Genomic DNA, 72,089 nt, shown 5'->3' with positions numbered 1-72,089 from the left:
ATGTGCTCAGATGCATTCATATTTGAACAATCCTCATAAAGAGTCAACCCGCTTTTGGCATGCTGTTCAGTACCATTCGTGGAGATGATAAATGTCCTTGAAATGGTTCTTCTTTTTACAAACTATTAATATTATTTACTTAATGATATTGCTCGATGTTCACCCTTACTTTATGCTTTTGTGTTGATGTTTTTGACAATGTCCGCAAACATATGTTATGCGAGCATAAAAATGTATTATATATACATCATTATATATGTATTTAGTACAAGATATTAGAAATGGCGGGATCATTATAATGATATAAAACTTTATAAATTTATTCATTGTTAGGCTTTAATGAATTTTAAGTAAGATACAGAAAGGCATCCACTTGATTGCGTTGCATAGCGACCCACTCTAAACGGCGTTGCATTAGGTTTTCGGTTGATTGTTCAGAAACAACCCTGAATAATTCTATGAAAATACACACGCTTTGTTTTAAGAGGTAGCCCTTTACATAAAAAGTGTTTCAACAGTTACTTGCTCCTGGTAAACACTATATTTGAGGCGATATTGTCAAAAACTGTCAAAAATCTCCTTCCCCTGCCGGACTGTACAGAAGTGTTTGAATAAACGGCACAATTCTCAGCTAAATAGACACATGTGCTAAAATATAGACACATTCACGCTCCAGGTGCACCCGTCGGTTTCATTTGATTCTTTATTTAACGGGTAGAAATTCCTTTAAATCACACTTACAATACCAGAAACTTGTAGTATCAACCATATTTCTCCATCTGATTGGCGTAAAATTCACCGCTCAAACAACGTTGGAACCACTTGATCTGATAAAGCTATGGTCATTGTGAAACTGGAATCCTTGAAAACCGGAAACTCAATTAACTTTGAGAAATTTTGGTGTCGCAATTGAAAAACATCCCTAACCCACGTGAAAACTAAACGACCTTAAAGGCAGTCCAACTGTTAATTTGCAGTTACCGTTACCATGATTGAATGCTTAATTCAATCTTTAAGTAGGCATAGGACATAAAACTGGTAAATTAAAGATAAGTAACTGGATAAGATTAGATATTAAACATAGGCCTATCAGATTTCCATGTAATTATATTAAATATTTTGTTTATTTTGTTAACTTATGTAGCAATTATTCTCATTAGAAAACCACTTAAAACAAAAAAATAAAACGAAAAAAAAACACATCTCTTTAAAGAAATTAACTTTTATCTGATAGCTGTTCTTTAAGAAAGGTTCCACTATACTGCCACACTGTGAAAAAACAACACAAACAGATATGAGTAAGTTTGAAAATACAGCCAAAATTTAAATAAGAATAAAAATGTCAAAATTTTTATCATAGACAAAACCGACTAAAACGTAATTTACAAAGAAAAAAAAAAAAACCGTAAACTTGATAACATAGGCTATTAAAATTTTCAGTTTTATCAACATAACAGGGTTTTTGTGTTATATATATATATAAGCTCTTTAAAAAAATTTGTGACCAAAAAAAACATATTTTTTACCATTAAGATCTAATTAAAAATTAAACCGTACCGTAAGTACGGCACTGAAACTGAACACGAGGAAACCCGATTGTTAATCTACTTAATATCACTGTAATTTTCTAATAAAAACTGACTTTTTTGGTCCAAGTGACAGAGGGTTTCCGGGTTTTCATTGGCTGTTTTTTCCCACAGTCCCCCTTTCTTTAAACCTCTTCCCTGCCACGGCCAAACAGTTTAAACCGTATATTGTTCTCCCCCCCCTTTGAGAAAATTTTGTTTTAACACGATTTAGTAAATCAACGTTAAATACTCACATGAAATTTTCTAATATAAAACTGTGCTTCTTTTAGAGAAGTCATTGCCAAAATGATGCCTTCCCAACGAAAAAACAAACATATATAAAAATAAGGATGTCTTCACCAAAATTTAAAATCCATATATATAAAAAATTTTGATCCGTTTTCTGTATAACCATATGACAAAAAAAGTTATTTAATTAATGTCTCAAAAACAGCACTATGACATGTATTTTAAATTTATGTTCAAAATTTTAGCTTTTACAATTTTGCGTTTCTGCATTCAAATTTGAATGAAATTCATGAAAACTTTTTTTTTGTTTTCCATCTACCTACTTTCAAACTTTCAGGAAATGTACCATCATTACTGCTAAAGGGGCTCCTTAGGTCGAAATGATTTTGCCAAAAAAACCATATCACTGCAAGTTGAATATTTTTCCCAAAAATGTTGCTATTGTACCCCCATCTATTCTTTGAAAGGGAAACTCAAAATGACAAGAACAGTGGCTTATCTGCCGCGATCGAAAGGTTCTTTTTGCTTTTTAATTTTGAGACAGCACTGGGTAACACCTCATCGTCTTTGGGGGGAATTTTAAAACTTCAAATCCTTGTCGATTGTATCATTCTTAATCCCCAAAAAATATTATCATTGATCCTCGTTTCAAATTTGAAATCGTCTGTTGGCAACTATTGGTGAAAATAACATACAACTTGTTTTAAAACTTTTCCCCTTTGAAGCCGACCTGAAGGGCCTACACTTGTAACAAAGCTAATAAAGTTTTGTTTTAAAACCGTATTGTTTTTTATAGTAACAATTTTGTTTTAAAACCCTTGTTTGAAAAATTGATTAAATCCTCTATGGGCATCGGTTTTTGCCAGCAAAGCTCTGTGGATTTTTTTATAAGTCATAACTAATCCTTATTCCGCACTATGCTGGGAAAAATTTTCCAGCCCGGAAAACAAATTTTTTGCGGGGAAAAAAATTCTGGTTTAAGAACGACTCCGGCCTGTGTGAATTATCAGCCAACCTTGCAAAAAAAATTCGCTAAGACACTAAAATTGCTATTATCCGAAAAACGATACTCCTTTTGAATCAAAAAATTTCAATGAAATTTTAATACCAGTTTACTACAAAGTGGATTCAGCTATAGAATGTACAATTGTTTTGCTGCCCAATTGGCCATCCTTTAAAAACTTAATCTATTTGTCCAAAACTTTCCAAGCAAAATTTTCCCAAAATTCGGGCTTTCTTGCACCGGACCTTTTGCAATAACGCCCTGAAATTTGCCCGGGATCTCCCCTGTCTTTGAAGCAACCCCGAAACCAAACTGAGTTTCCCTTTTTGGTGCATAGGTTCAAACCGCGTTTGTTTGATTATTTTTTAATATTTTTTGGTAAAAAGCGAACGGGGGGGAAAACGTAATTTTTCGTTGACCCCAACTGTTTAGAATCATCGTTTCCGAAGTGTGAATCGAAAAAACATTGATTTATTTTTGGCAACTGAGATGACGTTAGGGATCGAATTTTCTATACGGGGGGGCCCCCATATCTGATCTAAAACTAACAACCTTGATAAGCATCCTTTCGTACTAATCGACTCTGGAAATATCGCTTCCCAAATTCTTGCTGCCCGAGATATATTTGGGGGAAATTTGCATGTTCAATCTTTTGCCTCAGAATGATGGTACTGTGTCTAAATTTGAATCGCACCACCCATGCCGTTATAAAAACTGTTGAATTGTCCAAAAAAAATTGACTTTGGGGCCCCGAAAGGTCCTTTTGAATGATAAAATTTGCCATGAAAACCGAAGTAACTCTCGTAATTGGAACTTTTGTTTGCTAGCTGCCGACCCAAAAATCCTTGGCCTATTTTCCAGAATCCATCCTCCCCAGCAATGGAACGTCAGTGACAAACTGAATGCCAATTCGTTTATCCTACAAAGTATCTTCCAACTCCCCCCGAACTACCACCAATTTAAAAGTTAAGGCAAAAGTTAATATATCTTGCCAACTTGTTCTGGTTCAAAAAGTCTGTAAAAAATTCTCAATAATAAGTTTGCGGGCAAAATGCACTATCACGATAAAAATGTCCGGCAATTCTCGCTAAACTACGCGCAGAACCTTTTTTTTTAAAAAAAAGATTTTTGATATCTTTCTTAGTTTCGGTTCTGCTTTGGTTATTCTAATAACTGTATTTCACCTGATTTCTATAAATCCCAATGTATTTTTTACAAAAAGAGCTCAAAATCGATTTTAAAATTACCACCATTTTAATTTTGAAAAATTTTTGTAAAAATACTCGTCTGATAAATATCGACTCTTGTAAAATGAATCATCCCATAAACTTTTTTTAAAACCTTTCCCCTTAAGATGAATTAGGGGTCGAAATTTTGCGAAAAATAGGATTTACAACAAGGGCCCGAGGGTAAAACTTCCACCTATGAAAGAACCCAAAAAACTTAAATCCAAAAATTTTTGGTGATCTAAATTTTTACTGAATAGGGAAAAACCCATTTCAAATCACTTAATAAAAATCTTTTGGCTTTATCAAACTGAAACAATTTTTAATTTTCTCATTTTTGAATGAGGTATGAACATTTTAGAGTTTAGTATCTAAAGTCCAAAATTAACCAAAAATTTACCACCTTTTTGGGTAAAAATTTATTGTAACGCATTTTGGGTTTATAATCAATTTTTCAATATCCCAAGAAATAATAAACTATGTATTTCGAATGCAAGAAGCTGTGTCCTTTTTTCAAAAATCGCCATTTGAAAATTCGGTTATCTATCCTACAATAAACGGAAAAGTCCCCCACTTTTAAACCCAAATTTATAATTTGGGAAAGTACCAATGTAAGCCATTTTGAATATTGCTTTGTAAAGTATTTCATAATACTGCTCTGAGTCACTTTTTTGTCCCCTTAAACGGCGTAGGGAATCTTTTGCCTGCACTGAGAAAAAAATCTTCACTCTGCTCGATAATCTGGACATAATAACCACCCCTTGGGTAGAAAAACCATATTTAAGAGGGGTTTGTATGGAACGACCACAGCTGGAAAACTGGCTGAAATCTTTTTACAAATACGGACAGTTTGGGCTCCACCGCACTTGTTTACACTTCATAAAAACCCGGGAATTTCCCTTTTTGTACGACCTAAAAAATTTGAGTGTAAATCGTCAAATTTGCCTTTTCCAAAAATGCGCGCATTTTCTTTAAGTCCTTATGTTTGCTGTTAATTTTTTTGATTGGCTCAAAAACCACGTTATTATCCTTTATCTACTTATCAATTTTGATAACTTTTTTCGACATATCGACCGCTTTGTAATCCTTCAATACGGGCTGATCATCCCTTTTAAATTTTCCAACCTAGAGTCTCAATTTAAAATGAGATGGCAAAAAAAAACTGATGATTTTAAAACGTTAATTTCTCCTGTCGTCACCAAAATACGGGACTTTCGGCTGCGGCCGTAATATTTCGGACCGAAATATCACCAGGGGCCGGGTTTTTTTTTTACTGAATTTATTTCCCTTGCCTGGTCTGGAAAATCAAAGTGGGGGCCGAACTGAGCAGCGAACACTTTCAAACTGTTCATGTGTTTCTTTAAGCCTAACGGCCTAACTTTTTTTTCAAACGTTTTAAATATCTATAGCTTAACCCTTCCTGATACACCAAATTTAATTTTTCCTCAACACTTTTTCCCTGATTTTCTGGAGTTTCATCCCCCAGCCCCCTGGACTCCCCGGTGAATTGCACACGGACAAGACTTTAAAATACGCGTAGTATTTGGTACTAGCCCCTTAAAAAATGTTCTTTTAACTACTGTTCCCAAAATTGACGTTTTTTTACAAAGGATGAAACACCCCCGAAATAACATCCACAAAAATTCAAGCACGCACTGAAAATTACGAAAAAAAGAAAAAAGGCAGTCACTAAAGGGGCTACCACGACGAAAAAGGAAATCAGAAATCTAGCGTACCAACTGATTCCGTAAAGACGAGCGGGAAGCCCGCGATAAATTTGGTCATCAGTAAAGAAAAGCTTATTAAAATCTACAATGAAATTCAAAAAAAGTAATCGCTAATTTTTTATATTTTTCACTCAAAATTTTTAATTGTTTTTACTATTTCTTGCCCTCTTTTAAAATGCTAAAAACAAAATGTTTAATTAATCCCCAAAAAATTTTTCAAGCCCACGGGAGCCTAAAGGGTGCTTCAAATGGTCCTTTACCAAAATTTGTCACAGAAAAACAACTGAATAAAAATATATATAAACTTTAAATCTAAGGATGCTTGACATATTTTTTGGGGCAAGTGAAAAAAGCTGACAATTTGAGCTACATTTACGTACGAGTGTTCAAAAGTCTACATAGGCCAAAAACAAAGCGCAAAGTTTTAATTTGTTAAAATATGCAAAATAAGATTGATTTTAACTGGTTTAGCATTCTTCAGCAGTCATAAAAATTTCGGGGTCAAAATGTTTGATATCTTAAAAATCATATTATCGTTCGGGCCTAATGGGAAAAAAGATTAAATTTTTTTGATTTGGCAAAGAAAAAAAAAAAAATTTTTTGGGAACATGCTAAAAATTAGGGTGGGTAGGACGGAAAAAAAAGTTAAGGAAATTTTTGGGAAAATCATTTAGTGTCAAAAAATAAATACAAAAAGGGGTTAGCCTTTAGAGCCAATATTATTTCTAACTTACTGGCCAGTTTAAAGCATAATAAATCACTTAGCAACTTTTTTTTTAAAAAATTTGAAAAAAACTATTCCCCAAAGGCATTAAAAATTTAAAAGGGGGGGCCAAAAAAATTTAAACAGGTTGGGAAGTGGGGAAACAAACTTTTTTAACCCACCCTATTGAGCCTATTCAGTATTCTGATTTTTTTTGAAAAAAAATGTCAAAAAATTGGAATTGCACATTGGTTGGAAATAAACTTTACATGCAGTTTGGAAAAATTTAAAGCTCCAGACTTGCAATTGCAAAAACTTTTGCCAACACTCGTCTTCAAAATTTCTGGTGCTAACAAAAGGGAATCGACAGCATTTTTCATTTCTTTGACTTTTTTTTCGATCGCTTAAATTTATTCATTCATGGGGCTTTTAAAAGATACGCACAATTTTAGATGTTTTTACATAGTTGCGCCTCAGGGGGGGAAAGCGATTTTTACTTGCTTTCCGTTTTTCCAATTCTATTTTAGCTCACTATTCGAAGAATAGGGGGGTACCCACTCGCCCGGTGTGACGTCACACAAAAGTTAAGTTAGCGACCACCCCAAATATTTTTAAAGTCCATTGAGAATTGCTTTCATATTTTTTCATACTTGTTTACCATCATGACCCCCCTCTGTAAAAAAGGGGGAGGGAAATCTTCAAGCATTTTTCGAATTTTGGCACCTTTTCGACTTAAATATCTTATTGTAGTGTTAAAGTTTTTTCTCATTGCTTTTATAACATCACACTGAAAAGTCAACGGCTTCCACTGACCATAGTTTTTCTTGTCCGTAGATGTTATAAATATGTAAATTATGCTTTCCCCCGTACAAAACTTTGGGGGTAACCTGGGCAATAGGCAGTTGAATTTGCCCCCCCTGCCAGGTTTTCAAAATCATATTTTATTTTTTTCTGCTTGTGTATGCTAAACGGGGAATATAATATTTTTTTACAATTATTTGGGAGAAATAAGTATGAATGGACGCATTGTATTAATTTTTTAAAAAATTTAAAGATAATTACGAGATAATTGGGAAATTATTATAATAAAATTGTCAGAATAAGTTGATCGTTCACAAAATTTTTTCATGAGACTTTTTAAGACAAAACCCCTTTTTATCGTAAATAAAATGAAAAATTCTATACAGTATTTGTTTTGGAATATAAAGTTGTCTACAGATGTATGGGGGAGTAAGTATGAAAATCTATAGATTTATGGTAAACGATGAAAATAGCTCAGATGTATCAGCATAAGTATAAGTATGTTTACAGAGTTGGTGAAACTATAAATAGTCTACAGATTACATAAGTAATAAAGTTTTTACGTGTATAGTGGGATAAGTATAAATGGTATACAGATTACAAGGATAAAATATGAGGTATGCTACAATGTGTCATGGTGTAAATATGAAGTAATCTCCCAAAGTACATGGGGTAAGTTGGGTATTTCTACATATTTTCTGGTGAAAAAAAAAGTTATTTACATAGTATCATGGGGTAATATGAATATGTCTACAAGTATGGGGGGATAAGTATAAAGTTTGATATAGTCGTGTATATTATATATATATAAAAACTTTGTGTCATGGGGTAATGGCAGTGGGAAAATGTCAGGTACAACATTTTATGCTAGGGATGCCACATATATTTTGAGTAAATAATATACCTCCACATTTTACTTGAGTAAGATGAAATATTCATAGCTTTTTCAGGAGTAGTAGAAGTGCATCTACAGTTTGTCCCTTGGTAAGTTTAAAATAACACACAACGTGTCATGGATTTAGATAGATGTTTTTACAGTTGTAATTTTTTTCAAAATATAAATTATAAGAATGTTAAAGTTGTATTTTATAAATGGGAAAAAGTTGAAAAAATGGGCCCATTTTTTATAACATAGTTTTGGCACAATTTTGTATAATTTTTTTAAACCCCTAAAAACACTTGAATTCTAACCTGATTCACTTTTTAAAACATATAACTTTAGTTTTAAAAAATGGGGGGCATTTGTACATGTATAAATTTGTTAAAGAGATAAATTTTGCAAAGATCACATCATTTCTGTTAAATTTCCCGATTCAAACAAAAGCCATGATTGAACCAAACACTAGTAAACGTTTTTCCCGCATATAGAAACAAAAAAACCCGCAGTCTTCAAAATTTTTTTTTTGAAAAGTCATCTTTGATCTTAAAAGTTGTTGGTACGTTTAGTATTTTCCTTTTTTGGGGTTGGGTACCAATTAATAAATTTAAAAAATCACATATATTTTACCTTACATCTTGCTTATTTCATTTAAAAAGTTTTGAGAAAAAATGGATTAATTACACAAAAATTTTAAAAGCCTTAGGAGTTTTTAAAACAGGGGCTGAACACAGACTAATGTTTTTTTTTCTGTTTTAATAAAATTGTTCTTTAACAAAAAATAATTACATTTTGTTTTTGACATGCTTTACTGTTTAACCGTTAGATATTAGCACTATAAAAACCTTTTTATTTTAAGAATCCTTGTTAAAGGATTTTTAGACAAATTGTTTATAGGTAAATTTTAAAAAATGATTCTACAGTCTGGTGTATAAATAACCCCACAGGGGGTTAAATTCATGTATTTTTTCAAAATAAACATATCAGATTGGTTTTTTTGTTAATCTTGAAAAATTAAATTGTGCTTTTGAAATTTTTCTTAACTTTTTTACGTATTTCATGCAGAAAGAACAGAAACAAAACATTTTTGAAGTCAGTATTCTTTTCACCAAAAAATTTTAAAAAACATTTACTAAAACTTCAAAAAATCATTAAAGTTGCATTTTAACTATTTTCCAAAAAAATGTATTTTTTTGTTGTGAATAAGAGTTTTTTGAATTCTTGTTTGATTGCTTTCTTCTATTTTCAAGGGCCCCCTGTTAACATGTTTAAATAGTCCCTTTTCAGTTTTGACTGGTAAAAGTTTACAAATTTTTTTTCCATTAAGCAAAACACTCCTTAGAACAACCCTGTCTTTCTTATTAAACCGTTTTCTTCTGTTAAAGATTTTAGATTTTTTCTTTTTCAGTAAACAGGAGTGCCGTATTTGCCACTTTTTCGGTTTTAAAATTGATTAAATTTTAAAAAAACATTCTCCACTTTGAAATTTAAAATTTTTTCATCAAACAAAAGGGAAAAAGTTCCTGGATTACTTTTTTTAAGCTCACCTGACCCCAAAGGCTCAGGATATCTTTGTGACCGCCAAATTTCCTTTGTGCGTTGTTTGTCAACAATTTCCCAAGAAAACTTTTTGAAAAACCATTGGGCATTTCCCAAAATTCCGGAATAAAGTTTTAAAATTTTTTTTCCCTTTTCAAGCCTGTTAGCTCCCTTTTTTTATTGATTTACCTGTCCCTTTTTTTGCTTACTGTTCGAATGTAGGTAGAGTTTTTTGACTTAAAATAGTTTTTGCTGTTTATAAAATAAGCCTGAATTGACGTACGAAATGAAATCATTTTTGCCCACTATTCGCAGAAAAGGGGGGTATTCTACTCGCCCCGGCTGGTGCGGCTTACCTTTCTTTGGGTTAAAAATTTTTTTGGCAAACCTTCGTTTTCTGTCTATTTTGTTTTTTTTTTTTTTTATCTTACTGTAACTTTACATAAAAAATTTTCCCCGTATAAAAACAAAATAGTTAGGGGGGTGAGACCCTTAACCCAAGGCCCCAAAGTCTCCAAGGGGTTTATAGGTTATTTTAAGGTTAAAATTTTTGGCAGGAAAAGGAAGGGTATATTGTTTTGCAGATTCGGGCGTCGGGAATTTAAACCATCCTTTTCCGATGATAACTCAAAAATGCTTGGGGGTAGATCAAGTAAGTTGAATGGGGGGGGGGGGGGGGGGTCCCTACCGATACCCCCCCTTTATTTTTGAGATTAGTAGGTCAAAGGCAATGTCAAGTGGCCCAACTTTAAATTTTTTCCGGGTGATAACCAAAAAAGGGAGGTAGTAGCCAAAAGGGACCCCAGGGGTTTTGAGGTTTTAAATCGAATCCCTGACCCGAACAGTCTGTGTTTCTGGTGATAACTCAAAAGCTTTTAGGTTCATAAATTTACATAACCAGCATAAGGCCCCCCAAAATTTTGAATCAAAGGTCAAAGGGAAGGGCAAAATGACCCGAACAGTTTTAAAAAGGTTCGGGTGATACTTGAGAAAATTTTTTGGCCTAGGGCATGAAATTTATAGAAGGTTACATGACCCCAAAGGCACCCATTTTTTTGAGGTCATCAGTCAATTCCCCAAGGTCCATGACCAAACAGTTAAAAAAAGTGTATGGGTGAAAAATTGAGAACTTGGGCCTATGATGACGAAACCTAATAGGAGGTTTACTTTCCGCGATACCCCCATGATTTTGAGGGCAAAAGGGCAAGGTCACCTTACCAAGAAATTAAACTTTTATGCCATGACCCCAAAAAATTTCTGTCCCTTGTTAATTACTGAGCTCAAGGGGGGAATTTCGGTTCACGACTCTTGGTCCTCCCTATATTTGTTAAAAAATTTTTCTTTTATCTTTTCTGGTCTTCACATAAACATTGTCCTATAAAAAAAAATATTTAGGGCTGAGCTGTTTTTACCCAAATTCAAGGTCACCAATGTGTTAACTAAAAGGGTTTTTTTAAGGTTTTAAAGTTTTTGGGGGGGGGGGGGAACATTTTTTTTTTCTGTTATATCTTTGTTGCTGTTTCTTATACTTACTTAACTTTTTCATAAACAATCCAACATCAACCAAAGTATTACGGCGGGGCCCCTTTTTCCAATCAGGTCTCAAGTGTTATATTTTTTATTTTAAATTTAAAATTTTTTTTGGGAACCTTTTTTTTTTCTGTCATTTCTTTTTATTATTGCTTTTATCTTACTTAATTCACATAAAGCATTTTCCAGCATCAAAAAAATTTTTTTGCAAGGACTGGGGCCCCTTTAAACCCAAAGGGGAAGGGCACAAATTATACTTGGAATTATTTTCATTTTATTTTTTTCGAAAGCTTTTTTATAGACATACTTTGGTATTTAAAAATACTAAAAATTAAAACAGTATTTTTTAATCTCATCATCTGCATGTTGGTAACAATCCCTGTAACTCTTGATTTGTATTTTTTTACCAAATTAAGCCCCTTTCATACTAAATTTTTTATCTTACCCTCTATCATTTTTATATTTTTAAAACAGACTCGTGCTTTTTTTGCAAAAACATACAGTTTTTATTGGGCTTGCGGTCGTTACTATATTCAAGAAACTTGGCCCCTCCCAAACAAATTAATTTGTTGCATGAAAAATTCAGACCTCTAAATTTAGGTTAAGGCCCCTTTAGAATGAAACTTTTGGTATTTTTTTTTATCTGGTTTTAACTTTTTTTGCATTGGGTGTACAAATCAAAAAAACTTTCATACATAATAACCATTACAAAACATTGGGTCATGTATAAAGGTCACGACACTTAAGTTTTCCTTTTTTTTTTACATGAAAATTTCTTCTCTTTTTTTTGTTAAATACAATCTGTGCTTTATTCAGTTTTTCCCACTAATTTAAAAAGAAATTATGTTTTTTAATTTTTAAAAAAGGTGATTGTAAGATCATTAGAAAAAAGCTATGAAATTGTAAAAAACCAAATGCAAAAACCCCAAAACAGGATAAATTTAAGGGTATATATGGGGTAATGAGAATTACTTTAGTTGAAATAATTTAAAATAGGTTGATATGTAGTGCAGCCTGCATTAAAAAATGTAGAAAAAACTTTTTTCTGGTGTTTTTTTTAAAATAAATTTTTGTAGTGCAGTTAATCAGCTTTCATTTTTAGCTCACCGGGCCAAGGCCAGAATGTATTGTGATTGCTCACTGCCGGTGTCACCCACATTTTCCCATTAAACAACATACCAACCCCATGCTAATTTTGATAAAACTTCCCAGGTGACCCTTGGATACCCTTTTTAAAAAAATTGTTAAAAGAATTAATTCCCGATAAAACGGGGGGTTGCCATGGCCCGAAAAAAAAAATTTTAAAAAAATTTCTTGTCTAAAAAGGCCGGGTTGATTTTTGGTATTAGCATCATCAGTGGGCCTTCAAGATTGTTCAAATTAACACTCGAAAAAGATTAATAAGGGGGTGTGGGGCCCGTATATCCCCTAAGGGGAAGAAATACGGAAAACTAAAATACGGGCGTGTACGGGGTTTGTATTTTTAAAAGTCCGTATATAATAAAATACGGATTTCCTATTAGAAATAGGAAATTTCTTAGTATACGATCCCCCGTAATTATTGAAATGGGGGGGAAATTTTAAAAAAGGTTATTTGATCGTACAACACCGTTATTCCGTATTGCTGGTGTCGGGAATACAAATCCGTAATTACAAAAAAGGGGAGAATTTTTCCCGTTATTTTTCATATACAACCCCTTTTTTCCGTATATTTGGATATAGGGGTATGATATTTTGTATATTTCAAAAATAAGGGATTAAATTTCCCGTTTTTTTCGATAAACTCCGTATTTTTCCTTATGCCGGAAATGGGGTTTTAAAAAATAATTGAAATTTTCAAAAAATGGGCCCGTATATTCCAGTATTGTTTGGGGTCAACTCCTATTTTTTCCCTTAATCCCAGAAATCGGTATTTAAAAATTGTTTTTTTTTTAAAATACGGGACTTATATTTCCCCGTATTTCCCTTTTGATCAATCCGTAATTTCCGTTATTCTGTTACGGGTATGTTAGTTTGTAATTTTTTTGAAAAAGGGGGTTTAAAATTTCCCCGTAATTCTTCGTATACAACCCTAAAACCCGAAATCCGGAAAACGGATTTAAATATTTTGTATTTTCGAAAAAGGGGGGACGTATATGCCCTTTAAAATGTTTGGTATAAACCCGTATTTTCCCCCGTATATCCCGAAATAGGGGGGTTTAAATAACTTATATTTTTCAAAATAGGGGATGCAACAAAAGTGTATGAAAATTATATTCCCCGGCCTTTAAAAGGTAAAACTTTCGCATGTTTTCGACTTGACGTGTATGTAAATGAATCAAATTAAAAGAAAAAAGTTTAATACTAATATGACTGAACTGAAAAACATCACGGCCCAAAAAACAGGTCAAAATTTAAATCAAACAAATGAATCCTTTCTTTTCATCTGCGCTTTCCCCGATTTTTTTTAACTTTAATAAAAATCCGATTGAAAAAAGAAAAGGTTTAATCAATTCATCCCTATTTATTTGTATGATACATCACCGTTACCCCCTTTGTAAAATCAAAAAGCATAAATTAACTGTTTTCTGCACATTTTCCCAAGCTTGTGCATACAATGCAAATTTTATAGAAAAAAAAGGAACTAACCCATTTATTTTTTGTCTAAAAAAAGTAAAAGACATGTATTGATACTTTACTTTGAAATCAATCTAATATTTTTTACAGACAAAAATAATGATATTGTGCCCGCCCCCAAAGATTCGAAAAAACCCCTTTCTTGAAATTTTTTACTTTTTCTGTGCGCACGTGTTAGCTACCACGTGCTATGTGGAAATTTTCACATGTGGGGTGTAACTTCAGGGGCGCAAGTGACGCCTTATCTACCATGCCCATTGAAAACTAACCGTGCGACGTTTTATGTCAATGAAAAAGGTGAAGACTGCAATTTTCCAAAGGGTGTCTTTATGGGAATTGTTTTTTTTTATAGTTAGCTGAAATTTTTCGAAGTAGTTTTTCTTTTTTAGAAAAAGGTGATTCTCGATTATTTTCTTTGGAAATTTTACGTTCGCACGTGTCAGGAAAACTTGCGAACGTGTATTTTCACAGGAAGTTTTGCTAAGATTTATTACTGCGCAGTATTAACAACACATTCGCACTGGTAATCTAACATGTGCGAATGGGGTGCAACACGGGGCAGTGATAATAAAAGTTTCCTAGTCCCCTCTTTTCCACTGCGTATCAGTGGCATACTATTTTTTTTCTCGTGGATTAGGGTCCTTTAGTATTGACCTAGCACATGTGAAATTTTGTATTTTTCCCAAAAATTCATTTTCAAGTCCAAACAAAAATGCGTAAAAAATTTTAAAATTTTTAAATTCTTAGTTGATATTTTACTATCGCTTGGGGTATGGGGCCCAACGTTTAGTCCCAATTGGGTAGTGGGTTCTTTTTGGCCATCCCTTTTTCCCCAAATTTATTTGAAAATTTTCCCACTTTTTTTGTAAAACGCCCCGTGATAATTTATGGTCCATTTTAAAAGTATCATTTTCACCCGTTGAAAAAAAGTCAATTATTAAATTTTGCAAAAAAAACACATTCCCCATCACAACGTAAAAAAAAAAAATACTTTTAAGAAAAAATAAAATTTAAAAAGATAAAACAGGTAGCGATAAATCACATTACTTTACTTTAAACATGATACCTGGTAACGTGATGGCTGACATGATTGACTGTATAAAATACAAATTTTTGTTTTAAAATTAACGAAAACGTCAAAAATATTGAAAAAGATTAGGGTTTTCTTTAAAAAATCAAAGATAAAGCATTTACACTGTTTCCCATTCCCGAAAAAAAACTGAATAAAATTTTTCTGCCAAAACAGTTTTACTGAAAATTAATTGTAAATTGTAGCATTTTAAACTAAATCGATGATAGCCCTGTACCCTAAGCCTGGTAACCCAGTCGCAATTTCAACTTTTTTCTACCTGCAAATTGAAAATATCAAAAAAACCGATGATCCAATTTAAACACAATTAGCGAAAAATTAATTGGATTTTTAAAATGATACAGATTTAGGTACCCAATCGTTGAGAACACGCTTCGTCCGTTTCGCGCTTATTTCCCCGAACGAAAACATCGGGCTCAAGTGCGCACGCGATAATTTTTTATTGCATATTTAAAAGGGAAAAAGGAAGTCAGAAAGTACTTTTTTGATTTTTTGTTTTTAATTTTTAATAAATGTTTTTTTTTTGGACAACCAACCAAATTATATTTAATTAATCGGAAACAGGGGTTGCTTTTTTTTGTTTAAAAAATTCAAAGCGTAAAAAAGGTTTTTAAAATTTTTAAATTTTTATATAAAAAAGAAATTCAATAGCCGTTAAGTATTATTCATTCTTCATTCATTCGTTTGTTTTTTCTCAATAATCATTAAAACATTATTTCATTCATTCTTCCACCCATATCTACAAGGATGTCATCCCCAATGTGATGTTCCCCGTTTTAAAATAAAAAAAAAACGTCAAAATCTTTGATAAAACCCTTTTGGGGGTTCGAGGTTAAAGTTAAAGGAAAAAAAACACTCCAAAAGAAGTTTTTATTTCGTAGAAGCTGGTAGCCGGGCTAGTTTAAAAAATGAAAAATGGGGCAGTTCTTATTGATTAAAGGAATCTGGGAAAAAATTTTAATAAATTTAAAATAATTTCAAACTTTATTTTTTGAAAAATGGGTACCCGTAAAACAAAAAAACGCTTTTTTCAGTGGCACTTTTGCAAAAAATTCATTTTGCCCTTTTTAGAGAGAAAAAGTTTTTTTCTCGAAATTCAGTGTCGTATGAAAAATTAAAAGTATTACAATTTTTTTATCTTCCCGATTTTTTAAATTATGTAAGCGGTTTTCTGTTTTTTTTTTTAAATTTATTAAAAAAGGGGTTTGGATAATAACAATTTTTTATGTGTAGAATTTGTTTACTGAAGTTTTTAAAATTTTATGGGGACCCAAAAAACATACTACTAAAATCTTTTGCATTACCCAATTTTAGTAAAATCTTTAAAACGATAAAGGGGAAAAAAATAATAATTTTTCGATTTTCCGTAAAAAATTTTTGTTGTCACGGGGGGGGGGGGGGGGGTGAACGATAAACTAAGCTTTGGTCTTATTTTTTTTATCTGAGCTTTTAAGGCAACGGTTTATAACGTTACTTGAAGGTTTAAAAATTAAATTTAAAAGGAATGCGGAACGGAAAATGTTTAAAACTTTTTTTTTTGCAAAAAATTATTTATAAATTGAAAGTATTAATATTTTAAAAACGTTACAATTATACTTAAACAAAAAATTTACTTTTAGGACCCTACATGTACCAATAAAAAATTTTTCTCAGCTTAGTGTGTTATTTTTAAAACGTTTTCAAGACCTTTTTACATTTTAACAAATTAAAAATTTCGATATTTCCGACTGCCCGGTATTTTTCATTCCTGTTTTACCCGGGGATTTTTAAACTGAACTTCAAATAGATACAAGTCCTTTTTTTTGCGGGCAAAAAGATGTATTAAACGTAAACCAAAAAAAAAAATTTAAAGTACCCATCATTGTATAAATGGGGTTTTCTATTTTTTATACCCCCTTGAAAAAACACTGAGGTTTTTCTTACCCCCCCAATAAGTAATACCAAAGAATTTTAAAAGGGGGATTAAAAATTTGACACAATTAAATTTCTTTTTTTTTATGTCTGTATGCAACTTGGAGTTTAAAAAAAATTTTTAAAAAATAAAACATGTTTAAAAAATTTAAAAAAAGGCACTGGCCCCCATCGTCCCAAGAACATAAAATATTAATTGAGCCCGGCAAGAAAACCAAATAGTCTTAGTTTTCGACCAAAGGATCGGCCCCTTTCCATCCCCGGGGGTCGGGTCTATCTGTCGTAACATTTTTTAAATTTCCCAATGGGTTTTGAACGAACACATGGCTCCCGCCCCAATGCACGGTTCCGGCGGTCTGATCCATGGGTCGCAAAACCCCCTATGTTGGTTTTTTTATGGGACGGCATTATATTTTTTAGTATATGGATTTAAGGGTAATATTGTACGTAACTGCGCTTTAAAGTCGGAAACAATAAGAAATTGATGTTTTTTCTTTTTTCGTAAAAAAAGTATAAATTTAAAGCGCATTCATCCCCTCCCCTTTCGTTTTAAAGGCGCGTGGAAAAACTTTTTGCCCCCTCGGTCAGGGGTTTGTTTCCCGGGGCAACTGTTTTTTATTCTATTTTTCACAAAAATTTTTTTTTAGATTAAAAAATCAGTACCCCGAATTGAAGGTCCTTTTTTTATAATTTTAATGGGGAATTTTTTTTTATTCCAGTTGCACGGTTGTTTACTGGAATCAGAAAAAGGAGATATTTATTTTACGATGAAAATACTTATGTTGAATTTACATTTTTTCACAAGCCCAGCCCGGGGAAAACCTTGTTCCAGGCATTTTTAACCCAAAAAAAAAGTTTCTATTATCAGGAACTGAAATTTTCCCGTGGTTCTCATTTTTACCCCTTTCAATCGTGTTCCGTCAAAACCAAAATGCGTTTTTAAAGTACATTGGCTTAGGGGGGTGTCTGTCCTTTTTGCGCCGGCCTGCGGAATCAGATTCGGGAATCGAAAAAGTACGGACAATTAAAAAATGATATCCCTATTTTTGAGTCAACCCCGGGAAATTTAAAAATTGCGAATTGCTAGTTTTTAATCAAATGAAATTATAATAAAAATTTTTTGTGTATTGAACTACTTTTTTTTTCTGTTAAATTTTTTTGGCAAAAAATGAAAATGATTCAAACCCTTTGAAAAACTGTTTAAAAAAATTTTTAATTGAATAAAATGTTAGTTTAAAACTACATTCTCCCAATTTTAACTAGATTTTTTTTTTATACCCTGTCTTTTTCTTTCTTTTTTCTAAAATACCGTATTTGTGTAGGTATCACCGACATTCATTTTGTCATCTTTTGTTGGGGCCCCTTAAAAAGTCTTTACTAAAAAAAAAACGGGATTTGTATACATCATGCAATACATAAAAAACTGGGAAATGTACTTTTGAAAAGGTGTGAATTCCCCCAAAGCCAAAAAAGTCTAAGTGACAAATATGTTCTGATACTCTGCTATTGATCGGGGAAAAATGGGTAATAAAAACTACAGGGTTTGTTTCCCTATATCAGATCAAAAACATTTCCCTATATGACACAATAGGGGTCCTATTTTTGCGTTCCAGATTGCGGGCTAGTCCCTAGCCCCTTAAAAAAAATACAGTTTTTGTATTTTTCCCCCCTATATACCAATACGGGTCCCTATATTTCTTTTCCCCTGATATAGGGCTAGCCCCAGCCCGTTATCAAAAAAATCGTTTGTAATGCCCCCTATATGACAAAATACGGGGGTCCGATATTATTATCATCGTATCGGGAAAAAATCCGAAGCCCGTATATTAGAAAAAAACAATCCGTAAATGCCCCCTACTTAGATGCAAAACAGTCCGTATAGACAAAATACGGGTCCGTTACTAGTATATCATGTATACGGGAAAAAATTTCCCAAGCCCCTATATTAAAAAAACAAGTCCCTTTGCCGTATATTAGTGAATACATCGTTATGACAAAAAAACGGGGGGTCCGTATACTACGTTTTCGGAAATACAGGGTCGTAACTGTTCCTATATTCTAAATACGGAAAGTATCGGGGGGAAAAAAGTTCAAAACCCCTTTGAAAAAAAATAAACTTTGTTAAAACGGGCACAAAAAACATCATTTTAGGGTTTTTTGAAAATTCGATAGCAAAATATACGGGAAAAATCGTTTTGTATTTCCCGGGTATAGGTCCCCTTATGATGACAAAAATTTCGGATTCCCTTACTAGATGTTCCCAAAAACGGGATCTTTAATTTGGGCCCAAATTTTGTAATAAAAATCCCGTATACGCCCGTATTTTTGAAAAATCGGACCTACCCCCCCTATTTGACCCTTTTTGCGTGTAAAACCCCCAAGGTCGAATATGGCTCGCCCCCGGGGGTCACAGGGTTATATGACTTTTATAGGGAAAACTTTGAAATCGTCTTTTTCAAAACATAAGACCTGGGCTTTTATATTTAGTAGTAGCTTTTTTATTATTTTATTTGGTCTGGAAAGTTTAAATTATTACATAGGGTAAAATGGGCCCCGCTTGGGGGGGGGGTACTTTTTCTATAACTATTAGGGAAAAAATTTTAAAAAACTTCCGTAAAAAAAAAAAAGGGGGTAGGCCTTGATATTTGGTAGTACATCATATAGTGGCCTTTAAAGATTGTTTAAAAAATTCCCTAGGATGAAAATAGCCCCCCCAGGGGGGGCCATGGTTTTGTATAGACTTGTTAGGAAAACACTTTTTTTTTGAAACCCAAAACTTTGGCTTTAGATTTGATGAAAAATTGCCTTTTGGTCCCCTTTCCCAATTTTTCTTTTTCCCCCTTGTGGTGAAAAAGGCCCTGCCACGGCATTTCCTAGTTTTACATAGATATATATAGGATTTTTTTTTTAAATCTTCTTGTCTGAAAGTTCAAGGCCTATGCCTTTGATATTTTGTTTGTATCATTACCTAGTTGATCTCTAACAAGATTGTTTGAAATATGCCCCATGGGTGAAAAGAGGCCCCGCCCCAGGGGTCTATTGATATATGAGTTATATAGGAAAAAATACTTCAAAAATTATCAGATTATATTTCCTAGACTGTTTAATTAAATTTACCGGATGTCCCCAACTGATAACACCCGACTGTGACCTTGACCTACTGACCTACTCTTGTTTTTACCTCGACTGAGCACAAAGTGCTCGGGGTGAGCTATTGTGATCGCTCACCGTCCGTCCGGAGTCCGTCCATCCACACTTTCCTTTAAACAACATCTCCTCCTAAACCAACAGGCCAATTTTAATGAAACTTCACAGAGATGTTCCTTGGATGGTCTTCTTTAAAAATTATTCAAAGAATTGAATTCCATGCAGAACACTGGTTGCCATGGCAACCGAAAGGATAAAACTTTAAAAATCTTCTTCTCAAAAACTAGAAGCCCTAGAGCTTAGATATTTGGTGTAAAGCATTGCCTAGTGAATCTCTACCAAGTTTGTTCAAATTATAACCCAGGGGTCAAAATTGACCCCGCCCCAGGGGTCACTTGATTTTACATAGGAAAAATTTAAAAAAAATCTAAAAATAAACCAGAAGGCCTAGAGCTTAGATATTTCACGTGTAGCATTAACTAGTGGACCTCTACAAAATTTATTCAAATCATGATCCCTGGGGTCAAAATTGACCCCGCCCCAGGGGTCACTTGATTTTACATAGGAAAATCTTCAAAAACTTTCTAAAAATAAAGCAGAAGGCCTAGATCTTAGATATTTGACATGTTGCATTGCCTAGTAGATTTCTACTTTTTTTTTTAAATCATGACCTTTGGGATCAAATTGACCCCGCCCCGTGGGGTTACATGGTTGTACATAGTAAAATCTTCAAAATTTTCTGAAAATAAACCAGAAGGCCTAGAGCTTAGATATTTGACTTGTAGCATTGCCTAGTGGACCTCTACAAAATTTGTTCAAATCATGACCCCCAGGGTCAAAACTGACCCCGCCCCAGGGGTCACTTGATTTTATATAGGAAAATCTTTAAAAAATATCTAAAAATAAACCAGAAGGCTTAGAGCTTAGATATTTCACATGCCGCATTGCCTAGTGAATCTCTATAAACTTTGTTCAAATAATGACCCCGGGGTCAAAATTGACCCCACCCCAGGGGTTACTTGATTGTACATAGGAAAATCTTCAATTTTTTTCTAAAAATAAACCAGAAGGCCTAGATCTTAGATATTTGACATGTAGCATTGCCTAGTAGACTTCTACAAAATTTGTTCAAATCATGACCCCCCAGGGTCAAATTGACCCTGTCCCATGGAGTTACTTGATTGTACATAGAAAAATCTTCAAAATCTTCTAAAAATAAACCAGAAGGGCTAGAGCTTAGATATTTAACATGTAGCATTGCCTAGTGGACCTCTACAAAAGTTGTTCAAACATGACCCCTTAGGATCAAATTGACCCAGCCCCAGGGGTTACTTGATTGTACAAAAAAGAGATTTGAAAATATAGGACGAGCTAGAAAAAATCAACAAATTGTTAAAGCAAAATGTTTTTAACAGTGTATTATTAATTCACCTGATTTTTCATTTATATTCATAATAGAAAATAATTATACCTATGCAGTCCTTTTTGAGCAAGTAAACATAAAAGCCTCGCAAGTTCCCTAGACAAAATTATCTTTTGCTGAACCGTTTTTTCATAGTTCTACTAAGTAATTGTTACTGCGTACGTCTAACTGAAACGCAATAACTCGATATTAATGTCGTACCATCATTCTGTCGACCTCAAAACCACGACACAACGACAACATGATACTGTTGCGCGATATTAATTTCATAACGTTGTCCTTTCGACAAAGACATATTGACAACACGATGCTATTATGCAATATTAATATAGTTCTGTCGACCGTGATATTACGAAACACGATGCGGATGCACAATACGATGCGACTACGCGATATTCAAACCGTGCTGAAGCATCGTGTTGTCGTTCTATCGCATCGTGCTAACGGTGTGTCTTGTCTTGCTGTCGAATCGTGTAGTATCGCCCTTACCTCTGCAGGGGTCGACAATACCACAATCGGAACACCGTACTAAACAGGCACCTGTTGAATTCATAATATTTATATTAATGCTTTTGCAAGATAAGGGAGATAATTATTTATGGTTCAAAATATTTGAATGATATGTGGACCTTCCTCTTATATGTCCTTTTGCTTAATGCATTGAAGATTATTGACTTGTAGACTGAGTTCAGGGAAAGTATGCTAGTCCCAATTTATAGTTACATTTATCTTGGAATTTGCATTCAAATACGGTGTGTTTATAAGGTCCGCACCATCATGCTTCTCAATGCCAAAACCTATTTCATGAAAATTTTAACTACATCTTATATACACAGAAGTAGCGTTATCTTTATCTAAACGGTTGGCATGATTGTCGAAGACATTTTCAATTTTGTCCAGGTCGATTGTGCCATGGTTCATTCTTAAAGTAGATAAAAAAAGTTTCGATGTGTGATTTACATAATTATTATATTGTACATACCAGTTGAAACCAGCATGTTCTTTAACAATACCAGACATCATAACGCGCAATAGCACAGTGTTATCGTGTTGTCGCGGAAATAATTGACGTTTACAAAAAATACAAAGCAAAATTTCGATCTAAATAATTCATTTCTATGTTAATATATTAATATAAACAAATATTCACTTTGAATGATCTGTCAATTGCAGTTTTAATTAATAAATTCATTTGACGGCTAATAAGGTATTGTTATTGTTCTCTTGATAGGTTTGGATGGTGTTTGGGGTTAGGGGTTTTCTTTCTTTTTTTATTAATTTTTTATACTCCCTCAAGGTCTATAAACATCTTGCAGATCTATTCAGACCTTCCTACATGATCCTTTGTTTTAAAAGTCCAAATTGGTCTCGGGTTTGTGTAACGTTTGTTGTAAGTATATATAATTAAAAACAAATAAATTTAAAGACGTGCTTAAATGGCCGGGTATGAAGTATAAAAAAGCCGAACGTATACGCACCTATAATTATTTTTGTCAGCAATTACGACATGACATTAGTACAGCATTATAAACCCGTGTACATCTGGTACACATTGTGATGACTAAAACTTGTTTCTGATGTCAGAAATGTTTGTCTTTTCGTTTGTCAAAAACACATCATTGATTCGTCAGGATATGACACAAATGGAATTCTATTCCAGTGTTTGGACACCTTTGACAAAACTGTAATTTATTCATTTCGGAATTATTCAACATGATTCCTTTCACACTTTCATATCCTAAAGCCAATTTATGCATATAACTCTGTGCATGTGTCTTCCGGGTAAAGAGAGAGAACGACACAAATGGTCGCATTGTATAATGCAAAGGATGTCACAGGCCATAACAAGCAAATTCGCTGAATTGGTATCCCCCGCCGAAAGGGTCTGTGGTGAGGAACAGCAAAAAATATATCTGGCAAAAAGTTAAGAATGTTAAAAAGAAGCAAATAACTTCATTAGCCAAAACCAACTTAACAGAAAATGAATGCTTTTTTCTGCGGGGGGAGTGGGGTGGAGGGTACAAAACTTTACATGTTGTTATAAATACTGATGGAAAATTAAAAATTAAAAAAAAAATGGTGGAGATGCATGTTGGGGTGGTGAGCATGACTGGGTGGAGGAGTGAGGTGAGAGAATGATACAACTTTGCATGTTGATAAATATTCATGGAAGGTTTGAAAAAAAAGAAATAAAAAAGGAATGAAAAAAATTGAGGGGGGCTGGGAGTTAGGAGGGTGGGATGGGGGGGGGGTGAGCGACCAGTTGTGGGTACACAACTTCACATGTTTATAATAAATGTTCATGGAAAAGAATGAAAGAAGTTTAATGAAATTCTTCCAATTGGTTGGTTTGTTATGTACAAATCTGTGGATTTTTATTAAGGGCAATAACTCTATGGAAAATTGACCAATAAATAAAGAAAATGACGGGCATCATCAAAGTATGTTGGTTCATAGTATTTCAAGTTTCATGAAATTCTACAAACTTGTTACTGAGAAATGGCTGCAGATGTGTTTCTTTCATTAAATCAAGGGCAATAACTCTAATTAAAGAATAAAAAAAAACAACTTGACGGGCATCATTGCAGTATGTTGGCTTATGTTTATTTCAAGTTTGATGAAATTCTACTTGCTAGTCACTGAGAAATGGCTTCGGACGAACAGTTTTTCATTAAATCAAGTCAATAATTCTAAGGGAAATTAGCCAATACAAAAAAAAAAAACTTGACGGGCATCAAAGTTTCGATAAATTCATAAACTAATTTTCATTTCCGTACGCCGAATCTCCGTTTTCCGGATAAATGACGTTACGCCATCACTTCCGGTATTTCAAACGTGCAGAACTACCTTAAGTGGAACTTTGTTTTTTTGCCTAACGCAAAACATCATGACGTCACTTCTGCTTATGGACGTTAATTTTCCGCGCTCTACTATAAGAAAGAGTGCTACAAAGAAAATATTCCTACCTGTTATTTGTAAAATACGGTATGCAAGAAAAACAATCTGCCAGAATAAAATGCTAACATGTAGACGATGTGCAAGAAAAAATATCAGTCATGTGTTTACGAATCGGATGGAAATATCTGTCCCTCTGCCACATGCTACTGGGCGGTAATTCGGCAAGCCTCATTACCGCCCAATGCGCAGGTGATCTCGGGACAGATATTTCTATCCGATTCGTAATCACATGACAGATATTATTATCCTTCCGAGATTGCATAAAAATGTGCTCGGTGTCCTAAGTACATACAATTATTAGCTTTCGTTTTGAGAGAAAAAATCAAACAACACCAAAAGAAATCATAGAAAGAAAGAGTTGTTTCAACTAAAAATTGAACAGCATGTAAAACATGTATATTACTCTACTAAACAGGTGTCAGGCGATTAAAGTTTCTCTCAATTGAAAGGAAACAATGTTAGGAAAACAATTAATTAAAACACAAAGATGCTTTAAGAATGTTAGCCCAGATGTGTAGTGCATAAAACTATTTTTTTGTAAATGTTTTCATACTGAAAATTCTATTTTATTTTAAAACACTTTAAACTAGTCTAACATTGTTTTATTACTAAATTAAAGTTTATAGCATGTACAATGTCCTTTTTTTCTCTTATAACCACGTTTGAAACGAGTTTGCTGTAGAAATGGTTAATTTAGCCCGTATAAAGAATAGATATACAAGCCTCCTAGTGAAACCTTTATTACAGAGTACAACTGTACAGTCTTTTTCTTAACATTCTTTGTGGCAATGGTGTTTAGTGATGCAGCCTGTATCTGTCACTTTTGCCCCACTAGGAACAGTAGAAACCTAGGCCGCCTACTGTTATTTATCTAATTGTTAAAGTGAGCTCTAGTGTGACTTATGAGCATTTATATGTATAACGCAAATGTTCATTTTTTGCTCGGTTTGGTTTGCCACTTTCCAGGACAACCGTCCTTCAGTGCTTTCAGCGCTTTGATTTCTAGTAAGTTTTTTTTTACTTTTTTTCAAGATTCATTATTGATTTATTGTAAAACAGTGAAAAAAATTCATTTGGTGAGTGATTTGTTGCTGTTCAAGGTGAATTTACCTCTGAAACAGAAGGTGGTAGAGTTAGACATCATTAAAATTACTGAGTTACATGCGGTAAAAGTTCTCTATTTCGCCTTTACTCTTTAGATTACATATTTTGAAAGAAATGTAGGTAGGTTTTGTCTCTGCCCAAAGGCTATCTTTTAATGAAGTGAGCAAAATTTAAAACAGTCCCACATGACTCAACCATTATTTTTCAATGTTGGAGCTAAAATTCTGTCTTATTAAATCTTTTACTTGAGGCACCCTTGAAAAAAAATGATACTCACAGGTTTATTGTGTGTTTTTAAATTAATTAATTGCTTACCAATACTTTGATTTTTATGACCCCGCCATAAAAAGGGGGGTGGGGGAGCATATAGTTGTACCCCTGTCCGTGTGTATGTTTGTTTGTGTGCGTGTTCGGGAAAGGGTGGTGTTCGTGTCCGGACCATAACTTTGACATGCATAGTCTGATTTTAAAATAATTTTACATAAATAATAAGCATGGATAGACGATGTGTCGTACGTAAAACCAGGTCCCTAAGTCAGAGGTCAAGGTCACACTTAGAGGCCAAATGTCACATACAAGAATGACTTTGTCCTGAGCATTTCTTCTTCATGCATGGGGGGATTTTCATGTAACTTTGCTCAATTGTACACCGCCATGAGAAAGAATGTCATGCGCAAGAACCAGGTCCTTAGTTTAGAATTACTTCCCTTTGTTGTTACTATAAATAGCTTATATTGTAACCTTTTCATTACTGGTCGTAGGGAAAAATCTAGACCACTTTTCTGTAGTACAACATTTATGTTACATCCAATTTTGAGATGTATTTTGACCTATATCTACCTGGTAAGAAATTTTGTTTGGATTTTTTTTTCTTTTTTCCTTTTAAGATTAACTCTCCTTAGTTATTACTATAAATAACTTATATTGTAACTTTTTTTATAACTGACCGTAGGGTAGTACATATACCATGCCTGTGACCTTTCTTATGTGGGTGCGGGGGGGTGGGGGGTGTGGGCATCCGTGTCTGTGACACATTTCTAGTCTTTTATCAAAATCAATGGTAAAATGGATTCTCTGCAAACGTTTTGGACAGTGGTCATCACTTTGAAATTTTTCTCTACTTGAGCTTAAGGAAATATCCTTAATTGTACAAAATTTATAAAAACGGCACGGTAAAGTTGTTTAAATTTTGTATACAAGTCTCTCACTGGATATAGTATATTGCTGTAGCATTGTTTTGAAAAGGACATCTGACATTATGCTAGGGATTTTGCCCTAAGGTCAATGCTATTTCTTGACTTCAGTAGCTGATAGTTTTATATAGCAGCTTCAAATACTGATAAATAAGTTATATTCCTATCAAACTGTCACAAAAAATAGTTTTATTTTATATTCGTTTTCTTGAAATTCGAACAGTTTGTAACTAAGGGTCATATTTTTGAAAAATTTAAAATGTGTATTTTTAGCTAAAATAAGCATTGGTATTTAAGGTATGTCTACTATGAAATATTTTAATAGAATAAATAAACTGATACCATGCAGATTATCAGTTTTATTGACATTTTTCAAAATAAATGAAACGGAAAAAATAAAAGTGAACAAAATATTTGGTCCCTAACTGTACTTCAGTTATTTCCACCCGAGTGCCCATGATAACACTGATGCATTGATCATATCCTATTGTTTGTTTTCTATACATCTGTTGCTATACTGTATTTATACACATGTATAGTGGACGCAACTTGACCCCGATGGTTAACCTTTGTATTATAATACATAATGCGGTACAACCTATTAGTAAAAAGGAGTGTACGTAAAACACTTAATCTCTTTGCATTTAAAAAACACAAGCTGCACGAGAAAATGGAAATATAAATTTATGTAAATATGAATTAGTGTATTGGAAAGTTTAAAAAAAACTGTATACTGTATACAAACTAATTCCATATAATATATACGGCTACCCTAAGCACCCGCTTATTTCTACAATAAAATAATCGATATGAATAATCAACCATCGCGGTCAAGTTGCGACTACTATACAATACTGACCGGGCATTATGTGGAGGATTATTATTGAATACATGCAGTGGTGTAGCTGGCCATACATTGGCGTAGTTGGCCTTTTTCAGTTGAACGGAGGGGTGCAGGAGACTGCCTATTCCACTGCGGGTTCAGGGATGCCTTTCTTTTATCATTTTATATCAATGGAACTTCACTAGCTAGTATCAACATTTATATAGATATTCTTGGGGTGTCTGTGTTAGTTCTTTGAGGTCCTTACTAGTATTTCGGTTGGCTTCGAAATAAGTTTCAGACGTGTGAGCGAATTGATGTTAATTTTGGGGGTGTCAGTGTTAGTTATGGGCGAGTCAGTATTAGTTCTACGGGTGTCAGTGTAAGTTCTGGAAGCAATTAGGTTAGTTAATGAGATGGTGTCTGGTGTAGTTTTTGTTAGGGTATAGGATGCTGGATCGAATAAAAGCAAATGTTGCTCTTAAAATGCATTCTAGGTTCGCTTCAACTGTGTCCTACAAAAGGTAAACAATTGCACCTAAGTGGCACTATTCCCATAGAAGTTTGTCTGTATTTCTTTGTCATGTTTACGTTGAAGACACATAATTGTGTAATATGTCGAAGCCACTTGCTTGGTTCTTGACTTATGACAGATGCAGTTGTCTCAATCCTGATAACACTCAATCCACGGACTTAGACTGTCAAGAGGTAACAGATCTGATTGAAAAATTTCATAAGATATACTTATAAGGATCTGTCTGCTTTCTAGCTTCACTTTCTATGTCCCCTATTTATTTAGTTTAGTGTTTTCTGTGCTTTAAATATTTACAAAAATGAATAAAGCTGTATATATGTAAGGTTTAGGAAACACATGCAATAAGTGTCAAATATTTATGTAAAAATTTATTTGCTGACACCCTGTACGTAGTTTTTTTCAATTTTAAACACTTTCCCACCCGTGACCTAGTGCCATTTTTGCAGCATACGTATATAATAATTATTTACAAAAGCATGTGAATTTTTTTGTTGCGTCACTGGGGGGAAAGATGTTTAAAACGTAAAAATGATTTATGTTCATAATTTAATAGAAAAGAGAATGAGAAATGTCTACAAAGTCTTCTTTTTTGTTCATACATTTGTAAAATGAAGTCGCATTTATCAAGAAATGGTCTTCAACTATCATAACTATGCAATTTCAGAAGTCTATCCCTAAGTCACGTTTACCTTAATCGGATAGGCAATCTGAATAGGAAAATGTCCGAGGTCCTTTGAAATATTCACTATTATGTGGGTCATACCTCAAAATTGAACCTCAAACAAGAGCTATCACTATTAATGACAAACGCCCCCGAAGTGTACCCAAGAATCCTACAGTTGTCTGCGCAAAATATGCCAGAATAGTTTAGGTATGAATCATTTTGTGACCAGATTAAGAAGTTCTCCAACGGTAACCTAGACCTTGGAGCTAGGGTTCTGGGTCTTGAGCAAGATACACCAACTCATTATAGGGAACAATTGTGACAAGTAATTTTAACATCCCTTGATGAATGGCAGAGTTATTGACCGGACAAGAAACATACAATGTTAACCTTTGACTTCAAAGTGTGACCTTGACCTTGAAGCTAGGGTCTTGGTCTTGCGTCTGACACGTCATCTCAATACAGGGAATGTTTATGCAAAGTAATTTTAAAGTCTCTTCGATGGAAAAGTTATGGAACGGAAAGAAACAGTCCATGTTAACCTTCAACCTCTAAATGTGACTTGACTTCTAAGTATGACCTTGATCTTTGAGCTAAGGGTCTGTTTCATGCGCGTGACATATTGTCTGATTATGGTAAACATTTATGCCAAGTTGTTTTAAAATCCCTTCATGGATGGCAGAGTTATATACCGGACACGAAAAAGATCCTATTAACCTTTGACTTCTAAGTATGACCTTGACCTTGGAGCTAGGGGTCTGGATCTTGCGCATGACACGTCGTCTCATTATGATAAACATTTATGCTACGTAATTTCAAATCCTTTGATGAATGGCAAAGTTACGAACCGGACACGAAATAGACCCTATTAACGTTTCACTTCTAAGTGCGACCTTGACCTTGGAGCTAGGGGTCTGGGTCTTACGCATGAAACGTCGTCTCATTAAGGTAAATATTTATGCCAAGCTATTTTAAAATCCATTCATGGATGGCAGAGTAACAGCCCGGACAAGAATTTACAACGTTACGGTCTGACGGACAGTGCGATTTCAATATGCCCACCTTCGGGGGCATGAAAATCAAAGAACTTACTGTAGTGTAAATAAAAAGTTAATTGCTGAAACACCGTTTAAAGATGTAAGGGAGTTATTATTAATAAATAAATAAAAACCTAAAATTATCAAATGTTTTTGTTAAAATTCAAGAAATAGATATATGCTTAATAACTTAATAATAACATAATATATTAAGCCGCATTAGCTCTAGTGAATTCAATTTGTGCACTAGTCAGTAGTGTACATGTATTTACAACTATGCTTTGTATGGAATGTCACGGGTCAGAGGGGTAGGTAGACTGGCTGTACTCATCACTATAACACGGCGCTGAGTTAAACTGTAGGGAATCTTAAGTGGTAGTATTTTCATGGCATGACTAATTTTGCAACATGAAATTATAAAAAAAACCTGAAAACTCTTTCTTTCATGTGAAAGAGTTTTATAAATACATAAAGGATGTTTGTTTGTTTTCATATCTCATCGAGAAGAAAGATACACATTTACTTTTCATTTCATGCTTATTTACATGTACGTTGAAATACGCATTTTGCAACAAATTTTAATCCAAGCACAGAAAACAGATGACGTAAACGAAAATGACATCAGTTGTGTTGTAACGTTACAAAGAATTAGAAAGCTTCATTTTATTTTATTAATGAAGTATAATTGTTAGAAAATTACTTTTCATGATTTCTTACATTCATTTTACTTCTGATAGGTTTTATGTCACACCAACACAATTTTAGTTCATATAATGACTTCCCAGCTTTATGGTGGATGAAGATTCCAGGTTTCCCTCCGGGCATTATTTCAAACACAGGCGGACACCTAGTTAAAATCGTCGACATCACGTAAGCCATTTTGATAGATTCTTCACAAGAGTGACTTCTACACCACCAATTTCGAAACCGCAGCGGTGTGGGACAAGTGATTCAGATAGATAGATTTATTTCTGTATAAAATGTATAAAACATGGCATCACAATACATTGTCCATGAAAACAGAAACAAACATGTGATAATTATCCATGTCAACTACACTATATACAAAGGGTGACACAAAAAAGAGACATGGAATCTCTTATTTCCATTGTGGTTCTTTAAATACAAAACAGTTTGACATAGGAAAACAACTTAAAAAAAATACCACAGCAACTGGAAAAAGTATGGTGCACTTTTAAATGCTAGACATGGACTTTTTCATGTATCACAGAATTTAGATAGTCACTACAATATTAAAATGATAAATTATCTATGACAGATAAAAACGTGACTGGAAAATGAAACAAAACAGTGTAGAAAAGGCTTAGTCCAACAAGTACTTCTTTAAACAGGACTTAAATCTAACTATGGACCTTCTGTCTCTTACATGTTTGGGAAGCTCATTCCATAATGAACATCCACGGTACCAGTTCATTTCAAAAATTTAGCATGCTAAAGGTTAAAACAATTTTTTGTGCTTTATTTATTTATTTATTAAATCTGAGCTGTATTTTTTAATTCTCTAAAAGCAGACAAATTTTCACCAGATTTATTTTTGTTGTATTTATAAAAAGCCTGTTCCCTTTCTTTAATACTCTGAAGAAATTCAGAGTCAACCCAAGCTTTGATTTGAAGTCAGTAACTCAGCTACGGAGGCTCATTTCGGTTGATAAAAGCTTATCAATCGTCGAAATTTGTACAAATTGTTCAAAGCTGACATTAAAAGCGCAAATAGGCTAATTCCAATCAAACATTCAAACTTTAAACTTTTATGCTTTTGTTTTGACAATTATTTTTATTTTGATAAAGCTCTACCATTCGGTGCGTTTATCACCTCCAAACGTTTGAACGATTTTCATTTTTTTAAGAACTTTGTGGGTTGTTTTTTTTTTTTTTTTGATGGAAACAAAAAAACTGTGTCATGTACACAAGCGCTTCAAACATTTAGAGACGTTATGTCCCAATTAGGTGTGCCCTTGGCGGGAGAAGAAACTGAAGGTCCGACAGAAATTTTAGTTTCCCTATGGTTAGAGTTGGATTCTAAAGAAAAGGTAGAATCCTAAAATTGTTGAAGTCATTAAAAAATTAAAGAAATTTTGGATCATTACAAATCAGTATTAAAGAAAATTCAGTCCTTAGTTGACAGCTTGAATTTTTGCTGTCGAGCGATACCAATGGGTCGACCGTTTATTCGCCGTTTGATAAGCGCTACTTGTGGCTTATCCAAACCTTTCCATCATATCAGGGTTAAAAAGGAAATTCGACTAGACTTACGCATGCGGCTATTGTTTCTAGCAACTGTCAATTGAGTTTCAGTTTTCCATGACCAGTTCTTAGTGTCTAATGAAGACGTTCAACTATTTTTCTGATAGTGCAGGGAGAGTTACTTGGATTTTGGTATTTTCTTTCAAGGGCATTGGTTTCTTGCGAAGTGACCCGATTCCTGACATGCAGCTGGTATAACTTCAGATATAACAGTCCTAAGAGTTATTTCCTATATTAGTTGCATTGCTTATATGGGGTGACGAACTAACAAACAAAAAATAAGGTATTCAGCTATCGTACACATTACAAATAAACTGTCATCACGCAGTCATGTGTCAGACGCAGTTATGTGCCTTGTCATGGTATTAAAACTCTACGCTGGTTAAAGTTTAATATTTTAATAAAGGTTTTGTATGTACCAGGTCACTGGCACCAGAACAGAAAGAAAATGCCTCTGTACATGTTATACCCTACCCCTAGGTATTCTATAACAACCATGGTCATGAACGGGAAAATATACTTACCCATTTCAATTTCGCATTTCATACCTAAAACGCGCAGTTCGGTAAATGTGTACCATTGATATTAAACAAGAGATCATTTATCTTTCATTGTGTACCAGTCACATTTTCCAATGTTCTTTACTTGAGAGAAACAACGCGTAGTTTATAGTTTTTCAACGTTACACAAAAAACTTTGATGAACTTCCCTGTTGAAGTTCCGGTCTAGATTCCAAAACGTGTCTGAATGGCTGATGTAAAAATGTAAGTCAGTCGTTGTTTAACCACAAGTGTTCGCTAATATGTGTATATGCAGCATAAATGAGCAATAAGAATGAAGTAAACAGTACAGATGTATACAAATACATGACTTCAACTTCAAAATCATATATAAGATGAATTTCATTCATCATTTTGAGTTATATTGTAAAACTATGAATACCTTGCATTCTGTTTTTGTTTGTTTACATTTCGCCTAACATGTGCACACTGCTGTGACCTCTAGACCGGATGTTCATTTGGGAAGTTCACGCAAGTTTTTTCTGTAACGTGTAAGAAGGCATAAAATATGTGGAGTATCTCTGCAATATGAGATATTGAGACAAAGTGACTGGTACACGATGTTAGACAAATTACCGCTTGTTCAATATGCTCACCGAACTGCGCATTTTAGGTGAGAAATGTACGATTGAAATGGGTCAGTGCATTTTCCCGTTCATGACCATGGTTCTAACAGAATACCTAGGGGTAGGGTATAACATGTATAGAGGCATTTTCTTTCTGTTTTGGTACCAGTGTACCAGATCATCAAAAAGAAATCTGTAACGCCGTATCTCGTTTTTCAGCTGAACAGGTTCAGGGAGTTGGCTTTAGGGACAGAACCGGACCAATGACGGTTCCGAACTTTCTATGGAACATCTTCAGCGTAAAGCTAGGCATATGATTGAAACAGAAATAGATTATCTACGTTACGCTTTCCCGGAAGCTGTTATTGTCTAAGTAGACATTTTACAGAGACAGCAGTGGTCCGGCTCACTTGGGGGTATTAAACCCATAGAAAAGAAATGTAAGCGATTAAACCGAAAAGCAAGAAAAATTGTAACGTCATCTGGGAAAAGTGACGTCATTAGTCCAGATATTAATGCTCGGACATCATTCTTACGAAACGATGGTGTCCACTTAAACATGGCCGGTCTGGAATTTTATCTTGACTATATTCGAGATTCAGTTATTAAATTCTTAGGAAATTAACAAATCTTAAACTGCAGTCCCGCCTTAAGAATTTTGGGGGATAAATTGAAATTTATTGTGGCGGGAAAATCTATTTGTGCATACCGAAAGGCGATCAGGCGCGTCCATTTATTGCTATAAAGTTGCTTCACTGATTGAAGCTCAGCTAAATTACATATCCCGTCATAAGCACCATACTTTGGCGTATTGCTTTCAATTCAAGTTCGTGGCTAGGTGGCTTAGGTTGAAAAGGTTTTGCCCTAGTGTTAGGCGAAATCTAGTTGGTATCGCTGTATTTTAAAACTCGAAACAACAAAAAAGCACCGTGCTATATGCTCAACATCAATTTTTTTTCAACACCTTGAATAACAAAGGGGGGCTCCATGGCCGAGTGGTTAAGGTCGCTGACTTCAAGTTACTTGCCCCTCATCGATTTGGTTTCGAGCCTCACTCGGGGCGTTGAATTCTTCATGTGAGGAAGCCATCCAGCTGGCTCACGGAAGGTCGGTGGTTCTACCTAGGTGCCCGGTCTTCCTCCACCATTAAAGCTGGAAAGTAACCATATGACCTATCATGTGTCGGTGCGACGTTAAATTAAAAAAAAAATGAATAACAGATGTATATGTAACAACATAGGTTGAATGGCTCGAAGAAATAAATTTTGAACAACAAAAAATACAGCAGTTTATAAGGATGGGTTTTGTTGGCCGCTCGAAGATGAGGTAAGAATGAACATCAACCGAAAGGAGACCAGGTGCGTCAGAGCAATACAACAAAACTTTAGAGGTATGATTAACACTGCAATACCGGAAATACTTTGAAACGACAGTAACACCATTGAACGAAACAGTAGAACTGTTTAACAGTGAAGCACCGAGTAACGTACGTAAGTACACCAAAACAGGATGACTATGCATTGCAACGACGGAGCCAGTTGTGTCATATGATAGGGACGGCCGCCCGCAGGTAGCCGCAAACGGCCGATAACTACCATGCAGACCACTGCGTGTAGGTAAGCACATAGTTGCATGCAAAGGGTTGAAAACGCAATAATTAAGACGACTTTAAAACTTATTTTTAAGAAACAATATGAAAAATAATTTGGAATATAAGTATCGTTATTAGGGAATCGATCCTACCGAGTTTCGTCGCGAAGCGATCCCTCTATGGTAGCATGCGATATATACCGAATGAGATATACTATCGAATTAAAAAATTTGGTTTTCCGGCACGTGTACAGAGCGTCTGACTTTGGATGTTTTGAAGAAAACGTGTTTGTGCGTAATAAGCGTCCACATACCTTGTCCAAACCAGAGTGGGCAGTATTGTTTTTTATTCCAAAATCTACATGTAAATTGATACAAACGCATATTTCTCGGCAAGCTGATGGACTGTAACGATTCCCAATTGAGGCATTGCCTTATTTCATATTATATTATTAATTGGTTTATTATCCATGGACTTATATCTCCCCCACCCCCACCCCCACCCCCTCCCCTCAGAATTATATCGGCCATAGATCCTACAATTAATTAGTTCTACCATTACCACTATACGATCACCTAAATTAGAAATGTATATATTCGCCAGCTGAGTCTCGAGCCAGCCCAACTAGAGTTTGGTACAGATCAAAACGATGAATACTTTTCTCGTGAACTTTCACTTATAACAGATATAGCTCAGATCGAATTATTAATTATTATACGCAGACACTAGCATTGCAATACGTCGATGTCCTCATGATACTTAAGTAAATTTTATAAGTATATGGACAATAACGATGTCATTTTCATAAGGTTTTATTAAAAAATTGAAGTATTTATTTTATCAGGGCAACTTGCTCGATAATATATCAATGACTTTCTTTACGACCATTAGACTTATTCGGATAAGTTTATGTGCACTTTTGCATGATAATACCGCAGACGTAATAGTACAGCTGTTCAAGAATATGGAAAAAAACATATTTAAAAGTTAGATTTCGCAGTTATTTATTAATGGGATTATGAGGAAAGTCGTAAATTATCAAACAACTTCATACGATATTGTATTCATTCAATATACACACTATATTGTACATGTTATACAAAATAAACTTCCTGATCTAAGTACGCTAACAAATCTGATAAAACATGTCAGTGAAATTTTACTGTTTGTGGATTTTTAAGCTGGGTATTTATATACTATTTATTCAGCCAAGAGGTATTTTCTTATATTTCATATTCATACTTTACCAACAAGTTAAATACGAGCAGAGTATCTTGATAAATGAACCATTAGTTATTTATGTCACTAGTTTGTTTGGATATAAATAGGGATAATATCTTACATTTTCGTTTACACAGGCTGACTTTGTATACGTTTGTACATTGCAAAAGCGGTGAACAAAATACTATATTTTTCTCCCTTATCTCAGCTAATATAACATACTGGGTACCGACCTGACTCACCGGACAGACATTGAGCTTTTTCCTTTCACGTTTTATAAAAAATGAACACAAAAACATGAAATTTACCCCGATAAAAGATAAAAGGTTATGGTAGACTTCCCAGAATCACAGTGCAACCCAACCTCAGCTCATTTGTCGTCCGAAAATGTAAAAAACTCAAACAATCGGACTTAAAACATTGGATATTTTGAGGCTCAAGGGGTAATGAAACGCACTACATCAAACAACGAGGTGGATCAGTCACCGGACAAATATTAGGAAGACTGATTATAACTATTTGACGATGACAATTGTACCGAATAAAAGCTAATTATGTACATCTGTCTTCTGTTTTTCGGAAAACCAAGAATTCCATATGTATACTTTTATACAAATGAGGCTCGAAACGGGGGTAAATATATATACTATATAAGAGCATTCACTAATGCAGGTGGTATATGCGTGGTGTTGTACGTTTAGTCTCCCTTTCATTTTGTTTTTTAATAAAATCTCAGTGTTTAGGTCATGCTGATATAAACTTTTTATATAGTAACTGACAGCATTTTTTTTTCTGGCCACTAGTCACCCCTATTGCAGTATTCAACACATGGACAAGAAAATGATGCAGACGTTTATTTGTTTTGTAAAAACAATATTTTTACCAATATATGAACCAACTTTTCTTTTGCCTGTGAGGAATACTGTCGTCTGCAGTTCCAGGGTTCTGTGCTATGATTGTTTGAGTCCCACGTGGTACCCCTAAAAATTTAAAAAAGGTGCGCATGCGAACTGCCATTCCAATGCCTCATGGTCAGAGGACAATAGTTTCCTAAACACATGTGAGGACTGGTACGATATTCCTTGTCAACACTTATCAATGCTGATATATGACAGTCAAAACAAAATGTCGAAAGTTTCCAGTTAATCTATAACTCTGGTATAATTGCAATACAACCGTAATTACGTTTGCCCGATATATATTCCTATCCGGTAACTGGTCGGCAGGCTGTATGTCCCTACAAACAGTTTACTCGAAATTTCAAAATGATTTTCAGTACTAGCAACGTGTGATAGCCATATCATAGGTGCATTAGTACGCAAAAAGTTGATAAAAACTGTGATCAAAATACCAAGTAAATATAAATGTCTCTTTAGATTATTTCTTCTTTGGTATAGAAAAGATATGTCTCAAGGAAGGTTCAATCATACTTTTTTAAATTTTCACTTTATCCCTATTCAAAATATTTACTAAGTACTGGGTTTTGTCCAGTCTTCTGTCTGTCTGCCCCTTTATCTGTTCATCAGTTTGTCGCAAAACTGATGTCTATCAATCTGAAATAGTTTCAAATGATTTGGCGCTCTTGTCTTCCGTAGTTTCTAAAAGACAACGTGAAAAACGCAAATTTCAACATCTTAAAGATGGAGGTTGTACAGAAAAAAATTAAATAGGGAATATACCGTGCCCATCCTGTATCGTATACTCTTTAACTCCCTGAGGCCGATAGTGTAACATACTTGCTGTGGCGTAATAAAAATCACCACGATAAAGTGAAGACAGCCTGGAGCGATGAAGGCAGAATCGTGGCTCTATTGAAAAACAATAAAAAGTTTCTGGTATCCCACCTAAGTGATCTTGATAGTGTGTCCGTAGAGCCATCCGTTGGAACTGAGACGCCCTCCACGGGAAGTTAAATTGACTATGCGTCTACCTGTAACTGTATTTATGATCTTTGTACACATACATGTACACCAGTTGCTTAAACATGTAAAATAATTTGAAGACTGTTTGAAATCAGAATATTTTTTTTTTGTTGTAAAAGTTTTGCTGACTCATGATTGGAAAACATTAAAAATGTATATTTCTATAATTTTGTATAACTGTAAGACATTAATTTAAAATTGGTAAAAACCATACATGCGCTTCAGCACGTGGTACTGTTTATAGGTTTATATTGTGCCTCTTGGTAATATTTTATTTATCGATACGATGGTAGGCTAAAGATAGTCGTAATTCTGTAACCTTGTATAATTGTAAGTTTGTAAACACTAAACATGTGCCAGAGCACGTGGTATTGTTTATATGTTTATACTGTGCCTCTTGGGTAATTGATTTATCAATATAAAACGATAGGCTAAAAATAGTCGTAGCTCCGCCTATTGATGCTTTTTATAGCAGCGAGGTCACATGACGCATGGATGTCATTCGTTTGCCTTGACCTGCAATGAAAATGGCGGCGCCCATGTCAGTTGACAAATTAAAAATACATGCCAAAATATGCGAGGCTTGGCGAAATTACGGTATGTTAGTCTACGTGACATGATAACCTCTTTTCAGTTTCTTAAAAGATGATATTTTTTTCATAATGTATATCGTAAGAAATGCAAAAAAGAGTAACGTATACAATGTATTTTCGCGACAGAATTTTATCATACATATTTCGGTTTATGATTTATCTTTTCTGTTGTGAATAACATTTGAAATTATTTATGAATCATTATTATATATAATATGTTCCAAGCAAACAGGGTTATTTTTGAAAGCGGTTCTTTGTGGTCTGGTTCTTATATATTTCAGTGGAAACTGAACCAGGTCAACTACTGTAAAGATCTGAACTACACTGATTCAAGAGGCACAATGAAAAACAAACAGTATGTGCAATTTTTGTTGTTGTTTTTTATTGGAAAGTGGAATAGATGAATTAGAAAGGGTAGATATACTTTTAATACTGATACATGTATCGAGGAACAGTATTGATATTTTGAGAACTTGCATTATAAATGAAATTACTAGATATATATCTAACATTAGATGACATTTATACATAGCTGTGTAAACATTCAGCTATTGTTTTGTTTTACATGGTATCTGCAACAAACAGGCCTTAAGTTAAACTACACTCCTCCCTGTTTAAGCTCATGAGTCAACACTTAGTTAGTCCTCGTTGAACATAGAGAGTATGAAACTTTTTAAGTTACAGAAAATTGTTTTTTCTTTTTTGAATTTTGTAGTGCAACAGTTAAACATTCAGCTCTCTACATCAATAAGCCGGCAGTTTGAATCTGTTAAAATAATTCCTAATAATAGGGTTCTGGTGGATGGCCTCCCCTGTAATTTGAGGATAAAATCTTATCTTTCAAAATGTGTTAACTTAAAGCTAAATGCTTCGCATATTCATAGAAAGGTTCTCATATGTTATGTTACCATGAAGTATGTAAAATGCATCATATCTTATTCACCCCAGGATATTTCAGACAAATTTCTCGATGTTTTAGATAACCATGACAAATAAAGTTTCTATAATTTCAATGAATGTTCAGGGTTTGGGTGACAGAGGTAAACGCAGAGATGTTATTAATTTTTTGAAAGGTAAAAATTACTCGATATGTATGTTACAAGACACACATTTTACAAATAAAGAAGAAAAGTATATACGCTCTATTTGGGGCTATGAGACATACTTTTCTAATTTTACTAGTCAGTCAAGAGGCGTAGCAATATTTATCAACAATAATTTTGATTGCAAAGTGAATAATGTTGAGCAAGATGAGGAAGGAAATTTACTTATTTTAAACTGCAAAATGTGTGATAAAGATATCACTCTAGTAAATATCTATGGACCTAATAGAGATAATCCCAATTTTTATGATGTGGTGTCAGAGAAAATGTCAAAGTTTGAAAACTCTTTATATATTCTTGCTTGGGACTTTAACTTGATTCTTAATCCAGATATAGATTGCTTCAATTATTTACACTTAAACAATCCAAATGCACGTGATAAGCTACACAGTATAATGTCAGAGTTTAATTTAATGGATTGTTGGAGAGAAAATAATATTGAAAAAAGGGAATATACATGGTTTAGACAGAATCCAATCAAAAAAGCACGTCTTGACTTTTTTCTAATCTCAGATAATTTATATACTGACCTTGATGATACTTTGATTTTACCTGGATATCGTACTGATCACTCACTAATTTTTATGTCATTAGAATTTGGTAAATTTGAAAAAGGTTTGTCCTACTGGAAATTCAATAACTCCCTACTAAGGATGAGACATATATAAATGAAGTTAAGAAAATCATTTTAGAAACAAAACTACAGTATGTAATTGACACCCCAGAAAATAATGAGGATATAGATAATATACCTCTTCAAGAAATAAGATTCAATATTAATGATCAGTTATTATTTGAGATAATGTTGTTGAATATCAGAGGAATGACAATAAGCTATGCTTCGCATAAGAAAAAAACGGAAATTAATAAGGAAGAAAAAATTTTAAAAGAAATTGAGAAAATTGAAAAGGAAACAAATATAGATTATGAATTATTAGACAATAAAAGAAGAGAATTGGCAGAATTAAGAAAGAAAAAAATGGATGGGATTTTCATACGATCAAAAGCTAAATGGATACATGAAGGAGAGAACCTACACGTTACTTTTGCAATCTTGAAAACAGAAACTATATTTCAAAACTTATGAACTCTTTAATCTCTGAAAAAGGTGATATTTTAAAAACACAAAATGAAATTCTTGCCGAAACAAAGCGTCACTATGAATTTTTATACAAAGTGGAAGAAACAGAAAATATTTCTTTAAATGTAACATTAGGAGATTTAGAAGTACCTAAACTTTCAGAAAATGATAAGCAATCCATTGAGGGGCCTCTCACATACAATGAAATGTTGAACTTTTTGAAGCGTATGTCAAACAATACAAGTCCTGGAAATGATGGCTTCACAGTGGAATTTTTTAAATTCTTTTGGAAAGATATTGGTACATTCCTAGTTAGGTCAATGAATTATGCATATTCAATAGGTGAATTATCAGTTACCCAGAAAACAAGGAGTTATAACATGTATACCAAAGGGGAACAAAGACAAACTTTACTTAAAAAAATTGGAGACCAATTTCCCTACTAAATGTTGCTTACAAAATCGCCTCTGCTTCGATCGCTTTTCGTATCAAAAATATCCTAGCAAATATCATAAATGAAGACCAAACTGGATTTCTACCAGGTAGACTAATGGCATCAAACATCAGAATGTTATATGACTTGCTTTTTTATACAGAAAAAAATAATATGCCTGGTTTACTACTTCTGATTGACTTCGCGGCTGCGTTTGATACTGTCTCATGGAATTTTATGCACCAAGTTTTAGACTTTTTTAACTTTGGCCATTCCATAAAATCCTGGATCAAATTATTTTACACAAATATTGAATCCTGTGTCATTGTAAATGGACATATGTCTGAATGGTTCTCATTACAGAGAGGCTGTCGTCAAGGAGATGCCCTGTCACCCTACCTGTTCATTCTTTGTGCTGAAATACTTTCAATATTAATTAGAAATAATCAAAATATAAAAGGAATAATGATACATGGAAAGGAGTATAAAGTTTCCCAGTATGCAGATGATACTAGTCTGTTTTTGGATGGTACAAACAAATCTCTAAAGAACACAATGTTAACATTAAAATTTTATGCTAGAATTTCAGGCCTTAATATCAACATGGAGAAAACAAAAGTAATTTGGTTTGGATCACAAAAAAATAGTAACACCATTCTTTGCCCAGAATATAACTTGTCATGGAACAATGAAGTTTTTACAGTCCTAGGTGTTAAATTTACCACAGAATTATCTGAAATTATAGATCTGAACTATGATTCAAAAATTGAAGAAATTAAGAAACTATTTGCAAGTTGGTCTAAAAGAGTCCTGTCTCCAACAGGCAAGCTAGTTGTTATAAAATCCCTTGCTCTTGCAAAATTAAACCATTTGTTTTTGAGTATACCAAATCCACCATTGGCCAAGATTAATACTATACAGAACCTTTTTTTCAACTTTATGTGGAATAACTCTAGAGACAAAGTAAAAAGAAATATTATAACACAAGACTATAAGTTTGGGGGGCTAAAAATGATAGATTTAAAATGTTTTATGAATAGCTTAAAAGCAACATGGATAAGAAGACTCATTAATTCAAATAATAAATTTAGTCAGTTAGTAGATAGTATTTGTCCAGTTGTAAAGCAAATCTCTAAGTATGGGACAGACTATATTAAAACAAAACTACATTTAGATATTAACCCTTTTTGGAAAGATGTTCTTTATAGTTATTATGCTCTCTCTTTAAATGCAACACCGGAAAATAGTAAACAATGTTATTCTGTTCATTTATGGTTTAATCCTGGAATTAAGGTTGGAAATTCAAGTGTTTGTATAAATAGATGGATTTCAGGTGGAATTCTGTTTTTAGGTGATCTTTTAAATCATGATGGAGAATTCTATACATACAATGAATTTCTAGCCACTTACAATATTAGAAGTAACTTTTTAGAATATAGAGGTATGTTGACAGCAGTAAATGAATTTCTTGAAGTAAACAATATCCAACATCTGCCAAAGAAGATCAATTATCATATACATATTCCGCAAAGTCTTGCAGTAATAATTAAGGATAAAAAAGGATGTAGATCAATTTACAAAATAATGCAGAATGTAGGACATTATCCAAATTCTTTACAAAAATGGCAAGATGAACTAAGAAATACCATAGAAGCAGAGTTTTTTCAAAAGAATTCGATATATGATATGGCTTATAAATTCACAAAAGATCCCAAAATAATATGGTTCCAATTCAGGATTAACCATAGAATCCTTGCCACAAATTATTTGCTGAAAAAAAATGAAGATTATTAATGAAGACTCTTGCTCTTTTTGTCAGAATGAGCCAGAAACTTTGATTCATTTGTTTTATGACTGTGAAGTAATTAAACAATTTTGGCTACAGCTTCAGTCCTACATAAAAAATAAATGTAATCTGAATTTTGAAGATTGGACTATTTCAGATATTTTATTTGGTAATACAAAGATGGAAAATGTATTAAACAAACTTATTTTATATGCGAAACATTATATATATTATAGTAGGTTGAAAAGATTAAGGCCTAGTCTAGAAAATTTTAAGACTCAAATTGTTGCCACATATAACATTGAAAAATATGTTGCTAAACAAACTCTCAAACATGAAAAATTTGAAAAGTCATGGGAAAAGTTTAGAAACTTAGTTCTATAGAAATATCTCAATAGGTGAATAGCATACATACTATATGAAAAGTCTGTTATAATTTTATTTAAAGTTATGTACCTATATACACGTACATGTGTATCTTACATGTGTATCTAAATAAATACATTTTTAATAACACTATGAGAAAGAAAGAATTAGCAAAAAGTGAAGTTATTAACGCCTGCATTATCATTACAATGAGGTCCTCCACCAGCATCTTCTCCCCCCCCCCCCCCCCCCCCCCCCCCCCCCCCCCTTTTTTTCCTTCTCTTGAATATCTTACAGTAAGAAGGAAACCTCAGTAGTTTGCACCGAAGACCTTTTAAAAGTTTTTTTTTGTAGACTGATAGATACAAAAGCATACTGTCTTAGCTGTATCACTGGTTTTTGAAATTTGATACTGTATCTCTATTGTTTTTGTTTTTTTTTCAAATTTAACACAGACTGAAGAAACATTTGTATACATATATGTCTTTTTTACAGCATGCTCAATGTTAGAAATGGAACTTATGTAAATTATAATAATATTACAAACGCTCCAAATATTCAGGTACATCTTCATTAGATAAGGATCCTATTGGCTGTAATGTAGTTTTACACAATAGTAAAAGAAAACCAAAACAGACACTACATCCATATCAAATTTGTTTCTGTACAAAAACTTGTTACGATGTACCTTTATTTTTTTTATTTTTTTTTTTAGTATAAATTAGGCTAATCTGTGTTTTGAAACTAAGTTGTATATAATATAGAGTTTGTATCTTTGTTAAAACGCTATACAATATAGGGCAGTTTGCTTGGCTAGAATAGCACAAACACATTGTAAATGGAAAAAAAAAATACGAAAACCCCATTTTTAAACGAAGTTTTTCTACCAGTATATCTTTATTATTAGTTAAAAAAAAAATATATGAGAAGTTGCTATACATGATTCTGTAAGGGGAAGTGGTGGATGGTTCTCCGACCCCACTCTCCACAATGACGGGGATAATAAATGAGCAACCTTTAGTTGCTGAAATTAAAAAAAAAAAAAATACCACCTGACGTCGAAGACATTAGTTGATCTTATCATAGTCACACTCGCATGCGGTCAACTGAAAAAATGCAGGGAAACATTATTAACTTTTGTGTAAATTAAAATAAACTAACAAAATTTTCGAAGTTTAAACAAATATTTTTATCATATTTTGCCCGTGGCTTATATCAAAAGAGAATAATAATTTCACTTTTTTTCTAATTCGCTACGCTCAAACGTAAATAAATTATTTATCCCATAATCAAAGTAAATCGAGGGAAGAAAGGAGAACAAATACATAAATGTTTTTTAGGATTTGTTGTCTGCATTGTCATATATCCACATTGTGAACATTTTTCAAGCTTTAACACAACACATCATGCATGAACTTTAATACTATTTTGTTTTTAACTGAGCGAAAACTGCACATATTTATATACATTATACAAAAATACTGAATAAACCTTCTTTATAATCATATCATGTTCAACTGAACTTCAGTCATACAAAATATCAATTTTCTTTAATTTCTTCACGGAAAACTTACATATATGAATATACTTTCCCAGTCAGTGTGCTGCGAGGCGGCTACTCAACCCTAACTCCGTCGTGGGAGGGGGAAGTAGAAAGATACCAAGTCTCAAGACCAGCTACCATCTTCTGGCGGCCTGACAACCCCACCCCTCAATTTATTGCCGAAAAATATTATCCTCAGTGAAGATAATGTAGTCCATAGAAGTTCTATTGCTAGCCAAAAGATTGTACATTCATTAAATGTATGTCTTCAAAACATATCATTTCATTAAGCTTATAATATACGAGTACCTATAAATTCATTTGAATTCTTACAATGAATTTATATCTTAATGAGACTATGATAAAATCGATTTTGCACTTTTGGTAAAACACTGTCTCTATCTTTCTATCTTACAAGAAAAAGTAACTTTCTATTTTAAAAGGATCTTTAAACGAGGCAAATGTATCGATCATGGTACGTCAGTCCATTGTAGAACAGTTCTCTATAAGTATCAATATAAAACACATATCCATCCCAAGAAATCTAGGCGACAATGTATCCAGAAGAACTCCTCAACTCTTGGAATTATCTGTAAAATATAAACTAAACTGTATTATTATCAACTTCACTATCAAGCTGTACCGATTTTACTTAAATCAGCTCTTACAATTAAGCCGAGCAAGTTCACCAACACATCATAAAATACACGAGGAAAACTTGCATGAAGTGCTATGTACTGTTAATTAATACTCATAATAACGTTAAAACTCGTATAACATTTGTTTATGGCGTGGCTGTCATACTTTTATGAACATGAATATATAATTTATTTTAGTTCCCAATTTCTTTCTTTTGATAATTGTTTTTTCCAATATTTCAAAATTTGTCAGGAGTTTGATGATTACAACTGAAACTATTATTTAATTTTCTACTTCGGACTGCCTCCCTTTATGCATAGTTATTGTATAATTTCGTTTTAATTAAATATTGAAATAAATGCCACTCCAACCGTGTACAAAATGGACAACATGTATATCGACCAATTTTTTAATATCATTGTTATCATTATTAGTTGTTTTCACATTTGTATCTTTTCAAAACTTGAATATTTTATTGAAATTTGAAAAAGCTTCCAATGGATGGGCGGGAAGGGATCCAATTTGTATACATGTAAGTAGTGTGTGTTGTGTTAAGCAATGCAGACAACCTCGAATGGCTTAACTGACTATTCAACTCAGCTATATACCTACTGAAATTTGCACGAAATAATCGTGCAACCAACACTTCAATCACATTTTAATACAGTAAAATCTCGATTACTTTAAACCTAGAATAAATACATTTATTTTCTAATTCGCTACGCTCAAACGTAGATAAATTATTTATCCCATAATCAAAGTAAATCGATGGAAGAAAGGAGAACAAATACATAAATGTATTTTAGGATTTGTTGTCTGCATTGTCATATATCGAACAACAAAGAAGGAAAGGGATTACATTATAATTTTAATATAAGATGCAACTATTGTTACACTTATGATAACTTTTAATCGTTTGTAAACCTAAATCGACCTCTTCACTATCACTGAACAATTGACAGTCTATACAGTAATTATCGACTTCATAGCCGTCATTATATTCATAAGATATATCAGAATGTCCTAAAAGCACACAGCACTTATATTTCCTGATGTTAGTAAAACTGGGATGTTCAAGAAAAACTTAAGTTGTTGAAATGGACTATTGATACACATGCAAATGCTGTTAAAAAGGTCAATGTCAGAAATTTTATACAGACATAACATTTTGAATGACTTTTGCTCTTTGCATGCCTTACTGCCTTTGAACACTAAAGTGTGGAATAAATACCCATATGCAACTTTATAAAATGATACAAGTGTTACCTTGTGTTCAATTATCATAATAGATAGTATATGCGAGGCCTTTTAGAACATATCGTGATTATAAGAAGCCATTGTGCAAATCAAGTATATTGAATATTTAAAAGATACCTAGATAAATGATATGATGTTGGAAATATTGATACAACTGAAAATCTAAATAATACGTGTGTGATGATATCTGAACAAGGGAGATAACCCCACTACCAAACATACAATGACGTTGTCTGATACGTTGCAAATAATATGGTTTAGAAATAAATGTGTTTGCATAAAAACGTATTTATTTGCTTTATCATAATATTATAAGTACAGGTAGTGTACTTGCGATAAACATTGACAAAATAAGTACAGAACCCATAAATATCACCCTTGCCGTAATACAACTATAAATCTCGGGTCTTGGCGCTTGCTCTTGTCCCTTGTCTTGGCGAAATACAACTTTATATTTGCTAAATCATAATCTTATATAAATGGACCGTACAATTAAAATAAAAAATTGACAAAATACTATAGGACCATAAATCTCGCCATTGCCCAACGACTTGGCGTAATACAACAATAAATCTCGCCCATTGGCCTTCGCCCTTGCTCTCAGCTTGGCGTAATACAAGTATATATTTGCTAAATCATAATCTGATAAATATGGGTAGTGCAATTGCAATAAAAATTGACAAAATAACAATAGAATCATAAAACTTGCCCTTGCCCATTGGCTTGGCGTAATACAACAATAAATCCCGCCCATTGGCGTTCGCCCTTGCCCTCGGCTTTTGGCGTGATACAACTAAATATTTGCTAAATCATATTCTATATCAATAATCATAATTCAGTTGCAATAAGAATTGACAAAATAACTATGGAACCATGAATCTCACCCTTGCCCATTGGCTTGGCGTAATACAACCATAAATCTCGCCCATCGGCGCTCGCCCTTGCCCTCGGCTTGTTGTAATACAACTATATATTGGCTAAATCATAATCTTATTAATATGGATAGTACAGTTGCGATAAGAATTCACAAAATAACTATAGACCCATGAATCTCACCCTTGCCCATCGGCTTGACGTGATACAAAAAAAAATCTTGCATATCGGCGCTTACCCTTACCCCTACCCTTACCCTCGGCTTGGCGTAATACAACTATTTATTTGCTAAATGATATAGAATACTTGCAATGAAAATTGACAAAATAACTATGGAATAGAACCATAAATATCGCCCTAGCCCATCAGCTTGACGTAATGCAACTATAAATCTCGCCCGTTGGCGCTTGCCCTAGTCCTCGGCTTGACATCATTTAACTATGATAAATACAGAAAGTGCAGTTGCGATAAAAATCGACGAAATAACTATAGAACTAAGAATCTCGCCTTTACCCATCAGTTTGATGTAATACAACGATAAATATCGTCCATTGGAGGATTTCCTTGCCCTCGACTTAGCTCAAACAACTGTATTTTTTCTAAATCATAATCTATAAATATGTGTAGTGAAATTGCGATAAAAATTGACAAATAACTATAACGCCATAAAACTCGCCCTTGTCCATCGGCTTGACGTAATACACAATAAATCTCGCCCAATGGAGGTTTCCCTTGCCCTCGACTTGGCGTTATACAACTATATATTTGCTAAATTATAATCTTATAAATATGGGTAGTGTAATTGCTATAAAATTGACAAATAACTATAGAACCATAAATCTCGCCCTTTCCCATCGGCTTGACGTAATAAAACTTTAAAGCTCGGCCACTGACGTTTGCCCTTGCCTTGGCGTCATACAAACATATACTTCCTAAATCATAATCCTATAAATGTGGATGGCGCAACTGCGATCAGATTGAACAAAATTACTATAGAACCATAAATCTCACTCTTTCCCATATGTTTGGCATAATACAACTATAAATCTCAATCCTAAGTATACACCACTCCTCATTGACGCCGGGCTGCTTAGTCTAATCACAACTTAAACTACATAAATCGCAAAAACAATACTCATCTTTAACAAAACGTTAAGCCTCTCTCTGAACCATATGGATACATTTGTTGTCGGTCAGCCTATGTCTCCTCGCTCTCAGTTTAGACGGTGTCCAACACTCGCCGCAAATTATTTCTCATCTTCTCATCCTTGACTTTATCATACTGCTGTACTGAGTTCTTGTTTACAAATTTCATCAGCAATTTCGACAAGTTTACCACTGTGACAGTCTTTGTTACAACTACTGGTAGATCAAACTCTTGAAAATGCAAACATCTAGCTGAAATGTAAATGTTGACGAGCATTTGCTGTTTCAGTTTCTTGAGAATATTTCACAGAAGCTGTTTAAACCCTTTCGCCAGAATCAAAGTTCTTTCGGCTCCACTGCAACTAAATTTGCCACTGAATTCCCATGTGGTCGTATGTTCACCAGCCATTATAATCCAATTTGTATACATGTAAGTAGTGTGTGTTGTGTTAAGCAATGCAGACAACCTCGAATGGCTTAACTGACTATTCAACTCAGCTATATACCAGCTGAAATTTGCACGAAATAATCGTGCAACCAACACTTCAATCACATTTTAATACAGTAAAATCCCGATTACTTTAAACCTAGTATAAATACATTTAGAAATATTCACAATTTAAGCTCACCTAATGCGTTTGATAAATATTTGAACATTTCTGATTTTCTTACCTTTTTCACACGTAAACACTTTATATTCCAATTGATAGATACGTTATTTACACAGAATATTTAAATCAGTATTACTTGAAATTTACACCTGTTTTTGTGTGAATGTCGATGGTTTATTTTGATGTATAATCTATTTCTAATTTACACAAATGTTGTGTGAAACGCGCTTAGATAGTTAAGTTGTAACAGTTACATCCATGGTTGAATAATCATTAAATTTACAAACATGCATTTATTTACATTTTGTACATACATTTTTGTTGTGTTTTATGAAACATGTTTTGGTGTGTTATTTTTATGCGATATAAATGTACGAATATTTCAGCCTTCTAAAACTTAATATTTCCCGACCATTCATTTCTCTGATAATGGAATTTCATCATCGGTCTCATCACCAGACGGAGCTGATATGTCAGAATCAGCATGATAATGAATATTTTCTTCATTTTAAGAAAGATCTCTGGCCAACGACATTATTTTATGCTTTTGAAAAAATGTATGAACAGTATGAAAGAAAAAAAACACAGCGGAGTTCGTCTTTTTATTTCCTTTACATGACCGCATACTTATAAACATTTATTTTAACAAGGGAACTGATTAATAGCACACTTAGTAATTATAACATCTGAGAAATAATAACCAGAAGGCAATGCAATTTTGCTTTTATCAGATTTATCAAAAATTAACAAGTATGTGACGCAGTTAGCATGATCTCGGTACCGCGAGTATAGTCGTCAATCGCCGTCCTGGGGAGTCCTGATAACGCGCTTATAATTGCATATCGACGCTACAGGGGTAGAAAATATAACGCCTATAGTCGCATTTCGGCCTCAGGGAGTTAATAAAACAATTCTTTTTGCAAGAAGAACATGGACAAAACGAAACTTTCAGATATAAATCGATCTTGAAGGGTAAAAGGTCAAGTAGTATATCTGTATAGTTTTAAAACTTTAAAGTAACTTGGTAAAATGATTGCTAAAATAGGACGACGGTCAGAGATACATATAGTTGAGTTCCAGACAAAGTTCTACCATAAGGCTTTAAGATGAACTACGATAAATGAGTTGAGATGGGCAAACGTATGGATCTGACAGATACAAAGCTCATAGAATAAGTTGATAGAAAAGAGAAGCATGTCATGATACTGGTTATATGACCCAGGGAAGTGCCTACGCCTTTAGTATCTTGAACAATGGTTTGGGTCCAAGCGCTAAGGTGACTATGTCTTAGACTAGCTGACAAACGAATGCACAATGTCCTTTGTTAGAGCTGGTGAGACCAAATATCTCATATATAGAATTTTCCTCTGGCTACCTTGCCTAAATGATTCGTGTATCAATGATTCGTAAATGATTTCTATTATGAGCTAGACAATTTCAGGGATCAGGCAAATCACTAAATGTTTCAAACTATCAATCTTCAATTAAAAATGATTAGCTCAAACTCCTATAGGCTGGAGACTCTATACTTGACTGGTCTTTTTGTTGAAGTTCCCGTCAGACAATGTCTTTGAATCAACAACATACGAGTCCTATCGCATAGATGCTCGGCCTCTGTCCTTTCAAACTCTATAAGATTGCCCTGACTCCTGGATGCTCAGCGCCTATATGCTATCATATGTAGCATTCAACTACCATATAGGTATTATCCCCGATGCCTTGGCTGTACTTCGCCAATAATGCTGAACCGTCTATAAGCTGGAACTCTCCTACTATCTCAGTAGATAACCAAACTCTGGGTCTCTGTCTCAGCTTCCCGATGCTCAGCCTATATATGCTATCGTCTATAGCATTCAATTACCTTTAAGGTAAAACTCCTTTGCGCTGGCCCTATAGCTCGAAACCTTATCGAAATTCTGCTACTCTTCTTTAGTCTAAGAACTTCCAAAGTCTTCTTTTTGATAATTTATCCGCCCTGACAGGGTAACTGCAATAGTCTCCTTCTCAAGGTACTGGGATAAATTATTTGTTGACTCCTCGATGTGTCTTCTTCGACCGCTGGATACCGAATGAGCTCTCTATCATTCATCTACCTATTTATACCCCAGCAGACGTGCTATATTTAGAACTTGTTTCTGATTGGTCTAAATTTATACATAGTGTCTTACAACGAGTACCTGCTCTATCAAATATCTGGTTCCCTTTAATTTTTGTATATGGCATAATGTGCGAAGCTGGGACCCAGCTATCCATATAATGAACCCAAATCAACCATAAATGACCCAAATTCTATTAATAACAACAATTCAACAAAAATTATAGCAATGGCAACATGAAAAGGGAGTCAAGCACTATCTGTGCTTATGTGTTACGTTATCAATATATTAAATATACAAATTATTCTGACAAAACAGTATACTGAACCTGAGGAACGTATGTTGAAACGGAAAGAAGAGAGCTGGAAATATGATGAAGAAAAGTGGCGTCTTGACGATGAACAACAAAGGTTCTAGGTTGAGGAAGCTAAGACGAAACGACTGTTTGAGCTTGAGCGGTCCGAAAAGAAAATATTGTTTGAGATTAGACATTTGAAGGAAGAACGTAATTTAAGAGAGGAAGAAAGAGCTATAAAAGAGCAGGAGTTGAAAGTATTAAAATAAAAGCTGAGCTTTGGGAGCTTTATTTGCCATTTATAACTAAAATCAGATTTAAAACTAAATTCTAAGTTGATAACTATTTTCAAGTGACATTTTAAGTATTGATGGAGTATCAGAGTTGGAATTTTACCTTTAAGGGTTAGTAAAATGAATATTAAAATTTCAAACACAAACTCAGCTGAGATCGCAAAATGTTTTGTGAACACAGAACCTGAGAAGTAAAAACATTACGGCCAAGACTCCCGAAGTTCGAGAAGAGTAAGGATGACATGCATATATACCAGAGCGACTTGAGCGGTTTGCCAAAAGCCATGGATGGAAGAAGAGACATGGACTGTAGGCCTTAGTTCATTACTCAAAGGAAAAGGCCTGGACGTATAAACAAGCATGCATCCAGACCAAGCCAATGATATCTTGCATTGAATAGCAGTTCTGAAGCGTTATTAGTTAAGAGAGGAAGGTTTTAGATTGAAGTTTAGGGAACGTAAAACAGAACGTGATGAAACTGTTTTTCAATTCATGGCAAGGCTGGATAGGTACTTTAGTCGATGAACGGAGATATCAGAGGTTTACCATACGTTTGAAACTCTGAAAGACCTTATGTTCTGAGAACAGTTCATCAAAACTTGTTCCTCAGACCTTCCTCTGTTTTTTAAGGAAAAAAATGCATTTGTCGAGACCTGAAATTACACAGTTGACAGAATAGTGTATTTAAACTAACGGTGCCATTCTCTCTTTTAACCGGATGAACAGCAGCAATTTGTCAACGCAAAGGGAAAAGCCGGCATTTAAAATCCTGCAAGTTTCAGGCCAATCGCAGAAAGACAGACAGTCTGATGGCAGGAATGTTTCAACCTCAGTTATAGCAGTATCGATATCATTAGATGAAGAAAGGTTAGAAGGCTGCATAGAGGATGGACAGCTTATGTTAGCACATGGAAGATCCAGGTCGGTCATAGCAAGCACCTGTACCATTAACTGTTTGGTATTGAAGAAAGGGCATATAGTTTTGGTCTTCAGAGATATAGCTGAGTTGGCAGCTCAGGAAAAAAACTCGTTTCACGAAATCAAATGTTAAGTACGAGGTAGCTTATGGTTGCAATTGTTGAAAGTTCAATGACAGTTCCTGCAGCAAAGATACAGGCTGACACCATATTTTACAGGAGAAATTGAGTCAATAGTTGTGCCAAACATAAAATACGATTTAATAATCAGTAATATAAAAAGAGTTTCAGATACGCCAGTAATAAATTGGAAACCCGATATGAAAGACAGTCCTCATCCGGCCATGATGTTTCTGCAACTGCGATGACAAAAACCAAGCATGCAATAAATACAGAAACTACGAAACTGTCTTAGGTTTTAAAAGCCAAAAAGCAAATATTTAATGTTGAACAAATAAAAATGCTTATGCTGCAGACAGAATGAAACTGAAAATGAAAAGAGGTTTCAAGTTTACATATGAAGTGAGGAAGAACGCACTATATGTAATAAAGTTCCTCTTAATGACCGTTCCGTAAATGAGACACCATTCTGTTAATTAGGGCAGTTTTTTTAAAGAAACGAATATATTTCTTCATATTTCAGTGGTCGCAACGTCCGAAAATGGAAGAGTTGTGTGAAAAAAAAACAATTACAGTGAATGAGCAATGATAATTTGATTGTTTATTTCATGTGCCATTAGTGATTGTTATTTACTTTGAATCTATGAAAAGAAACTATTTGATGTATTGATTCTTCAAATGTACGAATTGCAAATTAGTAGATAACCGGTAATTGCAGCATTCGGCGAGTTATCTTACCAAATGATTTAACAGTCGTCGCTACGGGCGATAAGGTCCTATTATGCGGTGTACTCTCGGTTTCTATCATAGTGTTAACAGTCTTTTGTTAACCTTTCATGCGTTTGACAGCTGACTATGAAGTAAATCTTAAGATATAATCATCTAATTTATCAGTATCATATATTTGGATAGCTGTTTCTTGTTTTTAACATGAAATTTAAAGCCTTGAAGAATTTTTATCCTTTCAGAATGCTGGCCAGTAATATATAACTGCAATATTGTTGTAGCATTTATTTTAAGCGAGTGTCATATTTCAAATTAATTTATGAGCAAAATAGGGGTAGCTAATATAGCTAGATGAAAATATTGCTAAATGTTACCGCTGTACGGATGCTTTGTTTCAAATAGACAATGATTACTCTGGATCTATTAAGTTTGCATATAATTTCATATCCACTGGCTTCATACTGATTGTTATCATAAAAGTGCGCATGCTATGTGTCCTGTTAACTCTAGGGGATTCAAGAATATGTCCTTGTAGAAGACTTCCTGCTCCCACTTGGGTGTTAAATATTGGACGGTCGGATGTTAATGTTATGTGTATAATAAGTTTTCTAAATACTTTTAACAATTTGAAATAATATCTTATAGGTCTTACATTTGTTTTTTGTTGTTTTTTTTTTTGTTTTGTTTTGGGGGGGCGTGGGTTGGGGGTTGTTTTTCCTTTTTTGAAACCTCTGTGCATCTGTGTATTCAAAATCCCGCGGGTGTCTTTATTAAATGTAAAGATTTATATTTTGACATTCTTGTTATATTTCTCTATAGTTAAGAAATAAACGTGTACATATTATTAGTGTTTTTTTTGTTGATTAACAATATTTCACGCTGTATGTCGGTTATTTTTCCAAATATTAATACCATCGTTTTGCTCACATTTATTTTCAGTTCCAAAGTATTACAATATAACACTATATCTTTTAGCATAGATTGCACTGAAGTTGTGAGGTGAGGTTGTAAATAACACTTGGTTATCAGCATAAAGCATAAGAAATAATAATTCATGTTAAAAATCACTCTTTATTGAATTTTCGGCCACCTGGCCTTTATCAAAACATGAAAAGTCATTGGTTCAGCTATGTAACATCCATTTTATAATACTTGTTTTGTCTCAATGACGTGACGTCATTTCCTGTAATCACGACGTCAAACGACGTAACGTCACTTTCCGTATTATTTCACATGTGCCTGTCACTCAATTTATGTGTTAAATTTAACATTGCAACCATGTGGAAATTTCGTTGCAAGCTTCTTCATCCATTTCTCCTCTATTATCTGTATGTAAAGGTGGCTTTCATGGTATAACTTTTGCAGTACTACCAACTGCAAGTCCCTTTCAGTATGACCTATAAAATGACGATTAATAGGCTTGTCAACCTGGGGCCGTATTCATAAAGCATCTTAAGTATAAGTATAAGAAATTGATTATTTACTTAAGTATTACTTAGGTAAGAAATTTATTTTACTTAAGTATATTTGTTATTCATAAAACAACTTAAGTAGTAATTCTTGGCTTTTATTGTGGACGAAAACATTAAAAAAGCAACATTAATTTTTAGACAGATACAACATGCGCAATTATGGATTGGGTGCTTTTATCTGAAAAACAACACTTTAATCGTACTAACGACGCCATTTTGTTTTCTGTCTTAAGTCATTTCTTACGTATCTTAAGTTTAAGCTGTTTTATAAATAGGACTTAAGTTTTTACTTAGACTTAAGCTGAAATCACCACAAACTTAAGTAAAATCTTAAACTTAATTCAAAACTTATACTTAAGATGTTTCATGAATACGGCCCCTGCTGTCTGATATCTCGCAAATGTTCACTTATTCTTTCTTTCAGACTCCTCTCAGTTTCCCCGACATATATACTGTTTTATTGCATGGTTTGCATACTAATCCATACACTAGATTGGTATCACTACAACTGGTATGTGTTACTGTCTGGTATGTGTGTCTGTTCCTGGTGTCAGCTACCTCCCCTTTAAATATCAGTAGGCAAATGTCGCAGGAACATATATCAGGAGAAGATCTAAAAGCTCTGTTAGTTTTGCCATGTACCAATACATCACGAATGTTTTTATCTCTTCTGAAGGCTAACAATGATGGTTCCTGGAAGACAGTTCTTATAGGTTCTGAATTATAGAGTACTTTTTGATGTTTTCGCAGGATGTTTCGTATATCTAGTAACATTTTGGAATAGGTCAGCACCAATGGGGCTCTCTTTTCTTCTGGTTTAGTCTTCTTTTTTGTTTTTAATAATTCCTGCCTGTCTAATTTATCGACCCGTTGCAGCTGTTGTTCAAGTTCTCTACTACTATATCCTCTTTTTCTGAACTGTTGTTTCAGTTCTCCTCTGTGTTTGATATAGTCAGGTTCACACTGGCCATAGCTTTATCAGATCAAGTGGTTCCAACGTTGTTTGAGCGGTGAATTTTACGCCAATCAGATGGAGAAATATGGTCGATACTACAAATTTCCGGTATTGTAAGTATGATTTAAAGGAATTTCTACCCGTTAAATAACTGATCAAATGAAAACGATGGGTGCATCTGGAGCGCCAATGTGTCTACGTTTTAGCACATGTGTCCATTTAGCTGAGAGTTTTGCCGTTTATTCAAACACTTCTGTACAGTCCGGCGGGGCAAGGAGAATTTTGACAGTTTTTGACAATATCGCCTTAAATATAGTGTTTATCGGGAACAAGTAATTATTAAAACACTTTTTATGTAAAGGGGTACCTCTTAACACAAAGCATGTGTATTTTCATAGAATTATTCAGGGTTGTTTCTGAAAAATCGGCCGAAAACCTAATGCAACGCCGTTTCGAGTGGGTCGCTATGCAACGCAATCAAGTGGATACCATTCTGTGTCATACTTGCGAAGTCTTATCCGTCTTAAAAACAGTTATTACAGCCTAACAATTAATAAATTTAGAGAGTTTTATATCATTATAAATGATCCCGCCATTTCTAGTACATTGTACCTTTACATGTTTATGCTCGCTTAACATTTAACATGTTTTTGCGGACATTGACATAAAACATTAACATAAAAACATAAAGCAAGGATGAACATCGAACAGTATCATTAAGTATGATTAAGTAAATAATAGTATTAATTCGATAAAACAAGAACCAGTTCACGGATATTTATCTTCTCCACGAATGGTACTGAACAGCATGCCAAAAGCGGGTTGACTCTTTAATGACACTTTAAATCTATATAGTTACAGTTTGTTACTTTTAGTCCTTTAAAACCAATACATTGCAATTTCATTACTGATTTGTTGTGCATTTAAGCGCTTCATACAAAAAATATCAAATTTGATCCATGATAAAAGTATTGATTAGTTGTTTGTTTATATTTTCATTCAAATTCTTGGTGAAACGTTCATTTTTTTCCAGAGAGATAAAACACAGAGACCGTTAAAATTGACCAGGGGAAATACAAGCTTTTATTTCTCCTCCATAAAACAGAAACGACGTAATAAATCTCTATGGTCGCCGTTCAAAACTGAAAATACAAATAAAATTCAGATACCAATGAAAAAAACAACAACAACAACAAAACGGACCAGCAATACTAAGAGAGACGTTCTCCATGTCCTCAAAGTGAATAAAAAAAAACATACAAAAACGAAAATTCTGCTAACTCCAACTTCAAGCACCAAAATATCAAGAAAGAAACCTGCTCACAATAAGGAATTAGAAGCAAGAGCTTTATCTGATGAAATGTTTGAAGAATTAACAGAGTAAAAAACAGATTTGTAGATACAGACATTGCAAGCGACAAGGCTATCCTGAAACAACTTTCTAACTCTTATCAAATCGAAAAAGTTCCCGTTGGCAAACATCGATTTTCTTCTTTGGTTAGAGACAGTAAAATAGTACAGCTGTGACACGTCTCTCTTAGTATTATTGCTAGTCCGTTTATTTTCTTTCATTGGTGTCTGTATTTCATTTGTATTTTTGTTTTTGAAAGGCAACCTTAGAAGTTTGTTACGTCGTTTCTTGATCTGTTTTTATGGAAGACAAATAAATTTTTATCTTTTCCTGGCCAATTTTAACGTTCTCTGTGATTTATCTCTGAAAATAAATGAACACTACAACAGGAATATGAACGAAAATATGTACAAACAACTGATCAATACTTTTATCATGGACTAAACTTTATTTATTTTGTATGAACAGCTTAAAGGCACAACAAATCAGTAATGAAATCGCAATGTATTGGTTATAAGGGACTAAAAAGTAACAAACTTTAACTATACTGATTTAAGGAGTCAACCAGCTCTTGGCATGCTGTTCAGTACCATTCGTGGAGGAGATAAACATCCTTAAACTGGTTCTTGTTTTTACGAACAATTACTGTTATTTTACTTAATGATATTGTTTGGTGTTCATCCTTGCTTTATGTTTTTGTGTTGATTTTTTGACAATATCCGCAACAATATGTTAAATGTTAAGCGAGCATAAAAAATGTAAAAGCACAATAATTATATTAGAAATGGCGGGATCATTATAATGATATAAAACTTCTCTAAATTTATTCATTGTTAGGCTTTAATGACTGTTTTTAAGACGGATAAGACGCAAGTAAGACACAGAACGGTGTTCACTTGATTGCGTTGCATAGCGACCCACTCGAAACGGCGTTGCATTAGGTTTTCGGCCGATTTTTCAGAAATAACCCTGAATAATTCTATGAAAATACACAAGCTTTGTTTTAAGAAGTAGCTCTTTACATAAAAAGTGTTTGAAAAGTTCTATTTGAGGCGATATTGTCAAAAACTGTCAAAAATCTCCTTCCCCCGCCGGACTGTACAGAAGTGTTTGAATAAACGACAAAAATCTCAGCAAAATGGACACATGTAATAAAACAGACACATTTGCGCTCCAGGTGCACCCATCATTTTCATTTGATCCGTTATTTAACAGGTAGAAATTCCTTTAAATCATCCTTACAATACCGGAAATTTGTAGTATCGACCATATTTCCCCCATCTGATCGGCGTAAAATTCACCGCTCAAACAACGTTGGCACCACTTTATCTGATAAAGCTATGGCCAGTGTGAGGTTCTTTTTCACAAATTCTTTTAATTCTTATACCTAGGACATGGGCCAATGCCTTCTTGGTATGTGCCGGATGACATGAAGCCTTCTGTTTATAGAACTGTTTGTCTGATGGTTTGTAGCATAAGAAATAGTTTTGTTTCTTCGATGGTGAAATTTCCGCCAAGGTTTGAATTTATATTTTCTATTATATAGTTTACGAACATGATCATTATAATTCCAAATACAGTGTACATTTAATTCAATGCACACTGTATATACAATGGTAGCAATGGAATTACATGTATTAAACTACATCGTGTACCTAAATAAGTTATTTATAATATGTTTTGTAATTTGCTAACTGATAAACGTTCATTAACAGTTTCATATAAAAAGTAACTGCTCAACATTCCCCAGAGCAATGACCATTGATATTTTATGCATTAAACGCCTTATCTGAGCAGTATTGTGTGGGGTCTCGATAATAAGATCACTTTTTACCAGTCCCCAGGGTGGTCTGAATTGCGGATCTTAACTGAACCTCTAAGGAGAAGAAGGGCAGAGTTTTCAAGCAGACAATAGTCCCAACACAGTTTAACAGAAATGTAATGATACTGGCTCATAAGTCAAAAGTTAAGGTACATTTATCAGCTAAAGAGACAGTTGACGGAATACAAATAAGTTTTCACTGGTTGCGTACAACACGCAGTTCTCGATAATTTTGACATGTTGTTGTGGTTTTCTTTTCTTCCGTTTCTCAAACGTTCTCCCAAGTATTGTCCCTTCGCGAAAGGTTAAATATCGTGTACTCGTACAAATACGGGTTAGAATGTACCGTAGGCGGCTGCAATCATCGTAAATTCTAGAGTTTGTCTTGAAATAGTTTGCTTCACTATCCATATACAGTTTTCCCCTTCAAATGGTTTACCTATCAACGTAACTTGCCCCAAAATACCAAAGAAGTTCCGGAAAAGCAGTGAAAATGTCGAAAATATGTTTCACTGCAGTAAAAATATAGAAAAAAATATGTTTACTGCAGTAAAAAAATAAATACAGTGAAAATATGCATTATATTTCACCAATATTTTCCAGTATTTCATGTATAAAATAAACTTGTTTATCGTCAATAGGAGATTACGTATGTCAGATATTATCAGGACTTCTTATCATTTTATCAGCTTTTGCTTATTATTCTTTTTATATCAAATGCTGAACATTCATAGTATTTGTTAATAGTGGGTAAGAAACAATGACAAAAAATATGTTTGTATGCGATGGACTTGGTATTTAATAAAATGCAAATCTAGAACTCTGAAAGTAAGTAGAAATTATCTACTGATAAATGATAACAAACTATATGATCTCTAAAGTTTTAGTAATGTTTTTGAAACACACACTATACTATGATTTATTACGCTTATTCCAAATAATAAAAACTTTATATTTAACAGAACTTGATGAGGTAGTAACAACCCGTTTAACGACAGAAGGAAGAAAGTTAATGAAAAAATATTGTTAAACGGTATACATCATTATAGGACTGTGTAGGTAAGAAATGAGCATAGGTATTGAATAAAGCAAATGTCAAAATACAGCCATAATATTTTATAAGTCTCTTGTGACATAACATGTTATCAGTATGATAAATAGTCAAAACTACGAAAAGATTTTTAGAACAAATCACTTCATTTTTCGTCAACATTAGCCTTTTTCAGTATTCAAAAACAGATAACAGAGGAAATGACGTCAACGTCAGAACGACGTCAATGACAAAGTCTCTTTTAAAAGCCTTTTCCAAGGATTAATTACTTTATCGATTGACATAAAAGAGAAATCCTAGATAGTATGTCCTTGAGAATTAAGATGTTCAGAAATATTAGTTTGCGGATAATGATTTATATCAAATCTATGACTATTCATTCTCTGTGAACATTGCTGATGCGTTTGCCGAATATACCGTTTCAAACATTTATTACATATCATCAAGTAAATAACATCAGTTGAACTACATGACAGATCATGTCTAACATTATAACAAGATTAATTGGTGGAATTAAGAAATAACTTATCTTAATTGATAGTTAAACAGTGTGTACAGCGACGTCTATAACATTTACTTACACTACCATTTATGTCTTTCTTGATCAGCTTAGAATGACGACTTAAAACACCTTGAATATTCTTTGGTCGTTTGTAAGAAACAATAGGTTTATAGTCATAAAATTGTCTAACACTCAAACAACAAGTTGAAAGTTTCTTTTCTTTATTTATTTGAACCATTACCTGAATAACACTGTCTGTTGATTTTTAAGTCCAGGTCCTGTTGAAATACGGTATTAGACATTTACGGATTAAGTCTACGTGGACTGTGAACACCTAAGACGATATATTTTTCAAGGGGACCGTCTCAACATGATAATTTTAATTTATGTTTGGTAGGAAAACATTCCTATAATGATGGTAAGGTCTGGCTTAATATGTCACTGCACAGGATAATATTTGGATTTGTCTGTCCGTCCGTCTGTTCGCCAGAGAAATGTTTTGTTATACATATCGCAAAAAGTATTTGATCTAGCGTCATAACACTTTCCTGAAATGTTCTTCAATATTATAAGTTGCGCATCTGCGACAAAGTTGAAAAGATGAGCTAGTCTGATCGCAATGTATCCGTATTCCATCGTCGTCGTCGTCCAACATGAAAAAATCTAAACTGGGTCAGTTGGGATCAAATGTAGGTCAGCAGGTAAAACATTGTGAAAACTGTAGAAAACGTAATATCTTGCGTCTCCATTCCTTTGTTGTTATTATACGCCCGAAGGGACGTATTTTGGGATACCACAGGTGTTCTGTCTGTCTGTCTGTCTGTCTGTCTGTCTGTCTGTCTGTTTGTCTGTCTGTCCGTCTGTCTGTTTTTCTGTCTGTCCGTCTGTCCGTTAACAATTTGTGTCGACTCCGCTCAATGAAGGATTTTAAACAAACTTGACACAAATGTTATCCACATCAAGAGGACGTGCAGAGCGCCTGTATCAGGTGGCTTGCTTTAAGGTCAAGGTCACACTTAGGGGTCAAGGTCATATGACTTTGTTTCGTGTCCGCTCTGTAACTCTTGATCTGTATGAGGGATTTTAAAAAAACAATGCACAAATGTCCACCACATCGAGTCGACGTGCAGAGCTCATGTTTTGGATGGCTAGATACAAGGTCAAGGTCACACTAAGGGGTCAAAGGTCATATAACTTTGTTTCGAGTGCGATGCGTAACTGTTGAACTGCTTGAAGGATTTTAAAGAACTTTGGCACAAATATTCACCACATTGAGACGACGTGCAGAGCGCATGGCCCGCTTCAAGGTCAAGGTCACACTTAGGGGTCAAAGGTCACATGACTTTGTTTTGTGTTTATGTTGCTTTGCATTGTGGTGCTCTTGGTTTTATTTGGCATATCCATTTTTTGTTCACTTACAATTATTTTTATTGAATTACTTCCCTTTTATGTTACTATAAATAGGTTATTTTGTAACATTTTTATTACTGGTCGTAGGGAAAAAATCGATACCACTTTTCTGTGGTACAACATGGATGGTACCTGCAAAGTTAAGGTGTATTTTGACATATCTGTACCTGGTAATGATTTTAGTGGACTTAGAATTTTTCCGGGAATTTCTTCCCTTTGTCGTCTTTTTCGTTTGGGCTTCAACAGTAAAGTTCTTTAAATTTTGCTCCCATCCCCTGATATAATCCTTCGGGCGTATATTGCCCCGCTTGGCGGAGCACTTGTTATTTCTGTATTAGCGTTAAAGACTTTGTATTCGTATAACTTTATTGTTTCAATTTGTCAGTAGTGGATGGAGTAAAGAGATGGACAGCTTTTTTACTAGATAAATGAACGGAAGAATCCTTCGGGCGTATATTGCCCCGCTTGGCGGAGCACTTGTTATTTCTGTATTAGCGTTAAAGACTTTGTATTCGTATAACTTTATTGTTTCAATTTGTCAGTAGTGGATGGAGTAAAGAGATGGACAGCTTTTTTACTAGATAAATGAACGGAAGATAGGAAAATAATCAAAATAAAAAATCTTCCCATTTATACTGTATTATGGCATACACATGAATGAAATGAAATTCATTTCTTGTTGACAGTTTTCAGTTTATACAATCAATCCGATATGTTTTCTTCTACACACAAGGGATGCACAGACATGTACGGTTCTTGAAAGTCGCTGTCGTGAGTGCCTCCATACAGAGCTTACGCTCTTGTAACACTTCAATTCTGCGATTGAATGTTCTACAGTTATTCTGTAATGACATACATATTTGTTCAATTTAGTACATTTAATTAAAAAGGGGCATAATTCTGTCAAAATCCAAATCAGAGTTATGGGGATTGCTTTTCTCGGTGTAGATTTCGACAGTAAATAACTATTTTAAGTTTCAAGTCAATAGCTTTGATAGTAACAGAGATATTTGACTTTATCAAAAACTTTAACCAAAAATTCTAAGTTAAAATGGGGCATAATTCTATCAAAATCAATCAGAGTTTTGCGGATAGATTCTCCTGGTGAAGCCTTTGATGGTAAATAACTATTTTAAGTTTCAAGTCAATAGCTTCGATAGTAACAGAGATATTTGCCTTTATCAAAAACTTTAACCAAAAATTCTAAGTTAAAAGGGACATAATTCTAACAAAATTCAAATCAGAGTTATGGGGATTATTTCTACGCGTGTAGACTTAAATAGTAAATTAGTATTTTAAGATTCAAGTCAATAGCTTTGATAGTAACAAAGATATTTGACTTGATCAAAAAAATTAACAGAAAATTCTTAATTAAAAAGGGGCATAATTTTGTAAAAATTCAAATCAGAGTTATGGGGATTGTTTTTCCTTGTGTAGACTTCAATAGTAAATAACTATTTTAAGTTTCAAGTCAATAGCTTTGATAGTAACAGAGATATTTGACTTTATCACAAACTTTAACCAAAAACTCTAAGTTAAAAGGGGCATAATTCTATCAAAATTCAATCAGAGTTATGGGGATTATTTTTCCTGGTGTAGACGCCGACGCCGGAGCGAGTGCAATAGCTCTACTTTTTCTTCGAAAAGTCGAGCTAAAAACAGGCACATCCAAATTTATATCACCTACCGCATAGTGATGATATAATAACTCAAACCCTATTGCCGTTATAAACTCTTTCATATCGCGCATAATATAATTAAACTATGTTGAGACGGTCCCCTTGAAAAACCTATCGCCTTAGGTGTCCATAGTCCACGTAGACTTAATCCGTAAATGTCTAATGTGAGGGTCATTATGTGAGCTAAACAAATTTTCGACATGTTGGTTATGCGTAAACAAACATATTATTTCTGCTTAATATGAGATATATGGCAAGAAACTACGCATTATATTCGAGTAAAGGTATGCAAAAAATATATATATAAGTTACCGCAACATTCTTTTTCATGAACGCTTTTGAATGGACAAATATTGACAGATTGTGTAACTGTGGAAAATCGTAAAAATTACACTACTTATGTCCATTTTAAGGCATTATTTCTACAATTTCTACAACTATCTCATAAAGTAGAAATTAAAGGGCAAAGATATTTAGAAAATGATGTTTTCTATGCGATTAAATCAATCTCATGATAAAATTAATTAATTTCAATATTGAATGGCTTTCTGTTTTAAATAAAAGGAAATTTGAAAAATTATGGCGGCCATTTTGTGATTCCACGCTCTTTGGCAATTTAGAAATAGATTTCCTAAATATGCATATTTTTTGCTGTCAAATGAAATAAAATATTGCTTTAGCTGAAAAGGTACAGAAAAGTGCCCTTTTTCTTGGACTAATTCCGGAGCATCATAGAAAATAAACAACCTACACGCTGCATATCCATATCGGCGGACTCTTTGCGAAGTCTGTTATATCGGCAATTTCTTTGCGTCGGCACCGGCTATTCTTTGCTAAAAACAGAGTCCAGTCCAGGCCGGCGAAAAATCCAGGAGCCATACATGATAATAGGTGTGGTCCTCAAAAACAAGTAGAACACGGAATATTAGAATTTCTTTACTATGTATTGTAGTGTTTACTTTTTAATTATCAACGATTTTGCTCTAAATTTCGATGACATTAGTTGATGGGGTACTGACATGGAACACTAGCCCGATCTTTTCCACAGTCTTTTCGGTTTTGTCGGGGCACCGGCGGACACTCTGCACTCCAGTTTTGATGCACAGACAGGCTTTCAGCTAATGACTACTTGGACACATTATAGCTTAATTATTTTGTTGTGTGCATCTGATTTTTTATAACTGTCAACCTAAACGCCTTATTTCAAAACGCAAAAAAAAAAAAAATCTGAAAATGAGTTTACTCTCGACCCATAATTTAAGATACTTAAAAGATTTACGTTGAAGTGATAAGTTTTCTATTTAGATGTAAATTGTTTTATTTAGCCAGGAATCCTGAAGATGTCGGAAAAGTCACAGGGCAGAATTAAATTTCGGATGTTCAAACCTTTACATACACACTACGTTTCACAAAATCTACTAGATATCTGTTTGTTTATTGCTATGAACAGCCGATTTACACCAAGGAAAGCTATTTTGATAAGTTGTTTCTCCTCTCAAATTTCCTGTGATGCGAGTCAAAGGAATAGGGACCAAGTTGTAATATGACCATTTTGAACTGTTTCTAAACTTAATCTACGTACTTTCTGTTCGAAGAACGTTCTAGTTATTTAAAAACGTTTAATATATCTGTACCTCCTAGCTGAAAAATAACGAAAATCTACAAGTTTTTTCAGGGCAAGTTAGTTGTTTCTAAAGTAGCTAGATATAACTATGTATTTTGGAAGTTTAAAGAGCATTTAAGTATGTGTTTATTTACATTTTTGTTTAGTGAATGTAATGACAACAGTCTTCCTTGTCCATATGTCCTTAGTACGATGAGCAAACAGGTGTCCAAATAGTCATTAGCATAGAGCCTGCCTGTGTGTAATGCAGAGAACCTGCCAGTGTATCAAAGAGACCGCTGGTGCCCGTACAAAACCGAAAGTAAAGGGTTTTGAATAAATACTTTTCATTTTGGCCTATTTGTTCTTATTGCTTGGAAGAATATTGAAAAATAAACGCAAATAGTTCGCTTGATATGTATGATACCAAAGCAAAAACTCGTTAATGACTGTCGAAAATGTCGGGCTCATGTTCCTTGTCAGTGCTCTATCAACTAATTTCATCGCGTTTGCGAGCAAAATCGCTGATAATTAAAAAGTAAACAATAGACATTCTTATGTTCCGTGTTCTACTTATTATCATGGATGACATCACGATTTTTTCGCCTCCTCTACCGATCTGGACATTGTTTTTAGCTAAGAATAGCCGGTGCCGACGCAAAGAAACCGCCGATATGGTAGATCTCTCAAAGAGTCTGCCGACCGTGTCTCCAAACTAGGTCAGGCCTTACAGCAAACATTGAGTGATCATAAAGCAAGCGAAGTATACGGGAAATTACATGTACATAATGCTTGGCACACTTTTTATATAGTAAGGCACCATCCGGAAAGCAACTTTTAATTATGCTCAGTCAAACTCATACTCTTCTATCATATTGTTTTACGAATCTTCTATCATATTGTTTTACGGACTCGGTGTTGTTTTTATTTCTGGTCCTTTAGGACCATAACGTCCATTAATATATTGCAGCCTTGCAACATATGCTCTGGGTTACAAAAACGTATAAGGTTTGGTAGTATGCATAAGGCGATAAATTTCATAACTTCAAATTAAGTATTCTGGCATAATATATTTTGTTTGTTCCTAATTACTGAACTATACTTACCATGCATTTATTGAGTGTAATCGGTGATGAATGGAGATAAGGGAAGAAAAACAAAATCTGCTATTTTGAGAAATACATCACTCGTTATTTTTTATTAAAAGGAAGGGGGACAAGTTTTACCGTTTTATACACACAATCTCTGCTAAGATAACATCCAAATGTACTGCAATTTAGAATTTGGCATCAATTTTAACGTTAGCATATAAATGAAATAATTATAGTACAATAAAATATAATATTAACTAACAAACTGGAAGAATAGGTATATGCAAATTGACTAATTGCTAAAGCGAAAGATTAAACTAAGTAAATAAACAAGCAAATCTACACGCAGGTACTTACCGGGGGCCACCGTGGCCAAGTGGTTATGGTCACAGATACCAAATCACTTGTCTCCCATCGCTCTGGGTTCAAAACCTCATTCGGGGCGGAAAATTCTTTTATTTGAGGAAGACTTCTAGTTAACGGAATGTCTTTAAATATACCCAGGTGCCCGCCCGCTATTGCCTGCAATAGTGTTTGCTCCATATTCAGCATGAAAAGCTGGAAAATTGCCATAGGACTTATAATTGTGTCGGTGCAACGTTAAAACAAAACAAATCTTCTTACTTACATTCGAAAGTATTTATTCCTTTTTAAAGCCTTAAGAAAGTTCTACGCTGTCAGAAGAATATTTTTAAAAACACATGACACAACAAAATTAAACCTGCTATATAATGTCTTTGTTTTCATGTTAATACCACAATAACTCTAAAGTACTATTGGTCCATCTGGTAGAAAACAAGAAGCCGCTTAATCCATTCAAAATAACTTGTAAAATACTATTTAATAAATAAATGCCATGCATTTAGAGAAATAAATGTTTTTCAGGATCATATCTCCAGCTCGTCGGTATTACGATAAGACGTTTGTAAAATAAAAAAATAAAAATGAAATGATCGAAGCTTTCGAATCCTATGAGGCTTTTTTTACCTTGCTTTCTATGAAAGCAATCGCAAATGCACTGGAAGGCAGACACCCATCCATTGAACATCAGCATGATAAACGGACCACAGACAAGCTTTTTAAAAAAGCTAATGTCTGTGTCTGTTTGTCTGTGTCATAAATTTCCAACTGCATGCTAGTAATGGCATGCTATCAATGTGACTGGTTATATATCATTACTATTGGCAGGAATCTTGCTTATGCATCATTACAAATTTCAATAACGGAAGTAATACAGTTAAACTTGGTGTCAAGACTTAAAAACTGTCTCCCGCTTACTTTCGAAATGAACGAACACGTTACCCTGTTACCCTGTGCGAATTGCGGATGAACCGCGGTTTCTACAGGTTTCGATACATTGTTTCTTTCTTTTTTCTGGTGTCTCATTCCTTGATGTTTATTGACGTATTCTCGTATACACATCGGAAAGAATCAGCGATTAGTGGTTATGTTAAATGGTATTATCCTGACTTTAGTAAGGTGGAGAAATAATGCTATCATTTTAATACATTATATGTAGTTTATCTTTTCAAATATTACCAAAGACATAACTGCAGTTAACAAATAAATTTGCACTATGTTCTATCAATATTTGATAAGAAATTAATTGATAAAATGATACTTTCAACGCAGTATTTTTGCACAGTTATAACATGGTAGTTTATTTCATTTTATGTGCACCGATAACGTTACTACGCCAATAATCAGTCAAAAAACAAATATTTACCGTCAATATGTGGTTTGTATGATCCAGTGAACAGTGAACAGTGTCATTGAAACATATGTAAAGTTATTAAATCTCAAAGAGATCGACCGTCGGAAAATGAAATCTAGATCCTTGATGGGGAATGGATGAGTGTATTCGTGTTCTCTTAATCTCAGAAATGTTATTTTTAGTGTAAGCCGTGTGAAAGGCCGTGTGAAAGGATGGCAAACTGTTATTTATAATATTAATTCACATACTACATGAACAAAAGCACAATACGTCTTTGATTATTTTGATATGCAGATAACAATAAATCAAATATTATTGTTAAAAGAATAAAAGTGATAACTGCAACTCATTATCATTGAATACTTAATTGAAATAATCTCTGGAAATGACATTGTGTGACGCGAGCACTTGTTACAATCATATCTCTCTGACCAAAGTACTGGGAACATCCCAGAAACAAGGTGCTACAAACATCACACGACCAAAGTGCTGCGAAAATCCCGCGGACAGTGCTGCAAACATCATGCTAGCAAAGTGCTGCAAACATCTCTCGAACAAAGCGCTCCCGAAAACAAGTTGCTGCTAACACCCGCAAGCAAAGTGCTGCTATCACCCCGTGACCAAAGTGGTGCGAACATCCCGCGGCCAAAGTGCTGCAAACATCTCGTCTGGCATAATGTTTCGTAACGTGTATTATGGCATTACGGCTGTTAGTGTAAATTGTAAAACATATTATATTTGATATTATACCAAATATATCAAAATAAGTATAACTCTATTGATTCGCTTCAGATTTTACCATTGCATTTCATTTTCTTTCCATTTCATTTTATACCAAGCAGGAGCATTTAAAAAATTAAAATGTTGATATGTATCATAAAGAATTAGTACACAGTATGGCTAAAGAAACAAGAAGAGTCTCCAACAGGGAAAGCTACATTCAAAGAAATCAGCCGCCAATAAGACTTAATGATGTAACAGTAACCAAACTGTGCACTTATAATAATAAGGCGTCTGTGATTGATTGTACTATTAAAGGCATTTCAATGCGTGCACATGATGATATTTTATTTATGAACACTTCTTATACGAGTATATGAGTAAACTAATTTGATTTTCATGAAATATAACGGTATCTGTCGGTACAGTATAAAGTATAGTTGTGTATATCAGCGCTATGTTCCGTCAGGTCAGATGAACAAAATTGTCCTACAATAATGATTACGACTAATCTTGACAGCCATAAATAATAGGAATAATAGTTACTTTATACAAACTGTTCAGTATGCATTTCCGAGTATATATTGGCATTTGTTTTCGCATTATTTTCCTCAAATATTTATCAACACTGGCCATTTTAACATTAGGGTCTGAACTAATACCAACATAAAAATTTATGGATGGAACAAGTAGTATATAAGGCAATATAACACGGAAAAAGGGTTCTAAAACAATATAGTACATTTTTGAGATAACGCATTTGGAATTTGTGTGGCCGTTACTGTAAACCATATACTGTGTTTTCTACTACTGGTATACTTAGCATAAAGTATTAATAAAAATATTCTAAGATTTCGAGCAAGTACTTGTAGGCTTCGTTTAGTATTTTACCGTCTTTGTAAAAAAAGCGTTGGGGATTCAAAAATCAGAACATAGAATTCCTAATCAAATTTATACATACACATTTCTTAAACTAACTCATTGCCGTTGAGGTGAAGTTATACGAGATTGAACATGAAATATTTGTACTTCAATGTCAGAATTAGACATTAATATTTGCTGTTTGCTAATATGTAATGATACTAATGTTTTCTTTCATTTATTTAAGTTTAGATAAATTTTCATAACGTTATTTAAACATAAAGGAAGCTTTCCTTAAATATCACCAAATTTTCAGAGTTTAGCTTAGGCTTTTGATGAATTTACTTTGTTCCATAAGTAATCATCTGTAAAACTGTAAGTTGGATTTAGCGTAAGGCTCTGACGGAGGAAGGCGTTTCTAATTTGGTTTAGATCTTTTTTTCAGGATTTGTTTGGGCTGATGTGGTATTGTCACCATCAACAGCTGTTGCATCTGAGAACAATTCTGTGACTCTTACATGCACTTACAGTGGGGATGAAACTGTTACATACTTTTCATGGAGTATTTACAAAAGATCTGGAAGTACAATTAATAATATCGGTATAATAGCAGCAGGTTGTAGGGCTGTAGTAATTAATGTTGATACCAGTCTGTATAACTATACTTGTCCTAACAGCAAACAATATACATGGACCATCAAAAAAGTAACAAGACAGAATGACGGAGACAAGTACAAGTGTGATGTTGACACACCCTCTCCAGGAGTCATCATAAGTAACAATGTGTCAGTATATGTTCAAGGTAAGTTGTACTTGCTTTTCTTTTAGCATAGCATAACAATTTAAATAGATAAAGATGGTCGTTATTTAAATGTTAAAATTAAGCAATAGCTTTGACTAATTTTCCTGTTTCAGTCAAAATTAAGTTCAAAAACGCTACGTTTTCTGTTTCAATAATTTTAAAGGACATACATTAAAATGGCAGTGACAGATAGAAAATTGACGGTCTGGTCAATTTTTATCAATAAAATTATTTAGCGCATCCGTTCCTTCATATTTTTGTGTGTAAGCTGTACTTGATGTACTTGTAGTAAACATTTTGTGCACTTAGTACACGGTTATTAAACCCTAGCACCACCACCAAAAAGTCGTGATAAGGAAAGGAGCTGTTGGTGTTTCCGCGGTGCAGCTATCTCTAATGTAGTTTTTTTCGAAAATTGAAGAATGTAGTGCCATATGAAATACTTCTGCTATAAGTTGACTGCAATTGTGTTAATATATCATGTAAATTGGGATGTCGGACGATTGTACGTTTGTATTCAAACTAAATTTTGATGCATAAATGTGCCAGTATTTTGTTGAAAGTTGTGTCGCTATCACATCAGTGGTGGAGCTATACAATAGTGGTGGCGCGCTGGCGTACAATTAGACGTAAAAATAATTGTTTGTTTCCGATAACATGCTTTAAAAAGTCAGTATATTTTTTTATTTATTTATTATTAAGTTGGATTTTTAGGAAACTATTTTGTCTCAAAAAGTGAATACATATAAGGGGGTTATGCCTTCAGAGAATCAGTAAGTTGATTTTGTACATCACTGACCATGTTTAAAGCAGAAATAGTGCAGTTTTGCAACTTTTTGTTAAAAATTGGACAGCAGTTTCTAAGGCCATAAAACATTTAGGGTCGAGCCAAAAAATTAGGGTAAGTCGGGATACAGAAAACAAACAATTTTAAGGACTTAATGTATGACCATAAGTTGTTTTATTCATGGCGAATTTTGTATGTTTCCTGTGACTGTCTTTCACCTCTTCAGGTTATCTTAGAACTAATAGAAGCATATGTGCGCGAGCAATAAGTGAACGTATATTGTTTTGAATCACACAAACATTTATTAGCTCACCTGAGCACAAAGTGCTCATGGTGAGCTATTGTGATCATGCTGTGTCCCTCGGTCGTCGTCCGTCCGTCTGTCAAGTCGTCCGTCCTTTGTCAACAATTGTGTTTAAACGATATCTCCTCCAAAACCATAGAATGGATTTTGATGAAACTTGGCCATGATGTTTTTGGGAGGTTCTTTGCCAAAGTTATTTAAGCGGTTCCGCTTGGTTGCACATAGGGGCCGCAAGAGC

The 72,089-nt window shown here is 33.9% G+C and overlaps 1 protein-coding gene across 1 annotated transcript; it reads left to right on the top strand.

Annotated features, from left to right (window-relative positions):
- Window positions 1-35,833: 35,833 nt before the first annotated feature.
- LOC128551788 (uncharacterized) lies at window positions 35,834-70,760 on the top strand (the record flags this gene model as incomplete). Its single annotated transcript, XM_053532704.1, has 2 exons — window positions 35,834-35,921; window positions 70,404-70,760. Coding segments are annotated over exons 1-2 (427 nt in total), but the record flags the coding sequence as incomplete, so codon positions are not given.
- Window positions 70,761-72,089: the final 1,329 nt, after the last annotated feature.

The sequence above is a fragment of the Mercenaria mercenaria genome, unplaced genomic scaffold, assembly GCF_021730395.1.
Source record: "Mercenaria mercenaria strain notata unplaced genomic scaffold, MADL_Memer_1 contig_1700, whole genome shotgun sequence".
NCBI lineage: Eukaryota > Metazoa > Mollusca > Bivalvia > Venerida > Veneridae > Mercenaria > Mercenaria mercenaria.
This window is presented reverse-complemented; position numbering and strand designations above follow the sequence as displayed.